General features: G+C 41.9%; 3 protein-coding genes across 19 annotated transcripts in view; 2 read left to right on the plus strand and 1 right to left on the minus strand.

Annotated features, from left to right (window-relative positions):
* Nucleotides 1–5,102, minus strand: part of LOC144951455 (protein unc-13 homolog B-like) — a 250,122-nt gene extending 245,020 nt beyond the window's left edge. For all 7 annotated transcript variants that reach the window (XM_078881764.1, XM_078881780.1, XM_078881772.1 and 4 more), the window contains exons 1-2: nucleotides 4,902–5,102; nucleotides 1,900–1,929 (exon numbers count right to left, since the gene is read on the minus strand). In XM_078881764.1, coding sequence (XP_078737890.1) covers nucleotides 1,900–1,929; nucleotides 4,902–4,923 — 52 coding nt within the window. In that variant the 5' untranslated portion in view covers nucleotides 4,924–5,102. The remainder of the gene's footprint in view (nucleotides 1–1,899; nucleotides 1,930–4,901) is intronic.
* Nucleotides 5,103–17,977: 12,875 nt separating this feature from the next.
* On the plus strand, nucleotides 17,978–31,988 carry LOC144951491 (sulfotransferase 4A1-like). Of its 7 annotated transcripts, XR_013640513.1 has the most exons (10): nucleotides 17,978–18,162; nucleotides 18,328–18,442; nucleotides 21,692–21,894; nucleotides 22,172–22,302; nucleotides 22,471–22,551; nucleotides 24,751–24,877; nucleotides 28,242–28,336; nucleotides 28,448–28,574; nucleotides 29,335–29,599; nucleotides 30,949–31,027. XR_013640513.1 is itself a non-coding variant. In XM_078881811.1 (9 exons), the coding sequence occupies exons 2-9, from the start codon at nucleotides 18,405–18,407 to the stop codon at nucleotides 31,305–31,307; spliced, it is 1,161 nt and encodes a 386-aa protein (XP_078737937.1). In that variant the 5' UTR covers nucleotides 17,978–18,162; nucleotides 18,328–18,404; the 3' UTR covers nucleotides 31,308–31,988. The 7 variants fall into 7 exon arrangements, 6 of the variants coding, with proteins under 6 accessions (XP_078737937.1, XP_078737953.1, XP_078737944.1 ...); XM_078881811.1 differs by lacking the exon at nucleotides 29,335–29,599 and having other exon boundaries at nucleotides 30,949–31,988; XM_078881827.1 differs by lacking the exon at nucleotides 29,335–29,599 and having other exon boundaries at nucleotides 21,712–21,894; nucleotides 30,949–31,988.
* A 1,757-nt stretch (nucleotides 31,989–33,745) lies between these two features.
* On the plus strand, nucleotides 33,746–46,723 carry LOC144951547 (uncharacterized). 5 transcript variants are annotated; one of them, XM_078881838.1, is made up of 5 exons: nucleotides 33,746–33,971; nucleotides 36,345–36,456; nucleotides 39,393–40,427; nucleotides 43,209–43,469; nucleotides 45,496–46,723. In XM_078881838.1, exons 2-5 carry the CDS (start codon nucleotides 36,384–36,386, stop codon nucleotides 46,437–46,439), a joined length of 2,313 nt encoding a protein of 770 aa, XP_078737964.1. In that variant the 5' UTR covers nucleotides 33,746–33,971; nucleotides 36,345–36,383; the 3' UTR covers nucleotides 46,440–46,723. The 5 variants fall into 5 exon arrangements, with proteins under 5 accessions (XP_078737964.1, XP_078737971.1, XP_078737980.1 ...); XM_078881845.1 differs by lacking the exon at nucleotides 33,746–33,971 and adding an exon at nucleotides 35,219–35,310; XM_078881854.1 differs by lacking the exon at nucleotides 33,746–33,971 and having other exon boundaries at nucleotides 36,371–36,456; nucleotides 39,393–39,527; nucleotides 40,370–40,427.
* The last annotated feature ends 25,366 nt before the right edge of the window (nucleotides 46,724–72,089 follow it).

A 72,089-nucleotide genomic window follows, 5' to 3' on the forward strand; every position in this document is an offset into this window, starting at 1 on the left:
TGTGTGGCTACATAGAAGGCAAAACGATTCCTTGGATTGTCACGATTGGCTAATGTCAGATGGTGCTGCATCTATGGCAGGACACAAACCAGAACTGTGCACGAACTGGCAGCTAAATAACTCAGTGCAGAACGAGGTGATTGTGAACTACTTTAAACCCTATCCACTACGTGCACATCTGTTTGCAAAACTATGTAAAGACATGGGGTATGATCATATGTTGTTGTTTCACACCGAGGCTCGCTGGTTGTGTTGTGTTAAAATTAGGTTAATTGAAAAATAGTTTAGGAAGAGCTGTTACACTGTTATACATACAAGCTGATGCTGTTAAGACACTGCGTTTAATTTAATTTACAAAATGTACAATTCCAAATATCCACACCATTCTACGGTTGCAAACAATCCCCTATATTTGCAAACATAAAGAACATATATAAACTACGTGAAAAAACCTCAACGCATTTGTGAATAACAACAGTTTATATGTAGGAAAGTTACATGATTACAGATCCATGCACGAGTAACACTGCTGACTACAAAGTGTAATAATGAATGCAATTTATTAGGTGTATGTTACTGGCATTTTACACATTTGTAACCCATACCCCAGAATAAAACCAATCAAATAAATAAATTTAACATGTAGGCTTTCGCGACCAATATCATCCATAAGAGGTTTTTTGGGGGGTTAGATTGCGTAAATATATAAATGTGTCGTTAAACCCACCACCACCCGACACAACCAACTAGTAAGGGTTGTCACATAAACAGAACATGCCAATTCTAGATTTGAAGCTTTCGTGACTGCAAGGATTCATACTCTTAGTTCTTTCGGTAAAGTCACGTAGGTAAAAATGAAATTAAAATTAATAAAAAAAATAATAATAAAATCACGACGTTTCGGAGGCAACACAAGTCTCCGTCATCAGGTGGGACCGTCACAGCCAGATTTGCTGTAAATCTGGCTGTGACGGTCCCTCGAAACGTCGTGATTTTATTATTTTATTTTTATTAATTTTAATTTCATTTTTTACCTACGTGACTTTACCTAAAGAACTAAGAGAACATGCAAATTCGTCACTAGTGTAGTGACGTAAATGGAGTCATTATAGCGTGGAACTGTGCGTCTTGGGCCTCTCTCTGGCACCAGAATGAGTATGGCATGGAAGCAGGCCCTAGAGGGCATGGCTCTGGTGACGGTCAGAGAGAGGGCAAGTAGGAACGTGACAGTCTGGATGAACCCGAGAGGGCACGTGACCGGGACAGGGTAGCGAGGGGGCCCAAAGGGTGGCTTGAGTGACACGTGATGCTCGGTCGAGAACCTTCTGGTAAGATCCAGAAGGGGGCGTGGCCGAAGGCGGGGCGAGGCGACGCTCGGGAGCTTAAAAGGGAGGTCCCGAGAGCAATCGCGGCTGTCTGCTGGAATGGAACCCGTCGGTGCTATGTCTCTTAGATCCTCGATCTTCGGTCATCACGTTCGGCATCATGGGTCAGGCAGTGTGTTGGCTCACTGACCCAGTTCTGTAGTTACCCCGTCGTGGTATAGTTAACCGTTGTTACGTTATATCGTTACCCTGTTGGGGTTATTTAATAAACGTGTTGCCTCCAAGTTCAAGTGTGTGCCCCCGGAGAACCCACTTCACTAGTACAGCAGAACGGTGTGTTGGAGACCCAAGCCACAACATTTACAATCTGAGTACAAATAAAACATGACTCAAGAGTTATTGAGCTTGTTCCCCGACAGACAACGTCCCTTGTCTTAATTATGTTATCCGTAACAATTGCTGCCACCCCACCTCCACCCCACATAGTTGGAGATAGTGGAAGTGCATGCCAAAGCACAAATAGCAATATTGTTGTGACTATCTTGACATTTTATTCAAGGGTTGACTCACTGACCTGCTGGTCCTTGAAGTTTTGCTTTCTTAACTGCAAGAGAAACAAACAAGATAGAATTCATGTAAATATTTGAAGCACATATTCCGAAGATATCACGACAAACAGCATTTAAAAACGCACGTATATGTTACAAGAAATTAATTTACTTATGCTTTATGAAAATAAACTTCAGAAATGTGAACAATATTCTTTGAAGGCCTGTGTTATTGACATAATTAGTGTTCAAAGGGATGGACTTGAAGTGGATTTGGCAAATATCCATCCAAGCTCCCTTAAATACATTTAACGTAACATGGCCATTATGAACATACACCGCTCCCAAATTATTTCTTGAATATATATTCATCTATCTCTCTAATTACACGATTGACTGGCACAAATGGAATGTCAGTGCTGACATGATTTAAATAGGTACTTTTAAACATTTAATATAGCATTGTCATTTTACGTACACTGCACAATCATGCAATCTTCAGCTATATCACATGTGAATTAGCACAAACCATTATGATAACGCTTGCATATGTACATCAGTTCGTAGAGAACGCATATATCCAATACAGGACTATGTATGGATAAACCATTAAATGTTATACGTGTTCATCATTTTTTTAATGTCCACACTTTGGAAGCATGTGAAATTTACATTGAAAGATTAGGTGGTTTATGAAAAAAAATGCAAATATCTTCGTACAATCGTAACGTTGACTAACAACAACGCAAACTGAAACACTGATATGTTATTTATTCTCTTGTTCTTAACAATGTAATTGCCAAATATACATTGTAGGTGACTTTTTATGTCTCCTTTAGAAAAAACAAGATCATGCAATATGGCCAACCTGATAGTTATATGAATATTGAGACGTGCAAAGCAACGTTTGCTCAGAAATTTGTTTCAACCGCTTGACAGTTTGTCTGCATATAAATACTTGCCGACTACTGTAGAACATTCTTTCTAATCAAAGTCATCATTATAATATAAAATATTCTGTTGAAACGTGTATTAAATTGATACACGTTGTCAACAATCTTCCATAAATGTACAAAATCAGTAGCACTACACTAGTTGGTGGCTATTAATATTCTGAAAATGTGAACGTTTATTTACTTTTATTGACATATTTCTGACAATTCATTAGGTAAAACATCTTAGGTAAGTGTTGTAAAAAAATACCATCACCTTTATTCAACACGCCTTCTGAAACAATTTCCCATGCAATCTTCCACGTCTCATTTACAGGATCCAGTAAGTTTACTCATCTAAGTAATGCTCGAAAATATCAGTTATTTAATGAGTGAATTCCACCCTAATAAAGAGTGTTCTTTGCTCTAAATTGTAGAAACTCCCCCTCATGGCGACTTTGGTGGAAAGTGGTAAGACCACAGTACCACAGAGCTATCAGTTAAAATTCCAAGCATTTTTACATGCATGTATATGGAATACTGCATTTTTTAAAACAATGTTCGCTTGAAATTGGCTTTCATACAACATTGTGATATAGTCTAATTTAAGTTAGGCCTAGTAGCATAATTTGAGATTTGATATCATTGTTTCCAGATATGGGGGTTTCATGAGCCTTAAGTTGCTGTCGTGTTCATACAGGAGTAAATGGAGGCATGTTCTGTGTGTGGTCATGGCATCAGAAGCAATGGCTGATTACATGAATCAGAAGCATACCATGCTCGAGGGTATACAGGCAAAGAATATATTTCTTATTTGAAATATTAGTGTTAAAAGTGTTCATTTCATTTGGAATGGGTCACTACCGTACATAAGAGCCTTGTAGATGTGTACTATAATTTATGAGAACTATTTGGCAGAAACGCGGATTTTCGTGCACACAGACACTATATACAAATAACATTCTAAAAGTGATGCATTCCTATGCGGATTTTTTTTCAAAATAACTAGGATGATTGAAATGTACACATTTGGGTGTTGTCAGTTGTAGTTTTTTATGATTTAGTTCATGGGATGTATTGCAGAGCACGTGACAGTGTCAACGCATAAAAGGAAGTCACGCGTTAACTCTAAGTCTTTATTTTTCATGGAGCTCCCTTTATGGTTCTTGGGGTTACATTAATACACTTTGTCTCACAAATTAAAAAATTGTTTCTAATAGCCAGATCAGTACCCCTGCGTTTATTTGATTTTCTATTAACAAAGCAATAAGCGCATATCGCTAAACACAGTTGGCAGAATCCAGCACGGGTCTGACGAGACCAATACTTGGTCCAGCTATACCTCAGAACTTTAAATTATGATTACGACTTTAATTTAAATTACATTATATTTCATATTCCATTTGATAAATGGCATACACTCCAGCACACGCGAACAAAAATGTCCAAAATACACATTTTACACGCACACGAATGATAAGACAGTCTCAATGTAAAAAATGCGAAGTAAAATTTTCACAAAGCAGTCTCACATCAAACAGCACAGTCATGCGGAACACCGGGCGTGAACGCGGCTATTAATACCCAACTACAACAACCATTAAGGACCCCGTGCACTGGTTTCAACATGAACACAGGAGATCATGCCATCGTGGAGTCTTCTTCCGTAGGCACGAATATGTACTTCGTTGTAATTCACTCTAGCTAAAACGCACTGCCAGGCACGTTACCGAGCCTAGGAAAAAGTCATTTGCAAATGTCTTGTGATACACGGAACGCTTGACATATACACAGGCCATAAGTGAATACAAATACAGTCGTGTTCTAGCGAAACGGTCCGCACGCCGCCAGCCGTGCCCATGCCACGATAAGTCAACAGAGGCATCACAGTGGCTCTAGGAGGCGGATAAACAGCAGCAGGAGCTGTGAGCGAACGGAGAGAAGCACCATCATCATAATCTTCTTCATCGTGTCGACGTGGGACCTTAAGCACGAGAGTGAGGCTTGCTACTGGACGCACCACGGCGCTGTCCAAGGTGCTGAAATCGCCGCAGCCGGATCGCGAAGAAGCCGCTCCGGCCGCCCGCGTTGCTCACCTTTCACGCAGAGCAGAGACATTGTCTCCGGGCGCGGCGCTCACGGTCACTGCGTTGCCCGTCGCCGCCGCCGCCGCGCTCACTGCTTGCTCCCAGCCCAGCAGCAACGCGGAGAATCATAGCTCCGCGGCAACTTCGCAGTGAACTCGAGCCAAAGGAAACGCCATTTTGCTGCCAGTGTGAATGGGGGGGGGTCGAGGAAAAAAAAATCTCTGTATGGTATTGACGTCATACAGCGTGCAGCAGGGGTGGAACCCTGAGAGGTTACCATAGTTTCCAGCAGCCCTCCCACCGACACCCAGCCCCCACCACCGCTGCTGCACGACCTCATTGGCGGCGACGGCTTGTGGGTGGGTGTGAAAGCTTGCGTTGTAATGTGGGCGAACGAGAGTGGGCAGGTGAGACATTTGAGTAAAAATAAATATCTCCTTCGTAAAACTCTGGAAGGTGAGCATCTAAAAATAGGAGGAGCGTGCGACATGCCGTTCGACGTTGGTCCGCCTCGATCGTCCACGCCTGCGATCTCCCGGATTTGTATTACAGTTTATTATATATTGTAACTTATATCCGAATTGGTGGTTGTGTGGGGTAAGGCGAGGAGACATGAATGGTTGAATTGTGTCCAATGCCGAGCTTGATCTAAACAACGTTGCAGCTGAAACGGTGGGACTAATTGTGGTTATATTGTTCACTTTTGGAAATGGCGAGTGGTGTAGTTGTCGTTTAAGATATCCAGCTTTGTGTGCACGATGCGTCGAGTTCGGCTCCCCGACATAGTTAACCAGACACGCGTTTTATTTTTAGAATGTGGCAACCATTCTCAAGAGTCTGCCATAGTATGTCCATGTGATGGGGAGTCTTTATTGTGAAATATGTAAAATAACTAAAAACTGTCCTTGCATCCCATAAGTATATTCCGTGCAATTAACATATTAAGAAAATTTACCTTGGGTATGCTATGTCGTTGGAATGGATTGTCGTTGTAGTCAAGACTCACGTCGGAGTGGCAAAGGAACGCTCCTTAGAGAACGACCATCTCAGCTCCGCCGGTGAGATGGTCCAACTGTATTGCATTTTCCGCTTGTTGTGGAGGTTCATGGTTCAGTTCAACGGCCGCCCTGGTTATTACTGCGAATGTATTAACCATAAAAGTACGCCCCATCTGCTTCACAGTGGAGGTTACAGATCCAGTGAAGTCATTCACAGGAGTAGGCAACTGCGTGCCAGCGTCATGGTCCAAATTTACATTTTTAAAATAAATAGTCGCAAAATTACCACATTTCTGCGAAAACATGGCAGGACCCTCTTACTAAAAGTTATTAGAATCAGAGAGGCTTTCCTGTGCAAACAAGCATAATTCAAATAGTGTTGGTTGAGCGATTATATTATGGGCCGTCCATAAACACGTCACGCGATTTTGGACGATTTTTGACCCCCCCCCCCCCCTAGTCACACGGCGTCACAAAAAGTCAGATACCCCCTAAAATATGACGTCACAAATCTCTGCCCCCCCCCCCAAATAAAACATGCTTCAAATCGCTTTAAACTATTGTCATTTAAGTGCGAATTTAATGTGGCCTTGCATTCTGTTGTTGTAGGCAAAAAACATTTATTTAAAACAAATTATTTAATTAAGTAGAACGTGTTGTCTATATTTATTTAAAGTTGCGCATTTTGATGTGACGTCACATTTCTCAACCCCCCCCCCCCCCCCGTTCGTTCTGACCCCCCCTCCCTAGGTGCGTGACGTCATTTATGGACGGTTCCTTAGCTCGTGTGTAGGTGCGAGAGTTGGAATTGGTGTATAGTATCGTCCCAGCGACGAATCGATCTTTTGGCGGCTCCACATCTCTAAGATACTCCCAGAGTCGCTCTTTTAGTTTTTTTTAAAGATTTCTCGTCTGAATTAAGCATACCCTATGTTGGCTCCGACTCAGGCACACCCAGTGGCCACACTATTTCAAACACACACAGTACTTTCCCTTGACACCTAATTACACGATTTTGGCTCTGGTCGTGTTAGCCAGATCATTCTCCCTCTCGGTTGCAAACAGAAATATAACGCGTTTGCACATAGAAACGCAGGCCTGGTCCTAAATCCACCATTATAACACTTATATCACTATCGTGGGCTGTGTTGTTGGGTGTAGCGTTTCCCGAGTCAGAACCAGCTGGAGCCGGTTTTAATTACGCAGGTGTTCGTGGGTTCGATCCCGACCCTGACGCCTGCAGTGTATTTGGAGTTTGTGTGTTCTCTTCGTGGTCGCGATGATTTTTTTTCACGGGTGCTCCGGTTTTTACCTCCACGTTTAGAAACATGCGTTTAGATTATTTGGCTGCTATAAATATCCACGTGATAAGCCACTTCGTTGAGCTATCATTTCTGGCTAGGTCGCTTCTGAAAAATAACTAATAGCTCAGTGGATTTACTGGCTAAAATATTTTTTTGCATTTTTAGTGATGTGCTGACATTTACTATACTTTGCACTACTGTCGTTTTTTTTGTAGTGCTTTTTGTTGGCATTTTCTGACCAACCCCTACTGAACATTTGTGAAAAAGATATTCGAAGTGCATCAGATTTCTCCAGGTTAAATAAAGATTCTGATCATGAATTAAAAACACGTGTAGATTGTTTTCTCAACCAATGATATCACTATCAATTGCAGTGCACGTGCAAGATGCTGTATCGCGCCAAATCTGAGCCAAGCAACATGATTTAGCAAAAAAGTATGCTGGGAGGCTCAGATTGGTGGGCTCCAAGTGGGCCTTCAGTTGGACACTGGCTCTCTCAGAGCAGGTTCTCGAATCCTGGAGGAAATACTCCTGGGACCTGGCACGTCGTGCTTTAACGTCTAATAGCAGCAGCCCATCTGCACACCTTATTGAGTGGTCTATGTTATGTGGGGGTCTACAATGGCTGTGGGAGGTCGTCATTTAGCAGTGGATTGATCGTGACAGATTATAATGAATTATGTCTTATAAAAGATTATTCTTATCCGGTGGTACGGTAATGTATTACTATGGTGTACATTTTTCCAGTAGATTATTCTGAATACAGCACAGGCGTGTCTCGCTTAACGAGCGAGATACGTTTATCAGAAATTTGTCGGCAAACGAGAACTCGTTAAATGATCATCGTTTTCCCATTGACGATCCCCATGTTAAAAGCTGGGCTACGTTTCAGCACCAAAATGTTGCACTCTTAAACAACTTTTTTTAATGTGATAAATACAAATTCTAATTAAAAAATAAAGTAATAAATATCAAATGTAACACCACAGATGAAGACCCACAGTGCTTGCAGCTGCCTGGCATTTGTTGCTTTATTGGTAGATGTTAGTGGGTGGATGGAGCAGCAGGGGCCATGTAGGACAGCTAGCTCAAATACCACTCGCCACTGATGTTAGCCGTGGCTTGGAACGAACCAGGGTTGCTGGGTTCATAGCCACGTTGTGGGCATGCTAGATGGAGCGCGACTTCCGATTCTCAGCGTCTGGAATTAATTAGTGCCACCACCCCTCACCCAACCATCACAATGCGACCACGAGGCCCCCTCCCCCATACACCGAAACATGTGGGCACAGCAAAATTGGTAAACAAACATCTGCTGGCCGCCGTGCGCCCCCTGCTACCACGGGACGCATTCAATCGACCAGTCTCTGCTCGGTAAGCGAACATTTTGCTCGTTTTGCGAACAAATTGGTCTAAATTCAGATTGCTCGTGATAGCGAATTATCATTGTAAGAACGCTCATTAAGCGAGATGCCTATACAGTAATTTGATTGAAGGTTTAGGGCAAGTAGTGGATTATAAGACACACCACAAAATATTGCTTTAAAATACTACTGTATTTTCTACTTATACAGGGTGTTTGAAAAAGATGGACCCAACGCAGTATATTTCACGATAGCAACATGTCACAATTACACAAGACGTTACAAACGGTTTAATGAGTTATCAAGTTTTACTAATAATTTTATAAATGCTCTGTGTCCTTCACCTGCTGTACCGACAACATCGAGACGATAGTTGAATTCGTCCCAAACGCGGTGATTCTGTTTTTGAGGTCATCCAGATTAGTCCCTAATGGTGGCACAAAAACACGGTCTTTGACGTATCCCCACAAGAAAAAGTCGCAGGGTGCGATGTCTGGGGATCTTGGGGGCCAAGACTTTAGCGCCAAGTCTTGGGGTCCTGTGCGACCTATCCGACGTTGAGGCAGCGTGTCTTGCGAATGACTGAGGCTAGGGGCTGTTTGTACGCTGGGAGAGGCATCTCGCGGTCATCATTTGAAACTCTATGCCCCGCCCTCTTTATGCCCCGCCCTCTTTATGCCCCGCCCTCTCTATGCCCCGCCCTTTCAAGTGGTAAGAGTTTCATTCATAGGCGGTTCGTGGTTGCAGAGATATAGCGATTTCAAATGGGGTCCATCTTTTTCAAACACCCTGTATAGCTTCTGAATTAAGTACCGATTTTAGACCTGGGAGAAGTATTGTGTTGACCAAAGATCTCTGACACTGACTGTTGGTTGCTGCTGCTATTGGGATTTGCAGGGAGTTGCCGACTTACGAACTCCAGATTTACGAACATCCGCACTTATGAACGGGCTTCCATAAGATATTTACTTTTTTAACTCTCCGATGTGTGAACTCGCACTTGCAAAGAGGAGCGATCACCCACGAGATGTAATGAGTTCCAGCATTCCCGCTGGGAGTGAGTGATTGTGTGTGTGCGTGCGCGTGTGTGTGTGCGTGTGTGCGTGCGCAGGAGTGCCCCCGTCTGTGTGCAATTGTGTACAATATTTCTTATTTATTAGTTTAACAATGCTTACCGTTTTTGTTGAACGGAACAATATTTATTACACGGACCATATGGGTATTTAAATACATTACATTATTGTGTTTCGACTTACAAACCATTATTCTCACAGTTTGTTCCAATCAAAATATATCTATTTTCATTCAAATTAAATAAGCAGACTATGTCTCCAGAGAGCTGTACTTCCACATAAAAAAAAGTGTTTTAAACAGATGCTATCAGTCACGAGGCCTTCCGGGAGTGCATCATTGTGGCAGCATTCCAGTCCAAGCTAACTAGACTTGTTTCAACATACAACATCTCATCTCTTACCAACTCACCACTCTACACTATTCTCGCCATGGCTGACTTTGCCTCCGTGCCCAGACCTATGTGCATTTCTCCGCATGCCAGGGTGCATCACATCGCTGCAGCCAATGTGCCGGAGAAGGTGGTGCTCGTCCTGAGCTGCACAGGGAACCACAGCATAGAGATGGCAGGGGCCGCGTGGTGCGTGGAGACATTCTCATGCTGTGTTTGATATTTGTATTCTGTGTCTGCGGTCTGCGATAATCTGTGTGGTGCACATGCGTGTGTATGTTTATGTTTTGTGCGGAGTGATGGTTAGCACGCTGCACTCTGAACCTAGTTCAATTCCTGTTAATGGCCCAACATCAGTGCCGAATATTTGAACAGGCCCTGGCCCTCCCCTAAGGTCTCACAGCCTTAAATGGGGAGACAAAGGTGGCTGTGTGTGTAGCTAGCCACACTACCTTTTCATGCGCCATGCCAGCCTTTATAAGAGTATTTGCTCAAAAGATGGATTTGAGATCTTTGTCGAAACACCATACTTGGGTCACCTGAGTCTGCACAGTCTCTGGGCTCTTGTGGAGTCGCAGAGTTGGCGCATGCGGTGCTGAACGTGGGGGCGGAGCTGCTGCCCGTGCTCTGCCTGACCCAGAGCTCCACTGCATCCCGGCAGCGACACTACTCAGCGTGAGCCACCACAGGGCCAACTAGCATCTATCGTAGTGGAAAATTACACCATCGCCAACGTCACCGCGGTTCTCACCAACTCTGACTGCAAGCTCGAGGTGCGAAGCAGAGGGTCAAGCGTTCTGGTTCCACTCTCCATCCATCTGCAGGCCACACGTGCCTGCAACTGACACGTGGTGGAAGCGTTTGGTAGGACGATGCTGTGGTGTAATGTTTAGTACACCGGACTTACAAACCTGGATCATACAAATTTAGCAAGTTAATGATTGCACACAACAACCCCATCACGTTCAATTTGGTATTGCACCAAGTAGTTTCAGTTAAATTACAGCTCTGATAATAAAAATACCCATTTGACTGTAATGCAACAAACATTATTCTCAGCGACAAAGCGGGTGGGAAAGTACAGCCCCCTACAATGTAGACCAGGAATCGCTTGAAGGGATCTCAGAGGTAGATAAGTTATGCCCGCTTCCATTGGTCGTTCGCTAACACAAAGTGTTACGCTACTCTGTGAGAGTTGTAATTCATTCTTCATCCCATGACATGACACTGATAGCCTAATCGGGATAGAATTGGCGGGGATAAAGGAATACTCATGCAATATCGCGGGCTGAAGTGGGACTGGAAGCCTGTAAGCTGCACCACGACAAGGGCTGTGGTGGCGCGCGTATCGCTGCGTGCAGTGCCAGGTGCTGGGGACTCTGGACCAGCTCTCCAAGCACTCAGTTGAACTCGTTGTGCTGGTGGCGCAGGTGTTCCCGGAGACGCTGAGTGGCCTGCATAAGCCCGGCGAGTTTGTGCAGATAGTCAAACGCAGCGCCAAGGACCAGCATGAGCTTCGTGCGCATGTGTGTGCGTGTGAGTGGCAGCCGGGATTGAAATCGGCTCACCAGGTTCTCAGTGCAGTGTGTGAACCACTGCACCCCCCCCCCTATGTATGTGCACGTTTGAGTGTGTGAATATAAATACAGGTTTCCCTCGAGTTATGCGGTAGATGCATTCCAAAAAAGGGCTCATCAAGCAAAACCGGACGAGACAGTTGTCAGCCGAGGAGCGCAAACAGTACACACAATGTTTTCCCACGTCCGACCACATATCTGCATACGAGTGAGTTGCAACCACATACAGCGAATTTAGGCTAGAATTTGGTTAGCTGTATATATGCGAAATCGCACAAACCTAATCTGCACAAAACATGGGAAACCTGTACAGTGAAACTATTTCGATCCGGGAGCTTTGTTTCCTGCGAATTTTAGTATAAATGGCCTCAATCGGTTCACAATAAATTTGTCTAATGCATCGATAAATTGTTCCTGTTTTCTACGGTTTGCACAGATAAGAGAAGTGACTCGAAAGTGGCAGTACATTTCTTTTATTATCCACTCACAAAGATGCACATATTTTAGTGGACATTCTGGATTTAGCTCTTTGAAGACGTAATTCATAATGACAGAGGTTAAGTTTAAAGTGAATTTTGTATAATCAGGTGAGACCAGGATAGTCTCATTTTTTCTTAGGAATATCTCCTAGCTACATCCTGTTCTTTCAATGCCAGCCTAATAAAATGTTCCATGCCTTTGTCTCATCCTGTATCGATTACTGTAAAGCTTGCTTGCTGGGGTTTCCAAGAACACCCTAAAACAATTACAGAACGTTCAGAACTCAGCTGCCAGAGTTATGACTGGGTCTGTACATTGGCTTCCTGTTATGTTCCACATTGATTTTAAAATATTGTTTTACATTTCCAAGGTATTGAAAGACTTGGCTCCTGCCTTCATAATTAACCTTCCTGTTTATACCCCTGGTCACAAGCTGCAGTAGATAGATATCGGTCGTTTGTGTTTCCCTAAGAACAGATTGCAAACCGTGGGTGACGGGGCCTTCTGTTCATATGCCCCTGGATTGTGAAATACCCTTCCCAATTAAATTAGGGACTATGACTCTCTGGGTGTTTTCAAATCTGGACTTTAACTCAATTAGATTTTTTTCTGGATGACGTCAAGGGATTTTAGCATCCTCTGCGAAGCATATGGTGTATTATTCTGGTTATTACGCCCACAGTAATAGTCAGGGTGGCCGCTGGATGAGAACTGTGAACCTCGACACCAAGGGGAAACCCCACTACTGCAGCGTGTTCATAATGCTTCAAGGCCAATATTGTTGACAGAAGCTAATAGAGCCAGACAAACGCTCTGTAAAGATGCTCAGGGTTCAATGTTAATGACGGGTGGTCGGGTGGCGCAGTGGTAATATTGTAACTGGTATTGGCCAAACATCCCAATGCTAAAATATTACTTGTAAATTACTTGGGATTATGCATTGCAAGTTTTGCAACATTACTCTCTACAGGAAAAACATGGCAATGACCCTCCTAAATAAGTCTGCAGACTCAGTGAAGTTTTCCTGGGTACTCTGGTTCTTTCGGTAAAGTCCCGTCGATAGAAAAAAATGATAAAAGAAAACACGACGTTTCAGTCGCAACACAAGCATCCGTCTTCAGGTAAGAAAAATTATCTGCTGTTGTGGCTTTATATAGGGACGGGAGGTGGGGGGGGAAGGAGTTTTGTCGAGTCGTGGCTGTAGGAGTTCACGGGGGAGAGGGGGGGGGGGCGTGCAGGGACGGGTGGGGCTGGAGAAATTAGCAAGTAAATGCACTTGAATTAGTAATCGGACACCAAGACACACGGGTGGGTGAGTGAAAATTATAGCAGTTAAAACTTGACGCGGTTTATCACATCCTTCCAATGATTGCTAAATCTGAATCCATCTTCTCGATTAAAGTTTTGTCTGTGTTTGTATATCTGGATGGCTTCATGAACAAATCTCTGATGGTGACTCGAGGGTTTGCAGAGCACCTTGGTCTCGGAGAAAACAATGTCATGTGTGCCCACAGCGTTGAAACAATGATCCGCTACCGCCGAGGTGTTGGTTCTGCCGTGTTTCAAATCCGCTTTGTGTTCGCGAACCCGATCTGAGACACGTCTATGTAAAGCCACAACAGCAATCATTTTTCTCACCTGAAGACGGACGCTTGTGTTGCGACCGAAACGTCATGTGTTATTTTATTATTTTTTCTATCTACGTGACTTTACTGAAAGAACCAGAGAGTATGGATTCCTGTAGTCACGAAAGCTTCAAATCAAGACTTTTTCTGGGTAAAGAAAAGTAGCAATAGCAATAATACACAGGAGCCAGACTAAAGATCTTATATTATTGGGATTCAGTTTCTATTCCAGGTTAATACACCCAGACCGAGGCTTCTTATGCATTCTTATGGTTAAGTGTTCATTATTAGAAGTTCAAAGAGCCAGAGTAAAGATACTGATGGGGCTTTGCAGGAGGTACGGGGCTTTGCAGGAGGTACGGGGCTTTGATGCCGACCCTGACGGATGTATATTTCGAGTTTGCATGTTCTCTTCGTGGTCACGTGGATTTTTTCTCCAGGTCCTTCAGGGTTTTCCCTTCACATTTAAAAACATGCGTTTAGATTATTTAAATTATTTAGCTGCTATAAATGTCCACGTAAGCCACTTCGTTAAGCTATCGTTTGTGGCCAGATCGCTTCTGAAAAAGCTCACAGCTCAGTGGGCTTTTTTGTGATTTTCTTACTGGTGAAACGTCGTACTCAGATTGTAAATGTTGTGGCTTGGCTCTCCAACACACCAGTGTGCTGTACTAGTGACGAATTGGCATGTTCTGTTTACGTGACAACCCTTACTAGTTGGCTGTGTCGGGTAGTGGCGGGTTTTAACGACATATTTACGTGATCTAACCCAAAAAAACCTCTTATGGACAATGGGGGATATTGTGTTGGAACCAATGTCTGAGCATGTTGTGTAATGACAATTGAGCCTGCATGCGGTGTGAAGGGACTAGTGGCCACGGGAGGTAATGACAGGGGAGTCAGCCTACAGTGCGAATGCACTAGTGGCCACGGGAGGTAATGGTAGGGGGTATCAGTTGTGAGTGCGAAGGGACTGATGGCTACGGGAACGTTCGAGAAGGGAGCGTGGTCAGGAAACGGAAGAGAACGGTAGAGTCTGCCGGTGGAGCGAGCGTCCAGAGTCAGCGAGAATGATCGAGAAGGGGGGGGGGGGCGTGGCTTCGTGTTGAAATACAAGGGAGATGCACGGGAGACTCGGGGCTGTTGCAGTGGGGATCTCTGCCTGATGTCAAGTGAACGTGTCTTCAATAAAGTGCCATCTCGAGAGAAGTGTGTCAAGTCGTCATTACACATGCACACGGAGACCCGCCTGTGCCACTTTTGCCGGATGTCGAGTTTAAACTATGAAACGATTTATTTTGTATTTTACCAGTGTACTGAAGCTCGTTTGAGACGTCCATTTAGAAAGAGGGTGAGTCTTTATTTTCGAAGTTGAATCGTAGATACAACTCCGCGAACCGTTAGCCCCGATGTCCTCCACCTTTGAAGTTCTGGTTCCAGGCAAACGGCCTCGCTCCACCCCGACTGTGACACCTGCCCTTAATTATCCCAACGTTCCTATTTTATGAATTATCTTTCCAGTCCCCCACACCAGGTAAGATCCACTGAGCTCTATAGCTCTTTTTCAGAAGCGACCTGGCCACAAATGATAGCTCAATGCAGTGGTTTATCACGTAGATATTTATAGCAGGAAAAAAAACTCGAAACGCATGTTTCTAAATGTAAAAAGAAAACCCGGAGGACCCGGAGAAAAACCCAAGTGATACAAAGTGGAGTTATAATTCCTGTAAATGCGACTGCATCTTAATACATTTGTCCAGAAACAGTGGAAATATTTATTACGTGGCGAGAAAGCGGCCATCTGTCAAAAACTGCTATGTGAGTCGATAGAAATGTATAGCATTATAACAATATAGGATTAAATAATGTAGGCTTATTATGGATAGGCATACCGTGTATTCTAGTGGTAGTGCTTCATGGCGATTATCCATCTTCCAAGGCTGCTTAGCAGCGTTCTGGAAAATATGGACTTCGATATTCGCCCCTAATTAGAACCCATGGTGGCATTTGCTAGTTTGGATTTAAGACCATTAAACTCGTGTTTTATTGAGGTTTGTGTATAGAAGACCTCATTGTGTTAAGAAAATTTCAACCCAAAATGTAAGAGAAGACATTCTCAAGACTAGGCCGCCAACAGGAAGAAGGATGCTCAATCTATTCTAAAAGCCCGGCGTTCCTTTGTCTATCAACTCAATAATAAGAGCCTTTTAGAAGGCCTGAATCAAAATGTTATAGAAAGTGACCCCCCCTCTCCCACCAGATGTGGGGGTAAAAAGTTGATCCAACAGGTTTCCAAAAATTGTCGACTCCCCACCAAAGAAAGACATTTATTTTGTCGTCATATATGCCTACACAACCTACATGCAATAGTCAATATCTGCACACATTGGGGTGGGGGGGGTGTTGGCGGGGGAAGAAGAGAACGTCAGTGGGGGCCACGGACGAGGCGTGAAGTGCAAGAAGCCCTCTGCAGAAGCCAGAATAAGGCAGCCGTAGGCCGCCAAAATTCTAGTTATTCAAATTTGGAAAATTACCGAGGGTTTATCGTATAGTTAACCTTGAACATGAGGTACATTTTGAAAAAACTTTTGTTTGTGACCTCAAGACCTGTATTGAAATGTTGTGTGGTTCATGGTGCTTCTTGTCCATCTGGCCAACCCAACTGCTTTTAATTTCATACGATTATAAAATAAAGGAAATAAAGGATGGAAATATACAACATATACTTACTATTCCTCTGCAACAAATGCATCCCAGATGTTCAATGGCTTCACACATATCCAATGTCTTTAGACAAATCACTTTGATTTCCTCTTATCTACACAATATAAAACAAATGTGTTGTGGTAGATAAACAGGGGTGGGCAGTGGTGCATATACGCACATAATAACCAAACACTTTCATAAATAACACGTTCCTTCGGAGTGGGCAGGTAGGAACTTGGTTGGACAGCGCATTCGTGCGATACGCGTCAAGTGGTGCTGGGCCCGCCCGAAGCGCTCTATGAAAAAATCGAGGGCGTGGCTATGCAGGACAGACAGACAAATACCCCCTGGTGGGCAGTGTGGAACAGTTGTTCCTACCTGTAACACTGCGTTTAAAGGAAATACAGTAATACCCCGATTTCCGTCTCCCCCTTTTACGTCGTTACTTATACCACTACCCGATGTGTCGTCTCAACCCACACATCACTGACAGCTTCTGTCACTGCTCGTATCCGTCACCTCAGCCCTTGCCTCCACCTACCCTGTACACGAACTACTTTGGGGTTCGCATAAAGAAATGCGTAATATCATGGCTGTTTACGAATCTGAAGATGCAACTATTGCGTAAAACGGGGTTAACAACTGACACGATTGCAACATTGCTGGAGAAAAAGAACAGCAGAAATTGTGCTTACAATAATTTACGCAAACAAACGCGTTAATAATTGCCTTTAACACGCGAATAATCGATACGAAATTAAGGGCATTGTTTGACAGACAATAACATCAATAATCGTTTATTATTTCCCTTCTACGTGACTTTACCGATATAACCAAGAAGATGAATCCCTGCAGTCACGAAAGCTTTAAATCGAAATTTAAATCGTGCTGCCATTAAACGATTCATTTCGCTATAAAGTGACCTAAACCGCAGTGACGTGCGGTGAGGTCAATGGCTGGGGAGGCACTGGCTCGTGTTAGAGCCAGATTCACACACTGAGGGGGCGTGGCATCACCGAGAGGGCGTGTCCTCACTGAGGGGGGCGTGTTAGACACGTCCCCCTCAGTGAGGCAGATGTGATAGCTGCCTCCCCTGGTGCTTTTTCATTGCAGTTTCATGACGAGACCAGCGAGCCTAAATATCTTTATACACATACGTGAAATAAGTTACCTGGAGTATGGAAGGCGAGGACAAGAAATGAAGGGGTCTACAAACATTACATTGGTGACATACTGAGATAGTAACGGGCACGGGCTTATTGCCCGCGCTCCATCCAGTTACTGAGGGGTTGCGCAATCAGAGGGGAGGCTGAGCTCGTCGGTGCCTCACCTCTCGTCTCTTCCTGTATTTGCAGCGGAGCTCCGCATATTTGGAGATTTTTACTATAAAAATGATTGGAATCGTACAAATATGACATTAATAACACAGATCAGTGGAAAAATCGAAATATTTATTTTATTTTACTATTCTTTTTTTTTGTAACAGCTATTTTCATTGGAGCATGACAGGTGAGGCTCTGCCTCCCCTGCCTCCCCTGCCCGCACGTCGCTGCCACAACCGCCGTTGGATGACGTCGCGTGGTTGGCTGAGCCTGCTCCGGGCAGGCGGGCGCGCAGTGCGTGCAGCAAGGGCAGCGACGCTGCTGCATGAGCCCCGTGCAGCAGCCAATGGGGCGGAGAGCGACGCCGCCGCGCGCCGCGAGGAACGTCGAAGTGGGGAGCGTCGGTTCACAATGAGGGCGCCGTGACAGGAGGTGGGTGGGTGGGTGGGGGATGTGGTGTGTGTGAGGAGCTCGGCGCTTCGCTCAGAGGTCACCCCCCCCCCCTATCTCCGCCGAGCGCACTCCGGCGTGGGACAAAACGAATGCGTGGCCATCCCTGCTCGTTGGACATTGTTTCGGCGAGACTGACCACGGCAGGTTGGCAAAAGCGGCCCCGGAGAGAGAGAGAATTTCGGAAAACACGCGACCGATCCACGCGCGGCTCAACGCGCAGCATGGAGCCCAGAGCCCGGCCCGAGGACGGCGCCTCGAGGTACATCATCGGCCTCCACGCACGCGACGCAGCACCGCGCATGGCGTGACGGCACCGCACATGGCGTGACGGCACTTCACATGGCGTGACGGCACCGCGCATGGCGTGACGGCCACTCCGCTTGCGTGACAGAGCAGTACCTGCTGTGGCGTGCACAGTATTTCGTGTGCCGCGCGTCTCGAAGAAATGCCACTCATTGTGCCAGACACACACACGCGTGTGCCTCCTTTAACGCTCCGAATTCCACCGATCGTGCAGTGCTAGCTACGGGGTTGTAAATACAGTACTCCAGTATCCATTAACGACGCAGCGTCCACGCTACCAATGCTGTCTTTAAACAAAAGCATTAATGCTGTGCCACATCCGGAGCAACCCGACCTCTGTCGGAAATGGCACATGACGTACGTTGTACAATTACTACGTGACTGCCAAGAAGGAGATACGCGTCGGAGGATATAAAAGCCCCCCCCCCCCCCACGGTTCAGAGAAGCAGTGGTTCTGCGTGTGCATGAAACGACGGGACGAACTGCCCGTGGAATTAATGAACATTCATTCGGGGAATGAAATCGCAGCTCGGGCAGAGTAAGTGGTGAGCGGGGACGTAGTGCGCTTGCAGTAGCTCTGACCTCCTCGACCAACGCGGACCTGCGCTGGGCCGGGTGCTCCATTGGGGTTGTGCATGTGCGAATGTCACGCATGCATCACGTTCCCGCACCTCTTGTGCGTTTTTTTAAAGAGCAATGTAGTGTTTCATTTAAACGGCTTTCACGACCAATATTATGATTGGAAATTGGTGTCGTTTGGATTAGAAAGTGTCGGTATAATGTCAAATTGTAAAAAAAAACATTTAGCTTGTTTTTCAGCATTCAGGGTTTACTGAAACTGTATAAAGCAAATCAATTGGCATAATTTTCTCACCATCAAAACCTGATTTGATTGGCTCTGTTGGGTGGAGGGTCATAATAAAGAAATATATATTAACACAACGTACCCCATAAATTATGAACCGATGTAGTGTTTGTCTTGTTAAGCAGTCCTACATTGATTTTGTAGACTCTATTTAAAATTTAATTCTCCATAAACTACAATTTGGACAATCCACACACTATTCAGAATTAGAATTGCATGGTTGAATGATATTGTTATTTTATTTTCAATTGTCTTTACGTCAACAAGACTGCAAAAACGTGTTTTATCCTATGTCGTTATGTACTTTATGAATGCGGTCTACAGGCAGTTCATTTCAAGGCTGTAGCAATGGAGTCAACATTGGGGGGACCAAATCTTACAGGAGGTCTGGGAATCCCCCCCCAGAAAAAAATAAATCTAAATTTGAAAACGAATTTCCTGCCATTTCCTACCTAAAATATAAAAAAAATTCACTAACACATGGGATGGACTTTTTCATTATTTTTTACAATAATGTGTAATAGTGTATTGTATTACATTGTTCTGTTTTTTCATTTTACCTTTTCTTGTTTCATTGTATGTAATGGCAGAGATTAGGGATTAATACAGTACAACCATAACCACAATCATATCAACATAAATCTATATTATAGCAATATATTGGGGGGGGGGACATTGTGAGCTTATTTGAATATTGGGGGGGATGTGTCCCCCCCAATATATTATAATTACGGCCTTGGTTCATTTGAATATTTTTAGGCCTTTTCCTGTACAATTATTTCCTTAAATTGGCAAAAATAGATTTAACAACACACAGAGATGTGCATTTCAGTAACAAGAACCTTATGCAGACATAGGGCTCAAAATAACCCCATATGTGGCCATTTTATAATTTAGACCACAAACAGGCAGCAGTGAAACACAGATGCAACTATTTGTAGACTGGATTCATCCTTGTTAAGAGCCATAAATACAATACCGTCAACAATGTTTTCTGCTGCCATATACCCCTGAGCTCCATACATGCAGATGGTTTACCTCTACACTATGGGAACCTGGTCTTGTTTTCCAGCCTGCACTATCATTAGTGATGGGTTTTCTCATTTACATATGGGCGAAAATTATTAAATACTGCCATTATAAAATATAGTTATGTAAATATCTCCTGTTTTAGCTAAATTATCCTCCAATACCGGCCAATAACTCCTCACCCGAGTTTAGGTACAGGATGGTTAATAAGATATTTTAAAAATGGAGTTCCTCTTGGATCATGTAAATTAACTGCAAGCCATTGTGAGGGTCTGTCTTGGCTGTCACCTCCAAAAAGGGTCCGTCCATAAATGACGTCACGCGATTTTGGACGATTTTTTACCCCCCCCCCCTTCGTCACACGGCGTCACAAAAAGTCAGACCCCCCTCAAATATGACGTCACAAAGCTCTGCCCCCCCCCCCAAACATGCTTCAAATCGCTTTAAACTATTGTCATTGTAGTGCATATCTAATGTGGCACTGCATTCTGATGTTATAGGAGAAAACATTTATTAAAAAGTCTATTTAATTAAGTAGAACGTGTTGTCTATATTTATTTAAAGTTGCGCATTTTGATGTGACGTCACATTTCTCAACCCCCCCCCCCCCATCGTCACACATCGTCACAAATGTCTGACCCCCCCCCTCCTAGGTGCGTGACGTCATTTATGGACGGCCCCAAACGGAGGATATGAGAAACACCCCCAATGTCCTGACCGAATTACTATGTATAAGGGAGGCCTTTCTGGGAAATGCTACTTAACTCCAAATGACTTAAAGCAAACTCTCATTTCCCATATACATAATGTTAAAATCATTGGCTACATTCCTAGCCAATATTTTTGGGAAAAAATTTGTGACTAACTGTCATTAAGTGCACAAAAATTTAAATGATTTTCAGTGAATATGCATTTTCACTCATAATAAATACAAATAATTGGATAAAACTGAACAGACATGGTTTAAGAGCTTGCTGATTGATGTCTATTTGAGTGAGCGGTGGTGAAATTACGCAGAGGAAGGGGTAGAATCTGCCTCTTCATCTGATCATGAAGTTGGAGTCACAGGAATGGTCATCAGGGGAAGCTGCCTTTCTTTTGAGCTCTTCTCCGGACCTTATAACTTGATGGCAAAACGTTAAATAATATTTTTTTACAACAACAGTTGGACAGCATTTTCAGTGTTGCTGGGTTCATACCGCAATGTGCTAACCAATGTGCCACTGCTTCAACCCTTTGTCCATGCTTCAAAGTATAATTCAAATAGAATGTATACCTGATGAACATATCCGTACATTTACATCTCAGCAGTCTCGTGATCTGTCGGGCAGGTGTTACTTTGACATTTAATTTTCTGGCAAGGGTGAAACAAATGGATCAACCTACCTTCCAGTGGCAGTACTTTCAGCATGGCAGTGTGCGCCTCCCACCATTCTGCCGAGGTCGTCTGGAAGCAATAGCATCCTTCCCTGTGAGGCCAGATGACGTGTGGATCGCATCCTATCCAAAGTCAGGTGAGATCCAGTTTATATTATTAAATATGAAAAGAAAGAGATTTAATACCAATCGACAAATACATAAAAATGCATAATACGCTTCAAAATCACAACATGGAATGGGAAATCTAGCCAAATACACATTCTAATGGCAATAACTCAGATAATCTATGCTAGGTTGTGTCATTTGGTCTACATCTTCAGAATTTACTGCTCTTCACATTAAATCTTGTAAACTACTTTTACTTATGTGTTTGTTACTTGGCTACTCATGGCCTTTTGCTTCCGCATTTAGGTACAAGTGTGCTGCAAGAGATGGTATTCCTAATATCACAAGGTGTAGACCCTGCTGAAGTAGGGATCATGAATATAGCTGAACAGATGCCAGTGTTGGAACATCCGCAGCCGGGGCTCGACATACTTATGGTACTGCATTCGTCTTCAAGAGACCACCACGATAATTGAATAAAAAAATGTGATTCTAATGTTTATGTATATTTAAATAAGATGGTCAGTTAAAATATTGTATTTGAAAAATTAACACCTTTCCTCATTCTCCTGCATTTGTCCCTGTCATATTCCTCTGTACATCAGCAACTGACGACACCTCGCATTATAAAAACACACCTGCCCTATGGTCTCTTGCCTCGCGATCTGTGGGACAGCAAGGCCAAGGTACCTGTACATACCACTGACAGCACATTCGTGACTAAGGTTAGAGTATGCTGGCACAATGCACGTCTGACTTTGTTTAAGTAAATATTTCCAAATCATCCAAACATCTGTATTTAATAGTTAAAAAAATGTTGGACCTTTATCATATAAAAAATAATGCCAACTATGGGATCTTTTTCTGAATTAGTATAACTGTTCCTTTACAGTACTCAAGTGTCAATATTATTTTGTTAAATACAAAGGTGTTGAGATTTGGTGATAGTTAACTATGTGTAACAACTTAGGACCTTACCCTGGAGCTAAATATAACAGCCTTGAAATTTGTTTTACCCATGTTCATTTGTAGTATGAACAATTGGTGCAGGTGTGTAGCTGTTTCAACATGACAAGGTGGGATCACTGCTGTGGATTACATTTCATTCTGTACATGCATATGCACACCATTGTTTTCAATAAATAATTTATTTTTTATGCTAGGCAACAACGATCTTGGAAAATGTGTGCTGCAAGACTCTCTACCACCCAACATAGCCAAACGACTATGAGACCTCCTTTACCAGTGGCAAAATATAGTAGTAGGTTTTTACCCTTTAAATTGGTACAAAACTGACACCTTTATACAAGGCATCATGTTTGCAATAACCACAACACAAGTAGTCAAAATGCAAACAAAAAGAAACAACTCTGATGATGATAATGATATGCACTGTCCTTGAAGTTGGAGACCACCACTAGGCTCTAAGGAAAGCTGTCTCGGGTGTGGACCAATCAACTTCAAGGACAGTGCATATCATTATCATCATCAGAGTTGTTTCTTTTTGTTTGCATTTTGACTACTTGTGTTGTGGTTATTGCAAACATGATGCCTTGTATAAAGGTGTCAGTTTTATACCAGTTTAAAGGGTAAAAACCTACTACTATAGCTAAACGAGTGAAATGATTACGTGTACAAGTGGTTAACGTGCCAATTATTAATGTTGCATGCAGCTCACTGGCAATTTTAACTTTGCCAAGCATGTTCAGGACAGAACCCAAAAATAAAACTAGAACCCAGAAAGTCAGAATAACTATGTTACCTGACCCTGCTTCTTAAATAGGTATCATGACATCGCATGAACGACCAATGAGGTATAAACGTAATAATAACCATTACATACATCTAGCAGTTCACCAGAATTGATTCAGGCAAGCCTGCTGATGAGATACGGTATTTTTAAGTCGGTCCAGAGTTGGCTTGTCTTTGGTCAATATTGCTGCGGTTATACATTCCGATAATTCCATAGGGCATTGGGTTGTGTAAAAAACGCTTTTTATGTGGAGAGACATATCTATGAAAAATACGTATTGTCTGTCTTAATTTTCTTACTTATATTCTCCACAATGAGGCTCATAATAATTTTGTGTAATCTTCAACTGATGTTAAAATCTGCTGTACTTCATTAACAGTGGCAATTCTAGCAAATATATTGGTGATTCCAACAATACAAATGTAGTTTAATTGTTTTAACAGGAACAGATTCTCTGTCATCTATGTTTTTTATTGTGTTGTTATTTTTACTATTACTGGAGGCTATGATACTCAAGGGCTCAGGCTTTGACAAAAATGTTGGCCCGTTGCATATGTCTTCAGGGAGATTTTTTGTTTTAGATGGAAGCGTCACTGCTTATCTTCTTGGTTCTTTCGGTAAAGTCACGTGGATAGAAAATGCAAATCTTATCTTGGTAGGCATCAGTGTTTTATTACAATAATGCCGTTATTTTACCTTGTGAATTATGTCCAAACAGGTCATCTTGTTCTAACCCAAAGATAAATGTAAACTAAAACCTAATGATTTAACCACTGTTTTTTAATCACAGTTGCCATGCAAAGGCATATAAGATCAAGAGGCCTTCAACAAACAGAGCTATTGAAATTGTAATATACAAGAGTTCTTGTTTTTTTACTGATTAAGGTTATAAAAACGTTGGTTAAAGAGACGCTCTAAAATAACTTATCAATGCATATTAAGTGATATGACATAGATCAGAAACACCCATTAAAAAAATTGAAAGTGCACAAACATTGAAAAGTCTTCATAGACTCATGATGAGGTGTACACTTGTAAATACTCGGACGGTGCTGTTGCGACAGTTCCAAGTGGGGGATTGGAGTGGGATCAGTTCTAAGTAGAACTAAAATGGCTGCCATGACCCTGCTAGGTGGTGTACATGGCACGGAATCCCAAGGACCTAGCAGTGTCTTATTATCAATTCTTGCGCTCTCTGCGCACTCCTGGTTTCCGCGGCTCCTTCCCCGAGTTTTGTCGGCGTTTCTTGGAGAACAGACGTGAGTACCACACCTTCACATTCTGGGCAGTCTTCGACTTACGAACGTAATTAATTCCTAAGACATGTTCGTTAGTTGAACTGTTGGTAAGTCGGAACACAATAATGTACTGTATTTAAATAGCCATACGGTCAGTGTTATGAAATGTATTACGGTTCAACAATAAAATTAAGCATTGTTAAACGCATAAAAAAGAAAAAAATATTGTACATCTGCATGTAACACTGTAAACAATATTGTATAGTAAGTAAAACATAAAATAAAGTAACATAATTGGAAAAAAAATCGGTTTTATTTTCACTTACCTTAAGTACTGATGCTGGCTTGCTTGTCAGTAGTCTGCGGCAAGGTAAGGTAAAAGGTAAAAACAACGAGCCTACCTTTACCCTACCTTTTACCTGACCACAATACAATCACTCTACCCTTACCTTTTACCCTTTAGCAAGGTAAGGTTAAAGGTAAAAGTTAAAAAGCAACGAGCCTACCTTTACCCTACCTTTTACCCTTACCCCATTCAAATTACCTGATTACAGGGTAATTACTGGGGTACTACACATGAAAAATGTTTATAACAGGTAAATGTGAGGTAGAGTGCTTTATTCTATAGAATATTCTCGAATCGGGCGTTGAGGCTGTCGACGACACCGTCCTCCATAACCTCTTCGTCTCAGTCGTCTTGGTCGATGACGATCTCATCAACAACCTGATCAAGTTCATCATTGCCGTCGTCCTCGGACGAACGACGGGCAATAATATCCTGCGCCGCTCCTGCCCGGTTAGACGGGACCTTCAGGCAGCCGGCGGCGATCCACGAGCACAAGCACATGGACTGGATGAAGAGCATCGACGACAGCGACTGGCGAACGCATGTGAACTCCTTCATCCCCGTCGCGATCAAGGATTCAACGATCGCTCTAAGAGTGGCTTCACCGCGATCGCAATGATGGATCAAGTGCTCCATCGTCACCGGCACGAGATCCAATGTTGACTTGCGGTCCGCCGACAATGAGGGCATGACCTGGCGCGGCATTCGCAGGAATGTTGTCATGCCCTCGATGTTTGCCCAATGCAGTTCAGAGAAAGTGCCAACGCCGATCACATCCTGGAGGCGCGCCATGATAATGTACAATGGGACGCGCTTATTGATGGCATTGTCGCCCATGTCAAACGTCGAATTCCACCTGGTCGGCGAGTCCTGGTGCGTTGAATACTTGCTGACGAGCTTGGCGATCTCGGTCTCGCGGCAGTACGACTGCCAGACGACCTTGCTGCGCCTGATATTGACGAGCGCCTCGTGCAGTTCGACATTGGTCGACTTGTTCAGTTTGAGAAGTTGAACGCCGCCGATCTGGAGTGAATGATCCAAGCAGCGAATATGGTGGCAAGCCTGCAACTTCTCATATCCAGCGTCCGCGTTGACCTGGGCGAACAACGTCTTGACAGCACTGATCGCATCGGAGCCATTGTCGCTGGTGACAGCGAGCAGCTTGGTCGAGACATTGTGCCCGAGGCTTTGGAGGTGCTCAAACAGAGTGGTGCCAATGTGCTTGCCGACACCCCTTCCGGACTGCACATCGAGGATCGTCACCAGCATGGATTTCTACTCACCAGATTTGGTGTCGATTCAGTGCACTGTGACCATCCAAAATCCCTTCAGGTTTGCGGTTCAACCACCCGTCGATGGCGAGCGAGATGGCGACATCCAGGTTGAAAAAGAATACCCCGACGATGGGCAGCATGATGGCGTGAAGCTCGACAATCCTGCGAATAACGGTGTGGGTTGACGGGCCCTCATATCCCTACGTCAATGTATGGACCAAGGTATTGAACTTGTTGCTGTCGGCGGCTCGCAAAGAGATTGCGTCTTGGATAGCAAAATCAACCACCGCGTTCTCAAACTTTACCAGGAGGCGATCCGGAATTTCTGGCCGGCTCAGCATTTGCTGCATTAGGCGGCTCGCCGACGCCGACTGCCTGGGGCAAGCACGTTGTGCTTCTTGAGGTGGGATTTTCACCCCGACGCGTTCGTGTGGGAGGAAAATCACTTGCAGCAGTTCACGCACTGCCGCTTTCCTTGCTGCACATGGGGATCACCCTCCATCCAATCATGCGTGTGCTCCCACGGGAATGCATTCCGCTGCCTCTTTCGATTGCTGTTCGCAGCGACCCCGGAAATGCCATTGCTGGCATCCTCGACCTCATCTTCTACCTCAAGAACGTGGTCTGTCTCCATCTGGCCCGACATCAATGATTCCAATTTCAAATGGAGGCCACGGACTGCACCACGGAGCTATTAGCAAGCAGTAAACAGGGTATTTACCGGGTAATACTTCGGCGCTACCTTTACCCTACCGGGTAATTCTTCCGCGCTACCTTTACCCTACCCTTTACCTTACCCTTTGGCATGGTCGACGCCTTTACCCTTTACCTTTAAGCTTTTACCTGGTAAAAAGGGTAAATTACCTTACCTTGCCGAGGCCTACTTGTCAGAAGGGGCATAATGAGTAACCACAATTGCGCACACACACACACAATGGGGGCACTCATGCGCATACAACAGCAACAACTGCCATTCGCTACTAAGTGGCGGTGATGTCACCACGCACTTGTGCCATGCTATGTGCTTATTGAGGCCACGTGAAGTGTCGAACACCTGCTGGCTGGAGATCATGGGGCAGAACTCCTATAAAGGGGGACATCCTTGCAAACCTGCAAAACTAGTCCTGTGGTTTCAGCAGCGGTAATGTCATGTCAGGCAGCCTATACACGAGCACCTATGAAGGCCGGAACATTACATGAGGAGGTGTGGCCATCACCACGCCCAACCGCCTTTGTCTCCCTAGTGGTAATGTTTACACACCGCATCAGGTACTAATTTGAGACTGAGCCAACCTAGGGGATGCCCGGGACTGGTTCAAATCATCGTCACTGGTGTTGACGTGAGCAGGAATCAATCTCGGGTAGGTAGGTTTATAGCGCAGCACTCTAACTGCTACAGTACAGCTCCCCACATACTTTCACACACGCACAAACACTCACTCCCCATGCAAGGCCGACTCATTACATCTCGTGGAGGATTGCTCCGCTGAATAAAATAGTTTCCCGGTTCTGTTTGCAAGTGCGAGTTCTTGTTTGAAGTCAATGTAAAAAAAAATTGATGGAAGCTGATTCGTAAGTGCGGGTTTTCATAAGTCGGGTGTTTGTAAGTCGAGGGCTGCCTGTGTCCGTAAAATTCACCATGCCATATTTCACCATAGTCTCAGTGAGCACAAAAAAACATTTAATATGATATTAACATTGGCATGGAGTAAATTCCATACATTGGTTGCATGCAAATATACCAAACCTTTGCCTTTCCTCCCAGTGGCATATGGCTCATGGTTTGACCATGTGCAGGAATTTTGGAATCACCGTAATGATGAACAAATTCTATTTCTCAAGTATGAAGACTTACATCAAGTAAGTACATTCACATGTACCTTCAGTCAGCATATAATCACATTGGCATTTTTGTATGTTTTCAGATGCACACCTATGTGACCCCATATTGTGAACCCTTTTCTTTTGCAGAACCTGCCTAAAGTGTCAGAGCAGTTACAGGCATTCTTAAGCATAAAACAGGAAACGGCTCATGCCCAGGACGTGGTGCAACATTGCTCTCAGCTTGTGGATGCAAGCATGCAGCCACATGCACGTGGTAATCACACACACGATACATATGAAGATAGTGCAATCACGAAAATCTTATGAATTGAAAAAACTTGACGAATGTAACTAAATCAATGACATGGTTTAGAATAATAGCCATGAACACAAAATAGAACATAACTGAAAACTGCACGACGAAACATGGAGAGATACATGTTAGGAATTACAATGAGATAAAGAGGAACATCTGGATTAGGGAACACACAAAGATTAATGATAGCATTCAAACTGTTAAGTATAGGAAGTCCGCGTGGGTAGGACATATTGCTCGAAGGGATGATGTAATTTGATCAATATTAATCACTTAGTGGCAGCCAAGGAATGGAACGCATTTCAGAAGAGGTCCACGAAGTTGATGAAGTGATAAAATGACCTCATCTGCAGGTGCTACGTGGCTTTTTATACTGCAGGATCATGATATATGGTGATGGCTTGGGGAGCTCTTCATCTGGCAGTGGATTGACATTGGCTGATGGTGATTTTATATCAGCAAAAAATGGCAAAAAATATAATTTTGAAATAATACAAACCATGTGGTAAACAATTCCTGCAAAGGTTTCATCTACCTACTATATAATATCATTTGCAATCGGTTATACTGCTTTTTAACAATAAGCATATCCAAATCTTTGATACGAAAACCTGTAAATATATTCTCAATTTTAACATTCAAACTCTTTCCATTGCTCCAAAAGTATAAAACTTTCTCTCAATTCCACTCTGTACTATCCTCTAACTCTCATCTACAGGTCGAGTTGGCATCTGGAAGGATTCACTATCTGTGGAAGAGAGTGAACACTTTGACGTGGCCTATGGTGAAAGGCTCTCCCAGATTGGTCTACAGTTTGAATATCAACTCTTATGAAAAACAACTCGTGTACAGAGATAGAATGGAGGTTTATATGCATCATTAGAAGGCAGTACAAATAAAACATCTGTATAATAGAAGTAATGTCTGCATAATAGGGTTGACACGTGCAATGTTGGAAGTATGGCTACCAGTGGTTCAAATTGGTAATATTTTGACCTGTTATTTTTTGCCCAACTGTATAATCGTGGCATCACACACAAAGTATGTTCTGTTTCATAATTGTCCTCGGTTAAGACTTTAAAATCATTATTCCAATTGAAGACATGGTTCATAATAATCAACGAAGCATAACATTTGACAACACAGTCAACCGTTAACATTTGTGGGGGATACGTTCCTGGAGAGCAGCTCAAATATTATATCTGCGAATATTAATAATGATATAATCCAAAGTATAATGCACATTCAATCCTAGGATCCCAATGCACAATGCATGAAAAGCAGGAAACAAAAAACTGAACCAGGGCAGCAGGCCAAACTAAAGAGGTGGCCTTCCCTCTTTAGAGATGGGTTTTCAAATATTTCTACCGACTCTGATTTCCTGATTTCAAGTGGCAAGGCGTCCCATAGCTTGGGTTCCACGCTAGAAAAAGCCCGATCACCAAAAGAGCACAACCTAGACCTGGGAGTGCTGAGCAGTTGGAGATCAGAAGATGTTAATTACTTGATGGAATATATAAATGTATTAGTTCCTGCAAGTAATGTGGGGTGAGCCCTTTTAAAGCTTTATCGGTTAATAGCAGTATCTTAAAATCCACTCGGAATTTGACCGGTAGCCAATAGAGAGATAGAACTGGCGTATCTTTATACGTGACTTTACCGAAAGAACCAAATAATAATTCCTGCAGTCACGAAAGCTCCAAAATTAAGATTGGCGTAATGTGCTCACAGAATGGTGTACGTGTAATAATGAAAGTTTTTGGAGCAAATAGCGTGTGTCTATGTTGTGTCTCTCTGCATGTCTCTGTGTTGTCTCTCTCTGCTTGTGTGTCTGTCTGTGTGTCTCCATGTCTGTGTTTTGTCTCTCTCTCAAATTTAGTTCTACCTGATGACGACTGCTTCTGTTGCAATCGAAACGTCGTATTCTATTATTTAATCAAATTTCGTTCTACGTGACTTTACCATATAAGTTATTTTAAAACATTAACTGTATGTACTGTATTGATTAATACATATATTTAATTGTTTTGTTATATAACTTTTTATAATGATAAACATGAACATTTAAAAGTGCAAATATCAGTGAATACATATTATACAGTGCTTTCGCGCTCTCACAATCTACGCTGCTCCCATGCTTCACGACTTCTTGTTGGGTATTCACTTGCTACGGCCATGAATATTTCAAATACAACCCCGCGAATATCAAATAGCATTACTATAAATTTATTGCAAAACCGAAATTATAAACCCACGGATATTAAAGATGTACTGTATATTAAGTATTTGATGAATGTGTATCATGAGGCTCTACCTTGTTCTTGGTTTCCAGATAAAATAAAAATGCGATCGTCTCAGTACCATCGAAGACACAAAGCAAATGTCATCCTTTGGAAAACCTGGTACTCATGGAAATGTAGATTTTCTTCCATTGACTCAAGGCAATCAATGGAGAAGCGTGCCAAACACAATGGTCATTTAAAGATAGAGAACGTGTTTACGTGTATTTTGTTACACGTTCAAAGTAATTGTTCAAAGTTAATCTTATGCTGGTGGAAACACGTCAATATAGAAAAAAGTCATTGTCTACGTACCCATAAATGTAGTCAGCCATTTTTATTTGAAGTACTTTCAATGGGAAATTACATAGTTTTAGATGTATTTACAACACTGCAATTAACCAGCAATTAAACTACAGGGGTCCTGCGAATTTTCAGTTACGCGATTAATCTTCTAGGGACATAATTCACACTTACGCTATGCGTTTCACAGTTCTGCGGTCAAAAATATATGTTGAATAATAAAAAGTCTACGATTAAACATATTTCTGATGGCGTCACTGCTGCTGGGCATACCCATCTTAGATCTCTGCCTTTGTTTAACAGGGAAGTTATGTTTATAAATTAAAAGTTATTTATCTGTATAAACTCATTACAGGATCATATTTTAGGTTTAAAATGTTATTTGTGGCAAAAAAATGTCGGGAAACGTATCCTCACAATTGTAATTGATTCCTATAGGAAAAAGTATAACGTCGTTTCGTTTAAGACCACATTCACAACGTTAAACGATGACTTACTGTACTTCGAATTCAAATTAATGTATGTTCAACTTATTTCAACATAGATTATTTTACTAGCCAGACGGTCTAATTACCATGGCCCTGATATCGTATGTAGATCACTCGGATTTCTCCAGTATAGATAGATATTCTGATTCTGTACGAGTTGTGAGCGTAACAATGCAACGGTGACATGTTTGATAAGTCCGGGCTGATATGTGTTCAAGGTTGGTGAATGAGCTGATTTGTGTATACTCTATTATGTAAGCTGCTGCTCGATGTCAGAGATTAAAGCTTACATTTGTAATCAATTGTATAAGTAACCTTATGTATTCTAAAAATTAAGCATTAAAAGTACGTGGTTATTTAAGTGGATAACTGAATACAAAAAGATCTCACATCGAAATGCATGAAATTTTGTCTAGAGGCTGTGATATCACATTTGCAGTTTGTGTAGATTTTGCATAGACATTTTTTTTAAACACCTCATCTTATTTCAACATACAGTTTCAAAATAAACAATTAGGTTAAGCGGATAGTAAGCAAGGTGGGGGAGGTTTGGGGTGATGGGGGATTCTTTTTTTGTATTATTGCCTTACAACTCTGAGCACTAATGTTTTAATTGATTTTGAATTCAGTTTTTAAAATGTCCGTTTGTTGGGTTTTATGAAGGTTAACATCCTTATTGTTGCATTATCTTCAACAGTCTTGAATTTCGTCGTCATTTTGCCATCATATTCCGCGACTTGTCCATAGCATTTTAGATTCTCGATGAAGCTGTAATGTTGCAAAGGCTTAAAATACCAATTTTTTTCGGATTGTGCAATCAACTTGATTTTCAACTCTTCATCTGATCGATTTCAAATGATCTCCGTGAATAGTACATCCTCTGACAGGACCCGCATTCCTAAGGGGCTCTGCTTTGACCAGATTCTGTTGTCCTCTCTGTACGTCAACAGTCGAGGTATCTCTCATCTGCACTCTTGACATGAACCTTTTTACTGATGACACAGCCCTGAGGAAATTCAAGGAAATTCCTTGGAGTTACCATCAGCATCTACAACAGGGCTTCCATAATGTTAAGTGTAATGCCATACAACTTAAGTATTCAAGCGTTGCTGCTTCACGTTTCTGGATTACCCTTATCCGCTCATCTCCCCCTCTTATTTCCCACATATCTTTTTTCTGGCACATTTTTCTCCAGCGTGTATGCACTATCTTTTTAGATTCGCGTATATTTATGCCACTCTTAGACGAAAATATAGAGCTGACTTGCATCTGTACCGAACTTTTTCTGGCGCATTTTGCTTTCATTACATTAGTAGGAGTTTTTTTGTTATTCACTTGTTTTGTTGACGATTGTTAAATACCCTGTTTGTTAGCTTTGTGTTCATGTGCTCACACACCACTGGTGAACTTAACAAGATGGCCACCTAGTCTGCACATTTGATTCCGTTTTGACGTCATATACACTGGTGAACTTAACAAGATGGCAACCTGGTCTAAACATTGCATTCCGTTTTCATGTCATGTGCACTGATGAACTTAACAACATGGCCGCCTGGTCTGCAGATTACATCAAATTCTCACGTCATGTACACAGGTGAACTTAACAAGATGGCAACCTGGTCTAAACTTTGCTTTCAATTTCACGTCATGTGCATTGGTGAACTTAACAACATGGCCGCCTAGTCTGCAGATTACATCAAATTCTCACGTCATGTACACAGGTGAACTTAACAAGATGGCAACCTGGTCTAAACTTTGCTTTCAATTTCACATCATGTGCACTGGTGAACTTAACAACATGGCCGCCTGGTCTGCAGATTACATCAAATTCTCACGTCATGTACACAGGTGAACTTAACAAGATGGCAACCTGGTCTAAACTTTGCTTTCAATTTCACATGTGCACTGGTGAACTTAACAACATGGCCGCCTGGTCTGCAGATTACATCAAATTCTCACGTCATGTACACTGGTGAACTTAACAAGATGGCAACCTGGTATAAACATTGCGTTCAGTTTCACGTCATGTGCCCACGGGGTCGAGGCCGCCGCCAGCAAGAGACGTCATGTCCGCTGAGTGCTTGGGCACGGATCCCGCTGTAGTCACGCGTGAGCCGCGTTCTCGGGCACCGCGTTGAGCCGCGTAGTTTATCTCGCGCGGGCTTAGACGTGGAACGAGTCGTGGTAACGCCGTTTCGTGCTTGCCGGCGCTTACGAGGACGAGACGCATCGTGACAGCGGCGCCGCGCGGCCTGTCACGGGGCCCGCAGCACAGAAGGCCTCTGGTACGATTCGCACTCACACGCGCAGTGGATGTGCCCCATGTGCAAGCCCTTTTGTCGTTCCGCAGCTGGATGGAGGCCTCTTGATATGACCGCGACAAAACGCACCACGAGAGATACAAACTCGCTGTCGAATGTACTGGTTGAGAAAAAGCGAACGGGCTTTGTTGTTGTTTATCTTGATCGGACCTTGGCTGCGGTGATCGTGTCGATCGCTCGTGTAAAACGTGACATTCACGGAATGCCTTTCAAATGCGTGACGCAGCGTCACGTCTCTTCCACGGCGGCGGTATCCCAGAGATCTGTTGCTCATCATCAGCGCTGGAGCCCCTCCGATGTTTGTGCTTCGTGCCGGAGGGGACGGTCCGCCCGGCCTCGCCGACGTCCCCGTCTGTCCGCGAATTACATTCAGCCGTGAATTCAGAGAGTCCCCGACTTACGATATTTCGATCTTACGATCGCGATACGTTCAATGCATGTTAAAAGTTTTTTTTTAATCGCAGATAGGATTGTTTCCTGAAAGCAATTTCTATTAAATTGCAGTTCATATAGGTAGGCTAAGAATTGACCTTTTTTTTTACTTTACATTTTACTGTGCAATACAGTATTGTAATTAATAAATACACACAGTATATAGTTTATACTACGGTACTGTAAATTTGCTGTTTTGCTAAATTATCACCATTCTTTAAGACTCCTGGGTAGGCTAGGCCATCTTCGACTTACGATATTTTTGACTTACGATGATGGGGTCGTCGTAACACATCTCCATCGTAAGTAGAGGACTACCTGTATTTACACTGCTGGAGTGTGAAGATCTCCGCGGCTGTCGCCAACTTCTCGAGGTCACGCCGTGCACGGCACGATCTGGTGTCCTGATCGCCGCCTTTACGCTGTGGACGAAGCCCCACACGGGCGCGCGTCTTCCCCTTTCACTGCTCTCACAATGCAAACGCCGACATTCAATAGGTTTAGAATATAATCAAGGAACAGACAAACATCGTGCATGTGTTCATGGCTCCTGTAAAGCTTTCCAGCTTGAGAGACGGAGGAACACGTGGATTAGAGAACATACGCAAGTTCGGCATTTTGATCTTACAGCATGGAGACATGCATACCTGGAATTACTCTGAAAGGTAAAAAGGAAATATTTTCAGGCAACAAACACAAATCATACATTGTATTGGTCTTAATCCATGCAATGGTTAGGTCACTGATGGAAATCATAATGATGATGGATAGTTATTTGGGTCCACATCTCTCGGACCCCCACCCCACTCCATTGTCCACTTTCCCCTATCCCGGTGAGGTACAAGGACCCCAAGCCTGGCAGGGACACCAGGTGAGGCAGCTGTGGAGGCAAGTTTGTGCCGCACGTAATGCGATGGGACATGCGATAACGTCATCCTGTTTTTGAATCATTTACTATAGCAGACATGCATCTGTTACATCTCTATGTGTCTCTTGTGTATCTACGGGAACAAAAACGAGCTACAGAAACACTGATTAGAGGCACGTAGACACACTATTTGGTGTAAGTGGGCTTGTGCAGGATATGTTATGACTTAAAGGTTTGATGGTCAATGGTCAAGAATTAGAATTGAATTTCAGCCAAGGAATGGAACGCATTTAAGATGATGTCAACCAAGGAGATGGAGCAATGAAATCAACTCATGTGCAGGTGCTGAATGGATTATATCCAAGATTGTGAGAGGTGGTGGCAACTTAGGAAGGCCATCATCCAGATGTGCATTGGTCATTCCATGATGATTATGATATCTTTACGAGAGTTATTGTGACCTCAGAAAGCCAATGCATTGCGACTTTTATACTTCGTTGAAAAGTGTTACATTGTATTATACATTTGAATCATATAATATTGTACATGTCGGTGGTGGACGATGGTGTTTATATATTTTAAAAAAAGTTTATCAAAGCTGATGTGCCAAAATGTTATTTCATGAGCTAGCAATTTACTGGTGGTTGAAGAGCTCCCACGCAGTCACCATCTCTCAGAATCTTTTGACGCCACAATTTATATAGTACCTGTGCATGAGCTGACTTACCTTTGATGGCTGTCATCATGAACTTGACTCCGTACCCAGTACGCCAGAACTAAGAAAACATGCTCTGGGTTACCTGGCACTTCTGGGGGCCCGCATCACAGTAGTGTTTCATTTAATACTGTTGAGAAAGTTAAACTGCTTCTGATTAACACATCTGGAAAGACAATAGACAGATAGGCTTTTATTATAGTGTACTTTTAGCTCAACATTCTCCATTGATTGTAACACCACTCGCTCCTTTTTTAAGCCACTGGCTCTTGATTGACCTTTTGCATATCTTGTGTCATGTTTGCTTGTCAATTTGTTGCAGTTGGGTAGCTGCTGGGAGTCATTGCAAGCTGTTGGAAGCATGTCGCATTCACAGGCGATTCGCATCATTTACATCACCGTGGCCCAAGTGACAGGAAAAAACACAAACCAAGGTTTGGTCTTGAATCAATCTTCATTATTATTACAAATGTGACATTTAATGTTGTTTGTGGATAAATACAAGTCCTATTTAATGTTTTTAAGTACTGTATGTATTTGTAACTTGCATACATAGGGGAGATGATGTGGTGGTGAAATGCATTATGTAAAATTGTACATTTTACGTAAATCGTAATGTGCATAATACACCATGGGTGGTGGATTATACAGTTAAATTAAATAATCCAGCAGGAATATCAATATATTGTGATTCAATCGCGATCGTAATTGGCAAAAGTGCATTACTCATCATTCGGAATGAGCTGGTTTAATCAGTCCTTTTTTGTTATCAAATTGGATTATTGCCAATACATTTGGAAAATAATCTTACACGTTCTATGCAGATACATATTACATAGGATCCATATCTCAATAACAATATATTGTCACAGTATAATGTAAAATAAAAAAGAATGTTCCAATGAAATGTTTACTTTTTTACGAATGATTAACATCATCTTAACATTTACTGACAATTTGATTATATTAATTACCATTATGTGATCATATTCATTAAATCAAACCTTATTATTAATCTGTTTTTGCAATTATCAATAATATTGTATTTAATCTTAATCTATCACAGCAGCATGACAAATGTGACTTTTTTGATATCGTGCCCTTTTACGCAAGGGCATGTCAAGAGTCATTTACATCATACCTCAATCTTGATTTGAAGTTTTCGTGACTGCAGGAATCCATACTCATTGGTTCTTTCGGTAAAGTCACGTAGGTACCACAGGTATATATACCTACGTGACTTTACCGAAAGAACCAAAGAGTATCATACCTCAACTTGAACATTTGAAGGGGCACCCTCGGTGACAGCTGCCCCTCTACGCACAAAGTGACTCGGTGCCTCGCCTGCAACTGGGCATTAGACTGCCAGTAGGGGGCGATGATTGCTATGTATACAGGAATCCTTCACTATACGTAAGGGATGTGTTCCCGGAAAATGCTACTTAAGTCGAAATTACCTTAAGCGAACTCTAATTTCCCACAGGCATAATGTAAACAATCAGGGGTTTTGTTCCTAGCCGACATATCTGGGGGGAAAAAATGCGTGAATAAATATTATGATGTGTACAAACATGCTTATGATTATAGGTTAAGAAATACAAATGATTAGGTAAATCTTACCAAAGATGGTTGAAGCGATATGCTGATTTTGATCTTCAGTCCACGCACTTAAAATGTATTTCCAAATTTTCTAGAATTCCACAACTTAATTATTTTAGTGGTAATTAAAGATGCCACATTTTGAGCACGTAAAAAACATATTTCCCGCATTAACTCGAATAGTTCTCACCGAAGTTGTGGGTAGGCTAAGAATTTTGGCAATATCGACTGCCTTTTCACGTGTTTCAAAACGCTTACTATGTGTTTTACACTCTATTTAAGCCCTTTGTACTTTTCTAAAACTATCACCGAATGCTATATGTCTATCACCACAAGAAACGGCCGGGCTGGCCGAAGGAGGCTCAGCATGTATTTATGTACAGTATGGTATTACATCGCAAAATAGTTCATTTTCATTTTTTTGAAAGGAACGATATGCAAAACATTACACTTATTAGGAAATATGTTCCTTAATCAGGAATGTTTATGCAAAACAACGCATAATGCGGAAACTTATATTGGGGTATTCCTGTTATCCCAATTGAGTAATTTATGAGTAATCTTTTTATTGGTCAAATTTGGGCCATGATACCAGCATCTTTCAAGAAAGATTAGATATTCTTGACTATCTTCAACAGTCTTGAATCTTGTCATTGTGTCATCCTATTCCTTGACTTGTCTAAAGCAATTTACACTGTGGACCACTCTGGAATGCTGCAAAGGCTAAATGCCTACATTTTTGCATTGTGCAATCAACTGGATTTGCAACTGCTTATCTACTAGTTTCAAATTATTTCTGTCAATAATACATCATCTGACGGGACCCCCATTACTAAAGTAATTTCTCAGGGCTCAATGTTTGCTCCTATCCTGTTTTCTGTGCTCTTGAATGTGACTTATGTGGAAAGTTATGGCAGACAAATAATCTTAAAGCACGTTTCTAAATATGTTGGGAAAAACCAGAGGACCTGGATAAAAATCGACGTGATCACGGGGAGAACATTCAAACTCCAAATATACAAGCTTAAGGGTTGAGATCGAACCCACAACCTGCATACCAGGCAAGGTAGTTAACAGCTCGCCACCATGTCAACCCAAAGACAATTTTTGTTGTCACAGCGAAAATGTCTTTCATTGTCTGGTCGCTCGGCTAGTACTTTTATCCTGAAGCTGTTACTAATGTTGTTGTTGAGCAGAGCACATGGAGTTTTGTTACAGAGCTGATGCAGTTTTTTGGTGGCTAATCGAAGGCATTTGCTGGTCCACCGAGATGCATGCATTTGACGTTGTAGTCATCATACTCATCATCGTGCTCCATAATTGTTTCCACATAGCACTTCCGCTCGTATGCTGTGAAGTCTTGTGAATTAAAATTAAGACTTGAACCTTGACTTGTAACAAAATGTGTTTCAATGTTTCCCAAATGTAATAACATCTAATTAGAAAAAACTGTTCTGAATATTTTACTTTGGTATTTGGATTCTGAATCTGGTCAGTGTAGGACAATTTAATGTATTTTTTTGTATAAAGATTGATTTTAAATGATAATGTGGCAGAGAATAAATTGAGCTCGGGCATAATTTATATCTTTCATAATCCTAAATGAGTAACTGGTTTTATAAGAAATATGAAAAACAAGTAATGTTAAGACAATGGGGGAAAGGAAATGTATGTTTTGAGAGATCAATTATTAATTCAAATGTTACTTTTACAGCTGCGAAAATGGGCCCTCTTAAACCTATTAACTTTTCTTCCCATTTAACCTTTGCAGTGGAGGTGGCAGGGAAGATTCAGAATCATGTGGATTATGGAAATGATCCTTTAAATGAATCTATTTTGAAAAATAAATCGGCTACAAATGCAGAGAAGATGTACATGTGTGAGCAGTGTGGAAAGACATTTTCAAGTAAGCGTACGTTAGCTGTCCACCAGAGAATACATGCAGGAGTGAAGCCATACATGTGCAAACATTGTGAAAAGCGATTTTCTCAAGGTCAACACCTGAAGGCTCATTTGAGGACCCACACTGGAGAGAAGCCCTTTATATGTCAAGACTGTGGAAAACGTTTTTCACTTAAATCCACATTGAAGACACATTCGTTGACACATTCTTTAGAGAAGCCGTTTGTTTGCAATGTCTGTGGAAAAGGGTTTTCAAAGGCTTCTTACATGAAGGTTCATCAGTTGACCCACACCGGAGAAAGACCATATGCATGCCAAGATTGTGGCCAGAGGTTTTCTCAACCTTCTTCCCTCAAAACTCATCGGTTCACGCACACTGGAGAAAGGCCATTTATATGCGCAGATTGTGGAAAAAGGTTTTTACAGGCATCCACCCTGAAGGAACATCAGAAAATTCATACTGGAGAGAGACCATATGTTTGCAAAGAGTGTGGGAAGAGTTTTTCATATTCAAGTGCCATGACTGTCCATCAAAAAACACATACTGGAGAAAAACCTTTCATATGCAAAGATTGTGGAAGGGGTTTTGCGCAAAAGCCTCACTTGAAAACCCACCAGCGGATACACACCGGAGAGAAGCCATATGAATGTAATGTTTGTGGAAAAAGCTTTTCGCTAAATTACAATCTTAAAGCTCATCAGAAGACTCATCTTAAAGGAGATGTATGCGAACAAAACAAATTACAAAGTGAAAATGTTGATGCTATCCAGGTGCAGTCCATCCAAAAAGAGAACTTTCAGTATGATGGAGGTAATGTTGGATGTAAAGAAATTTTATATTCACAGGAAATCCAAGTAGCTTGTCAGATGTGGGAAGATGAAAAAACGAAGAACACCAGACAAGGCAAGTGAAGCATTTTTTATTTTAAATATAAATATATAAGCATGCTGTATAGAAGTGCTTGTATATATTAAATGTTTTTTTAAGACTGTATGATATCACCTGGAAATATCAATATTAACCATGACTTGCAAATGCTCAATTTGTTGGTTTTTACAACTTCACGCTTTGCAAAGCAAAAATCGGTTAAGTTTTAGGATAGCAACTAATGTATTGATGTAGAGAGCCTAAATCGTTAAGCTGCACTTGAATAGAAGTAATTAAGCATTGGCAGAACCATTACAAATGCCATTCTAATTTTAAATGTTATACCATATATGATGGCTCAATGTCCAATGCAGCATTTGTGTTTTTGAAATACAGATTGAAGGTTGAATTGGGCTTTAATAGAAATCATTTATCTTGAGAACAGAGAGCTTGCAGACGGGAGTAAAGTGACATTAGAGGAAGTGCATGTAGGCAGGCGTGAGTGCATGAATTATGAATACTGAAGTGCCATCTTGAAGTTTATCCAGTATCGGATAGGGAGACAGTGTGGAGGCATTATAGTTTATGTGGTATGTGGTATGTGGAAGCTGATGTGTGTGCAGGCAACAGTATGGCAGTAGCATATTTGATCATCAGGAGCAGTGGTTCTTACCTTTACTGCAGCCTGCACCACTTTGGTTCTCCATCGTTAATGTTTTTATAATGTTCATAAATACATAGGTTTGATGAAACAAAGTAGTTGTACTTACGTGCCTGTGCTGTAATCGTGTTTTCGATTATTTCTTTTAGAAAAAAATCTGGCATGCCTTGCACCCCCAGAAAGGGCATCTTGCACCCCCAGGGTGTGCATGCACCCCAGGTTAAGAACCACTGGTCTCGAGTGTGAGAGATGTGTAGGGGCCATAGATGAGAGATTTGCCAGAGTTAAGTCAGGCTGTGATAAAGAAATTCATTTTATCAGCAGTATTTGATGTAAGAAAATGGTGGATGTGTGAGATGTTGCACAGAATGGAGGTTTTAGGTCCTGTAGAGTTGAGATGTGGGAAGAGAATGACAGCTCAGGATCGATGACAATTTTAACGTCTTGTACACTGCAAGTGGTTTCAGAGTTTAGGAGGTACATGCTTAAATTGGAGTCTTTACTGAGATTGGACTGTTTTGCTCATGAGTGCATTCAGTTTTGGCAACATTTATTTGGAGAGACAGAATCGGAGGTGAGATCGCATCAAGGCAAGATGCGAGTGTACAGTGAACATGGGTTAATGGATTCAATGGCGATGTGGAGCTGAATGTCATCAGAATGGAAATGATGGTCAACATTTAACCTCAAGATGATTTTTGAGGGAGGAGATATATTTGGACTAACAGGCAGCTGAGGATGGAGCCTTGGAAGATGGCATATCTCTGTTTTGAGAAAAATACAGTATTCATATAGAAATTTATAAAGAGCTGTTTGAGAGGTGAGAGTGGAACTAGAAAACAAATGTGCTGGTGATGCCTGCATAATTATTCAGAGTATTAAATGCAAGAGTGTATAATGGGGGCCGACAAAGCAGTAACACAATGATGAGATAGGGCTAACTCTGCTATATCCATGGATGTATATTTTGTTATGAAGACAGTGATTCTACTGTGGGATATTTGTACATTTATTTTGCAGATGAATAACAGATAAAATAGGTGATAAATAAGAGTATTGGCTGTGTGTTATGCAATGATTGTACACATAGCACTTCCTAAACCGATTCGATGCATTCCAAAACTTTGCAGTTTTTTATTAATTAATGTATCTATGATATCAATACCCAAACTATAAGGCTCGTTCTAGCAGGATCCCATCATCTGGTTATAGGTCTTTCCCCAGCTGTTTGCTGACATGGATACCTTTCTAATACCTGTCTGTAACCTGTCCTCGTCATCATTAATGGAGATATGCCCTACCTACTGTGACTGTTCTTGCGTTTCAATTTGTTTATCTGATTCTGCCACAATTTCTTAAAAATAATTATTCAAATGCCTGACGACATTTTTCGAGTTGCTTTCTTAAAGCCTCGTTATCAGAGCCATACATCAACGTAAACATTGATACATAAAATGACCATCTTTTAACCCTAAAGTTGATCACTCTGCTCTTACAAAAATTGGCTTATGTCATCTATAAAAAATTGCTTTGGTAACAAGACATATTTTGACCTCCATCCCATTATTTTACCTGGTTACAGACATCATTTAGATGAAGCTATATCGAAGTGAGATTAAAGCTTGGAGGTTGGCAAGATGTGTGTATGGAGAATCAGATTTCCAAACTGACGGCAGTTTTACATGAGTATTGGGGCAGTTTTGAGCTCTGTCAGACTAAAAAATAATATTAATTTTAACCAAAGACACGAGGATTGATGCGGCAGCAAAAGTGATAGATTTTACAGTCTAAATAAGAAAACGTGGGAGTGTTCAAACTAAGCCATAAGTGATGTAAAATATCAGAGACCTTAATGCGTCAAATGACTACTAATAACAGGAGAGGATAAAGATAAACGTTGAAATTCTCAAAATTTGAATGATTGGCAGAAGTCAGGGGTGTTGGAACACGCTCGCAAAAAGAATATCACTTAATCACTGTTTAGCATAATCATAAATATAGCTTGGGTTAATCGATATGTTTTAAATCTCGAAGACAGCCTTTTCCAACGAAGTGTAACAACATATATGTTAATTTATTAAGTCTTAGTGTTTTATAATCTTATATACCAAAACTTAATTGTGTGATGTATTTTTTTGTCACTGTTGTTTCTGAAGCAGAGGAATCGCATGACGTTGAATGTGGAAAGTTGGCTGAACATTCTAACAAAAAGACCCAAGGGTCTCAAAGTGCAGACACTGTATGTGAGCAAGATGTCTCAACAGAGTGTGCTGTCATAGAGATATCACTCGTATCAGGCCTGGAGTGTAAAACTACTGATGTGGACGTTGTAAATTGTGAGGAGATGGTGGAAACACATGGTGGATGTGCTACTCAGCAACTGTGGACAGAGGTGAAAATAGAAAACAGCAGCAACGGTGAGAGCAAATTTCACAAACAACGCATTATGGTAACAATCTTAATACATTGTGAAGACATTTTGTACAAAGGCAAGTGTGTTTTTACAAAATAGTTGATGGGCTACAGGCAGTAATGGGGAACAATTGAAACAAATATTCAGTTTTATTCGAATTTCTAAATAAAAATGCTGTCCTGTTCCAGTCATTCTTCTTTTTTCTGTTCTAGTCCAGGGTAAAAAAGGTATCCGAAACTTTACGTTGAAATATTTCCAAATCAAATTGTATGGAACAAAAAAGAATGCTCCTTGGAATTCCTTCAGTAAATACAGTTCGAGTAAATGTATGATTGAAAATGTATACCTTAAAAACCTTTTGAAGCCAAACACATTTGGGGACATTTTGGGTTATGGAGGGTGTCTGGCATACTGAAAATAATTAGGAGATGGAGCGATGACATTTATTTGTGTGTAGGTGCTAGGTGGAAGATGGGGTAATATATGTTTTGCACTTCTGGCAACAGCATGAAAAAAACTGGTTTGGCACACGTAGAAATGTCTTACAATAAACATAAATATTTTAACTGAATAGTTAGCACACTGGACTTCCAGCCTGTTCAACTCCTGGCCTGCCAGTTGAAACAATCAGGCATATTTCTATCCCTTTGCCTTTCTCTACTTCAACTTTATTACTTGGAGTCAGCCATTTTAACATGGCTGTTGGTTATCTATGTTTAAAAGTTAATATTTAAGTATTAAACAAATTAATTATTTCAAAAGTTGGGCTGTTTTACATACTAAAAATCGCCATTGGCAATAATATTACATTTTCCTGCTAGAAGTGTCCCACGAACGTTTCCCTGAATCTACCTAAACATGTAAAATATCCCATTTTCGATCGTTTTTCAAACCAAGATGTGCACTACGACATGAAAAGTGCTGCATATCAATTACGGTATATTGCGATGCATAGCAATGCTCTCCTTATCTGAATGCATCTTCATACTATGCCCCCTTTGTATGTGCTGGCGCATTACTTGATACATATCCAGTGCAGTATCTCCGCCTCTGTATTTCCCACCATTCCACTTCACTCCACATGGAGTGATGTGCACTAATAATGCATTGGCACTGACTACACAGATCAATGCACTGTGACTATCTATTGAGTGCTGGGCTGCGTGGCGAGAAAAGGAGATAAGCACAGTATGGGTGTTTGTGGAGTGTGAGATGTATGCATTGAGAGGCTGGAAATGGGCACAGTGTAGATGTGTGGAATGGGGAATGCAGACATTTCGATTTAAAGCTTTCATGACTGCAGGGATTCATCTTCTTGGTTCTTTCGGTAAAGTCACGTAGAAGGGAAGTAATAAAATAATAAAAATAAAACATAATTAAATAATTCTCACGACGTTTCGGCCACAACGCAAGCAGCCGTCCTCAGGTGAAACCAGGTCTGTCGACAGCGTTCAGACGCTGTCGCCTCGACAGACCTGGTTTCACCTGAGGACGGCTGCTTGCGTTGTGGCCGAAACGTCGTGAGAATTATTTTATTTTTATTATTTTATTACTTCCCTTCTACGTGACTTTACCGAAAGAGCCAAGAAGATGAATGCAGACATGTGAAGATGTATGGAGTCAGATGCAATGGTAGAACAAAGCACAACGCTTTATTAAGAGATGCGAGTGTGGTACAAAGTGACAGATATCTTTCACTCGCTGCCTCAGGATCAGTGAGGCAGTGAGTTGGAGAAAGAGAAGCAGTAAAGAAGAACAATGCATAACACATTTTTATGATAGGAAATTAAGTTTCTGCCAATGTTCTCCCAGATCTAACTTTAAATTGTAACAAGTCCCCAGAATAACATTAAGTTAGACCTCTTTGGTTCTTTCGGTAAAGTCACGTATCTTTATACATGACTTTACCGAAAGAACCAAAGAGTAATTCCTGCAGTCACGAAAGCTCCAAATTAAGATTAAGTTAGACCTTTTGGTAGAATGAAAATATTGGTTAATAGTTTTATTCCTCCTGTTTTTTCTCTCCATAGAGGCTGCCAAGAGGAAACTCGTTGAGGAAGAGTATGAGAAGGAGCTATTAGATGGTTCTATTCTGAATACAAATGGTGACAATGTTACAAAAAGGCCTTACATGTGTGAGCATTGTGGTAAGAGGTTTTCTGATAAACGTACTTTAGTTGTTCATATGAGAACGCATACTGGAGTGAAACCATATATCTGCACACACTGTGGAAAAAAATTCTCTCAAGGTCAACACCTGAAGGCTCATAAAAGAATACACACTGGAGAGAGGCCTTTTATATGCAAGATATGTGGGAAAGGATTTGCATTGAAATCCACATTAAAGGCACATGAATTTACACATAGTGTAGAGAAACCGTTTATTTGCAAACATTGTGGAAAAGGATTTTCACTCAAGTCTATCTTAAAAAATCATGAAATTGTACATTCTGGAGAGAAACCATTTATCTGCAAGGAATGCGGAAAAGGATTTTCACAGGGATCATCTCTAAAAATCCATAATTTGACTCACAATGGTGAACAGCCATTTATTTGTCAGGAATGTGGAAGGAGGTTCTCACAAACATCTTCTCTGAAGACTCATCAGTTGCTGCACACTGGAGAAAGGACATTTGTTTGCCCGGATTGTGGAAAGAGATTTTCATTTCCTTCTTCTCTGAAACAACATCAACAGATGCACAGTAGTGAACGACCATTTATCTGTAAGGAGTGTGGGAAGAGTTTTTCATACTATAGTAACTTAAAGGTCCATCAGAAAACACATACTGGAGATAAACCTTTTACATGCACACTATGTGGCAGGGGTTTTTCACAAAAACCTCATCTCAAGTCCCATCAGAGGACACACACTGGAGAAAAACCGTATGAATGCCAAGATTGTGGAAAGTGTTTTTCATTAAATTGCAACCTGAAGGTCCATAAGAAGACTCACAGACGACATATAAGTCTGTAATAAACTTTAAGAACGCACTGTCCTTAATCACTGGCATATCCTTCCTGGCTCTCAGGCTCTGTCCATCACCCCAAACTTACACAGGAAAACCTTACCGATCGTGATTTAATTAAACGCTTGTTTCAGATATTAATGGTTTAATAAGGTCTGTTTTCCGAACCACAGGGTGATGTTTCGGCTATGCGTGGTTTGACATTGCCAAGATTATTGTTAGGCTTGCGAGACGTGAGTGCTGTATCCGTTGAAAGTCACTTAAGGTGTGAATGAATCAATTGTGAAAACTTCACCGTGTTTTTGAGTACGTTTTTGTATTTTTTTTGCGTGTGATAATGTAACGCAACACTCACGCGCAACGCAAATGTTCACACATTGGTGCATGCATATAGCCGTCTACCCGTTGAGTACGTCAACCATACGGATACCGAGATGGCAAAGCATTCACGTTCAAGTAACAGTGTTGGGGGGGGAGGGGTGGGCGTCGGGCCGGCAAATTAATGCAGGGTGCGAGCGTTGGGCATATGAGTGCTGCGGTGCCGGAAGAGTAATGGAGACGGGGGATTTATGTTGAGGTGAAATTGAACGAGTACACACGCACAAGTAATCGAGAGCGACCCGGCATCCTTTATTACAATCACAAGGACAGGCATCGTGTAGAATTAGTTAAGCAAAGAGGGAGGGGGTTATCATTTTGAAATCCGGAACACACCCCTATTTATCTCAAAAGCTCTTGTCGAATATAACTCCTGCGCCTGGCGAGGTTTTCCTGTTTATTCTTTCAAATGTCAACAAGCTTGGGTGCAACTAATTATGTATGCAGTAAAACTTCTCGTGGCTGAACATGGTGAAATCAGAATTCGGGCCATGCTGATTGTTTTCCAGCCATTGCTGTGCGTGGAAGGATGTGGCATTCTGTGCAAGGTGCCTGAGACCATGGGTTCACCGAATGTTTCAGTCTACCACTGTCTGTTAGGAGTGACCTTACGCTCTCATTTTTGGATATTACTTTTCCTAAAACATTCAAACGTTCAATTGGGTTTGTTTAATTGTCAAGAGTTAAGTTATTAATATTTCAATGTTACGTATATTTAATTCATATTTGGTTAATTTACTGATAATTATTTACAGTATACTGGAAAAATACCATTACCACTGAATATTTCGTCTGTTTTTGAGAGATTCCCACTGATGTTAGCTCTAATAGATGAGAAGCATGATGAAAGTACAGCGCATTCTTGATGTTTAAAAACAAAATACAACATCATTGCATTTCCAACCTTTTTCGCTGTAATGTTAGAAGCATATTCATCTGAAGCCATATAGACTTATTTTTATGTATATATATTCTGTAGTGTAATACATGCTACATTTACTATTTTAAATAGTTTTAACATGCTCATCCAGCTTTAAAAATGTTCCATGAACAATATTTTTTAGGTAAATACATTAATTATTACGTCCAAAATAAAGTCGAAATAATAGTGAAATGCTGTCAAATACATTGTTCCTTCTTACGCCTTCCTAAGCTGACGCTTGAGTCACTTGACAGGGCATCAATTAGTCAGTCTTGCGGGTTATTTTGGTTAAGGGCCATTGAGCTAACAGGGTCTGTTTCAATGATGACCTGAACAAAGCAGCTGAAACTGCAGCCAAGCACGTTGTATGAGAAGGGAGGGTTTACAGAGATTGCATAACAAAAACAGCGTTTATAAACATCGCCAATAAACAACCAGAACTATGTGTAATGGCAATTTAGCAAGCCATCCAAACTAACATGCATGGCAATATTGAGAGCAACAATTGGAATTCAAAATGCTTTAAAAAACAGCGTGAGTTCAGTTATATTTACTATTTTAAATTATCATTTCCAAAAACTGAATTCTGAAGTATCAGTCACATGGCTTTACGAATGGCATTCACAAGTGTGACAGCAGTCGTGGAACAATGCACTCAATGTGTGTTTTTATTCTACATTTGCCAAAATTATTTTTATTCTTTTGGATATATTTTGCAATGTGCACGTGGAGGTCGGGAGACACTTTGATTTTTTGACTTTTGTCGTTAAGTCTTGGAAAAAACCGGAGACCCTTTAATATCGTGGGGTTAACGTTCACGGGTTCGCCCTATCGCGGGCAACCTTTTTGAGACACCATTTTACCTATTGCGGGGGTTTAGTTTTGGCCTTTCGCGGGTACACTGTACCCAGAAGTATTGTATCGTTGCTGATACCGTGGGGCGCGGCAGGCGAGGGACGCGAGGTCGTCGGTGGCACCTCAACCTGTGCCGTGCAAGCATCTCGCGGACAAAGACTCCCCCGTTGTAGCCTTCACAGAGACTCTTGGGCTACACCCATTTCAAACCTTTTTAAAACAGTCTGGCTCAGCAGCAGATCATGCTTTCGCACCTGATGTTTCGGGCGCAACACAAGCGTCTGTCGTGATTTATTTTATTTCTACCTACGAAAGAACCAAAGAGTATGGATTCCTGCAGTCACGAAAGCTTCAAATCAAGATTTAAGACTGTTGGATAAAATTTGGACTTAACTTTCGTGACTGCAGGAATTCATATTATTGGCTCTTTCGGTAAAGTCACGTAGATTAAAAAAGTAATAAAATAAAAAATAATTTAAAAAAACATTTCCGTGACTTTACCGAAAGAGCCAAGAATAAGAGACTGTTGGGGCAAGTGCTGTCAGACGAGCAGCACCTATGAAGGCCGGAACGGCACACGAGGGGGTCGGTGGCCAGCACCACCGGCCGCCTTTGTCTCTCCAGGAACAATGTTTTCACATTGCACCAGGTACTCATTTGAGGCTGAGCCGACCTAGGGGAGACCCAGAACCGATTAAGATAATCGTCATTAGTGTTGGACGTGAGCGGGGATCAAACTCAGGTAGCCGGGTTTGCAGTAGGGTGTGCTAATTGTAGCGCTACTGCTCATTATTGTCTAGGAATGTTTTTTGTATTTGGTTTTTATATGTTTATTTAATTTTTGTGTTTTAGTTTATTTGGCATGCAGTACAGTACTTCCAATTGTGATGTGTCCATATTTGGTTGCCGTGAACTTAACCCCATTGTTTAGGTAAGGCTTAGGTATTGAATATCACGGGTTTGACTTTCGCGGCACTTTTCAAGAACCCAACTCCCGTGATATCCAAGGGTCGACTGCACTTAATTAATTTATAAAAAAATTAACCCGTAAAAACAAAGTTTTTCACTATAAATCCTTTATATGCGTGGCATCGGTTTTATTTTATTATTCATTTGTTTTTCTTGAGTAAGAGTTTCATTTTTATCACATTGGTATTTTAAATTAAATATGAAATATTTTTTGTTCCTATAAAGTGGAAAATTTTGGGAAAAAAATTTCACGAAAATAAATTGTCACGCACAACGAGTCTGTGTGCAAAATGTCAGCTCGATTGGATCACGGGAAGTGGGTTAAAAAACGACCGAAAGATTTGCACAGTCGTAAGTGCGCAAGCAAGCAAGTGAACTTAATATAAAGGATTTTAAAAAGAAAGTACACTATGTGAGAAGAATTCATTTTCTCAGTATAGCAGTATGTAAGATGCACTTTTTTCAGAATGGCTTCGTGGTCAGAACGTTTTTAAACAGGTAGTTTGCATTTTAAGGTTTGGTTTAGATATCTATGAAATATAAATTCCAATGTTGGATATAAAGGAAATGCAATTTTTACATTAGATTGTTCACATAATTCCATTGATGTGAACATAATTGATTCCCAACCTACAATGTTTCCTCTTCAAGTACTGTATTCCATGATCTGGCTTTAGTTCCATCCCCCCCCCCTCCGTGTATGTATGTTGATAATGATTAAATCCTTTATATTAAGTTCACTTGCTTGCGCGCTTACAACCGTGCAAATCTTTCGGTCGTTTTTTAACCCACTTCCCGTGATCCAATCGAGCTGACATTTTGCACAGACTCGTTGTGCGTGACAATTTATTTTCGTGAAAATTTTTTCCCAAAATTTCCCACTTTTTAGGAAAAAAACATTTTCATATTTTATTTAAAATACCAATGTGATAAAAATGAAACTCTTACTAAAAAAAACAGAAATGAATAATAAAATAAAACCGATGCCACACATATAAAGGATTTATAGTGAAAAACTTTGTTTTTAGAGGTTAATTTTTTTTCACCTTATGTAGCCAACTGCTACTCGTGTGTGTGCGCTCACTCCATTTCCTTTCCCAGTACCTGCACATGTCCCCCAACATTCAGAATGTATTTTTGGTTACATCTGCATTGGTTTCCTACCATTCAATATACATGTTCATGTGTATCAATTACGTTATTGTACGTGGTTCTCTTGATTTATAAGTGCTTAAATGAATGCATCGGTTTCCACTGAATAGATTGCCTTGTCATGTCAACAAGATGGGCATAATATATATAAAAAATAAATATTTCTGGGATCTGATTAATAGTATTTATGTGGTCAATTGTATTGCACCTTTTACAAATGTGTTTTGCTCATGTGGTTGATTGGCCTCTTAAGTTGTCCATTATTCGGTTCCTTACGATCTTCGTGAAAGTGGTATACATTTATTTGAAGGCTAATGGATATGTTCTGTCACCGTTTTGAATAGAAGAATGGTTGAATCATTACACGCTTGAGGAATTTAATTTCCATGTCAACGTTAAAAGGTCCAACAGCTGGTTCCGCTTATGTGACGTTCACAGTTATTCCATCTGGTCTGCGAGCCTTCTCTCTTTCCATACTGTTAGTGATCTCTTATCATCTGGTGTTTAGAAAAAGCAACAGGCTCCAATTGTATTGTTTTTGTAAGCCATTCCACAGTATCCGGAGTAGCTGAGTGGAGTCCATTTATTCCACCAGAATACACGTGCATTGGGCAATCACCAGCAATGTGCTTTATGGTGTGCGACTCGCCACATTTGCAGTTTGGCGTGTCTTTGATCTTCCATTCATAGAGGAAATATCCACACGATTAATGTGCTGATCACACGATTGAGGGCGCTCCACTGAAATAAAACTTTTACAACAAAAAATTCTTCAAGAGCCAAGGGTACAAAATTGCAAAGAAAGGGCGAAACATAACAACGAACGGTTGACATAACGAGTTACTACACCATCGTGATTAGAGAACGGACGAGAGCACGTCGGCACACCGCCCTATCATGGCAGGGGAAACAATACGGGACGGGGTATTTGGAAGGGGAGGGGAGGAGATCAGGGAACAGGGCAGGGAAGGAGAGGGGGAGACAATGTAACCAAACAAAGCCCAAAAATAAAATAACATAAATTCGACGTCAGAGTTATGTTTTTTTACCAGGAGCAACGATCACTTGTGTAAACAGGAGGGTGGCACAGTGTCCGGAGTCCGTCATGACTCCCCTATCCCTTCTCCCCGGCCGACAGTGCCATCGCTATTTCATGGTGGGTTAACCAAAAAGACCATGTGACCTCATTCCCACTCCTTCACTTTCAACGTATGGCCAGAGATGTCCCATACCTACCAGGAAGAGGAGAGTTCTATGCCACAGCCCCCGGGGGGGGGGGGGGGCAGTGCCGGATTAAGCTAGTGCGGGGCCTGTAGCATATGTTATAAAGGGGGCTCTAAAAACATAACTATTAAAACACAACTTTTTTTACTCGCATAGTAAAGTAATTGTATTTTTTCAGTAGCTATACAGCCAGATAATACGACAAATTGCTAACCTTAAACACCCAGTCGTTCATAAAAGTTGAGGGCGTTATAATACTATAGTAATAGAGCAAGTGCAGAATCACTGAACCGGAATTTATAGCTTGAAATAATTTAGCGTGGGACCCTTGAAAGTGCGGGGCCCGTAGCATATTTAGCTACTTTTGCTACTAGGATAATCTGGTACTGGGTGGGGGAGATTGTGTTCTTTCCAGTGGGCCAAAATAGTTTTCCTACCCATTGTATCGAAGGTTTGTAGCAGAGCGTGCTGGTATACTGTTAATCCTTGTGGTCTTGGACAACTAAAAGGGTCACCCCCTTGCCACAAATACGGTTAAAGTCTGTAATATCCTGATGGAATCCTAAGATATCAGGGCATGTCCAACGGCGTCTGAGTCATCCTTTGCTCACTTCTTGTCTTGTTCAGGCAATGGCACAGATTGCTTCTAAACCTCGACAAGTGGTCGAGATTGGACAAAAAGGCCACATGGCCATTTCATAGGTACCTGTGAATATAAAGTGTTTGGTAAAGAAATAACTTTTTACGGAACATTGTTACGATTTTGATGATAGAAATTTTCATATGACATAGCAAATTATTTGCTTCCAGCAGCTTCCTGTATTAGTGTTTTACCTCCATCAGTGCACTTCATCTGAATAGGTTTCCATCAACATTAAACTAGTTGAGAAATACGCTTTCAAAAAAGCGTTACACAATTTCCGGCTAACATATCTGTGCAGCAGATGGCAGCACAGGTTCTAGAATTGCATCCTCATCATGGTCCTGCTACTTGCAAGAGATGATCGCTGACATAAAATATGGTTCTCAAGTGGGTGTCAAGTCTTGTTAGATCTGAATGAGTTGTGCTTGAGGACATGATGCTATGGTAATGAAAACGGGTAGAAGAAGAGGGCTGAAGATGTGACTACAGCACGCTTCCCATTCTGTCAAAAATATTTGTATAAAACTAATAAATAACGTTTCCGCTTGGTATTCACTTTCTCAATTGGAATATGGCAGAATATAAATCCATATAAGATACGATTATTACATATCCAACTGCTTTACTGTGTACTTGAGAATAATCTCAATGGTATGGCCTGTATATGAAACTAGAATATTGCCGCTTTCCGTTACAACAATTTGTTTAAAATAAACGTGACGCATTTGCATTTTTAGATGTCAGAAGGAAAATGTTAATTATGAAAACCGCTTGGAAAATGTTCATGAGGCAAAATGTTTGAAGGAAGAAAGGGACACATTTTTGAGTGAGTGTCAGGGCTGAATTAGGCAAGGATATTGGCAGGTTGTAAAATCACTTGGTGTGACTGCGCAGCAAGGCAAAAGCACTTGGTCACACTGGCAGGCAGCTCCCATGGGTGCAGTGACATTGAGCAAGATGGAGCAAGTCTATTCCTTGCTTGACATTCTGCCCAGGCAACTGTTAACATGTCGGTCACGTAACCCACAAGTACGCAAATAGGTATTGGAATGGCAAAGATAGGGCCATAAGATACTGTCTATTAGTATTGCTGTAACATGCAGATCAAGCATGCAGAGTGTATTGCCCATACACGTACATATGACTAAGACAAATATTCCCCACGTTGCCTGTTAGGGACCACGGGTAATTGCTGTTCGTGAGCGTCCATGAATGGTGGCATGACACATGAGGGGTGGTGTGGCTAGCACCACACTTGGCCGTCTTTGACTCCCAAGTGATGTTTACACACAACACCAGGTACTAATTTCATGCTGGATTGACCTCGGACCCTTTCACGTAATCGCCACTGATGGTTATGAGTGGGAATTGAATTCGGGTCGCTGGGTTTGTTGTGCAGTGCGTTAAACACTACAATATCGCTCCACGCACACATTACACATGCTCACAATATACACACAATTACCCTCACATGGATAGTACACTCGCACAACTACAAAAAACGCAACACATTCATCAATATCTGTGGCCTTAAAAGGGAAACAAAAATGCATTTTTTTGGGTATCGGCCCTTTTTAATAGCCCATAATACGCAATAGAGATGCACATTGCGCACTTGCAGTACAGTATGCACACATTACATTCTCACAAGCACACGATGCTCATGCCCATTTAAGACATTTACACACTTTCACTCCGTACATTAGAGAACAAAACACGTACACATTGCACTCACGCAATAATGCATTCCACATTACACACGCTTTGAATATATGCCACCCTTAGCATGTGTGTTGAAACGTGGTAAAATTTGCACAAGTGCTTAATTCATTTTATATTTTATACCTACGTGACTTTATCGAAAGAACCAAAGAGTATGCTTAATTCAGGTTGTGCTGTTGGAATTGGAAGTTTGGAGTAGACGAGATATAGGATACTCAACGAAGATCTGTGCTATGCTTGCTTTGTAATGTTTGGCTCAATTTTGCTAAAATCCACTGATAATACGTCACCTATCACCTGTGCTGTATTATATCATTGTGTTTACATAGAGGTAAACATTGGAAGAAACCAACCATGTAAGTGCGACAGGTCTTGTTTACCTTTCACCATATACAGTCGATCAGACTGGAAAAGGATCATGAATTTCAAATCGCATTGTGTCTAGCCTGAGTCGAAAAGGCAGTCGATCAAGTCGAAACTGATGCAGTAATTTGAGTTCTCACAAATCGAGACCGACATATACTATATTTAAAAAATAATAACCGTTTACCAAAATGGAACACCTACACTGAGTGTGTTAGAGTGCGTTTTGGAAAGATGCACTTCATAATAAAAATCAACATACCATTATGCCTAAATAATAACTTTTTAACCATCTACCTTCAAGCAACAGCTGAAGTATGACCTGTTCAGGATGGAGTCAGCTGTTGATGCTCCTGTGAGTTGTGAGAAGATCACGCCAGGAGCAGTGAATGCTCTATCGACTGTGAGAAGGCCACACTAAGGGCCAGGGGAGCCTCATTCACTCTTGTGGGAACCTCAGCACTTGGACATAAAGGTTTGTGAGTTGCAATGCACCTCGGTGCCGAGTGTGTACCGAGGGTTGTGTGCTGTGCGGTGTGCGAGTGGATTTCTTAAGTTGGTCACAACGGTGTAATAATTATAATTTTACGGTGATATATATACTCATTTCTTTTTGTTAAGAGCTGTAAAAGTACCGGCACCTGAGTCATTGAGACGGTGATAGTGTGGTACACAGACCATGAAGGTATTTGGGAACCCGGGGTGTAGTGAGCCGTGGTTTACCAATAGAACCCAGTAAACTCGTTATGCCGCACCTGAATCAATTACTTGATACAGCAATCGTGCTGTGACGGTTCCACCTGAAGACAGAAGCTTGTGTTACCTCCGAAACGTCGTGATTTTTATTTAATTTTTATTTTACTTTTTATTAATTTTAATTTTTTACATACGTGACTTTACTGAAAAAACCTAAGAATCTGAATCAATATTTCATAACGGGTTTAGAAGGTATACGTCACGTTTTGGTTGGTGATTCCTTTTTCACGGAGATTACACTTCCCAACCTGCACTCAAATACACAGAATAAAAGAGGAATACATAGGTTAAATAACTTAAGCAGATTACAGATGCATTTTAGATTTTTGTAAGAAAAGTGGATTCGGGCAGGACATGCCACCACAAAGGATAATGGCCGGTGGGCGATAATAGCTACTGATGAGCAGTCAAAAAGGAGATAAATGCTCCTGAGATAATTATCACTGTGGACATGGAGTAAAGGGATAGGTGTGCACATGCTGGCTAGATTATTGCGTTGTGGGCCTCCCCAAGATGTCGCCATTTCCCATATTTTAATTCAACAATCCATCGAGTGCCTCTGTGGTGAACATTTTCTCGAGCATGTCCCATCCTTTGACTGCCCCTCCATCTCCTTAGTCTCAACTGATGGCCACCATCCCTTCAATTAGTATGTCCTGCTCAAGACCACTTACCTTAACAGTCAATTTTATATATTTTACTGGCTTGTCCCATTTTAAATCTGTTTTCAGTTCCAAAAGGTTTGGTTTGCAATAAAATAAAAAGGCTGTGTTTTTGTACATAGCAGTGGTCAGAATGCATCCATTAATAGCACAGCCTGCTTCTTTACTTTCCCAAATAATGTCAGGACAAAAAACTCGCATGGCGCCGACTTATTTTATGTTAATGTCCCAAACACCTGGATTCGACAGCTTAGCAACTAATTCACAATTAGTTGCTAAACTGTCGAATCTTTACGATAATTTCACTTGAAATTCCATTTGACATTTTCTGTTTAAATATTAGCAGAATAGTCACCCTATATCTGTTTAATGTTTCTGTAAAATAGGAAATTGTCATACTGTTGTAGTGAGCAACTTCCGCGACACGTTGTGTAGAGGATACTTCTTTTATTTCTCACACTGGGCACAACACAGGCCAACCTTATTCTCTCTCACTCTGAGTACAACACTTATATATTAACGTCTCTACTGGCTACACACAGCCGATCACTCGGCGTGGTCCCACCGCCCTCACTCGGCTACGCCGCTGGCTGGCGGCATGACGAGGATGGCGATGGAAACCCCGCAGGAGATGTTCCACGTGGCCGGACGACGGAGAGAGACGTCGATGAGCAGTGACGCATCCAGGACCCAAGAATCCGCACACGAACCCCGAGCCCTGGGTCCGCTCCCCCTTTTATCCCCCGAGGCGTAGCTAGGCCCCGCCTCCGGCCACGCCCTCTCGTGGAACCTTCAAGCAGGTTCCCGGAGTATCTCGGCCAAGCCCACCTGTTACCTTTACCCCAGATATCTTTCTGATTGGATGTTATCTTTACCGTGCCTGTACCCGTGCTTCCCTTTTCCAGCCAGGAGGTGTCATCATGTCATTACATCATGATCAGTCTAAACATAATTTACCCAAGCTGACTTAATCTACAGGAAATCTCATACTTAACATTTAGTAATGTTTGGAAAATATATTTTATCTCATATCACACAGTTGTTTTTGCACTGCTTTCTATTTGCATCATTACTGCACTTTATTTTACTTGTGTAATGATAAGGTTTTTTTAAGTTTGAGTTATTGTTGTCACGTGTAGTGTACGCACACAATTTATTAGGAAGCCACTTTTAAATGTAGATTGAAAAATATATTTGTTTAGAACTGCTTTTTGTGTTTAGTTTGTTGTCCTTGCCCGCACCTCCGACTAGCACAGTTGGCTACGTACAGTGCAAAATACGTTTAACATACGTTCATTCGAGAATTTGTAACATACACTTTATTAGGGACATGTGCATGCATTGATTATTTGAGCTCGGTAAGGGGGGGGGGGTGATGCAGGTTTGGGAAATTAATAATTTTCCCTGTCGTTCTGGGAGATGAGTTAGTTTGGAGTAATGATTTTCTCCAGAGTGGCCTTGTTATACAGCATTGTGTGTATTGGGTAGTAGCAAAAATAAAACAGCGTGAATGTAGTGTTACATATTTTTGTGTGCAATATGTTACGTGCAAATTATGAAAATTAGAGAATGAAATATTAATCGTCATGTTAATTGAAATGTGAATTACAATGGTGTAATTGAAGTAAAAAAGTTTGTCAAGGGTTTATATCCTCGACGTGAAAGGTATTACTTATTATATGAATACATAATTTTAATTATTTCTTTCATTTATGAAGAAGTCGTTTATTTATTTTATTATTGGTTATTTATTATTAATATTGTATCAATGCTTAATAATTAGACAAAAAAATATGTTAATTAATTACAATTATTGCGTTATTGCTGTTTAATAGTTATGCAACTTATTCACTGTATTATGATGCAATCATTGAGTATAATCAGTGGTCAATTATTAAGCATATAATCAAATGATCAGGAGCGATTATTGTTGATTACCATAAATAGCTATTCTAACTTCATGAATTCAAGATCATTCTGTTAATTCAATTGAAAAAGATTCATAAGTTATGATTGCCTTTTACATTGTCTAGTGGTATGTATTATCAATCGTGATGAAATTAATGATTCTCGCTTTCAATATTTACTGATTCTTGCTTTATCAACAAATTTTTATTCATTTTTTGTTCCTGGGTAGTAAGTGTTATTTCATAATTGCTTATGCCTCAAAAGTGCAGCAAAATGGCTATTATTTCCCACAAACTTTGCTTTTGTGACCAGGACAGTGATATTTTTGAAATTAACATATTTTACAGAACATTCTAGATATTTTTCAGTGCTGAGTAAATTTGGAGTAACTTCTAGAACATTCTAGAACTTTCCAGTAATATAAATAGTAGTATCAATATATGGGCCTTAAGCCCACCAGTTCAGTTTAGTTCCAGCTGCCTAAGTGGATGCATGTCTGCATTTTTCTGAGATGGCATCAAGAGGCTGCAAGCATCCGGCAGATGCATTTTGCTATGTCTGTGGCTAATTTATCAAGTACTCTGTAGAAGCATCTGCTAAGATGTGTGATGCCTACAAGGCATATTTTGCATGCCTGTCGGGGATCAAGACAAACCCTGGGCACCTCATTTCACCTGCGAACAATGCAAAAAAACTATGGAAGGTAAGATGGACAATTGTTGCTCGGAATTTTATGTTAGAAATTTTTTTTTTTTAATGTATTGTAAAAGTTTAACATTTTCAAATGTTTTACAATTTTCAATGTTATTGAAAAAATATATCAAATATGAAAAAATGTTGCGAGAATCTTTTACACATTAGTCATGGGTGAAATAAAAATATTTGTCTAGGATGGTACAGAGGGGAAAAGAGAGCCATGAAGTTCACGATCCCAATAATTTGGCGGGAACCCACTGACCACTCAATAAACTGCTACTTCTGCATGGTGGACCCTTCCAAACGTCGGACTGGCAAATATGCACCTGCTATTACGTATCCGGACCATTCTTTCATCTATTGCCCCGGTGCCACACAGCCATGAGCTCCCCATACCCTCTCCTCCAGAAAGAGAGCAGCAAGTCAGAGAGCGAGGAAGACGTTATAGATGCAGATGACAATTTCAGAGGTGGAGCTGAGGAGAGAAACCCATACTACTCCAACCAAAAAGACCTCAACGACTTGATCAGAGATCTTGGTTTCACCAAATCCAATGCCGAGCTTTTGACGTCTAGGCTCAAGCAGAGTAACTTGTTGGATGAAAGTGTGCAAGTCGCAGATCAGAGGAAACATCACCAACCTTTTTGCAGCTTCTTAACCCATCAGGATGGGCTCTGCTTCTGCCACAATGTGACCAGTCTGTTCGAAGCAATCGGAATCGCCTGTAACCAGAATGAGTGGTGCCTCTTCATTGACAGCTCATCCAGGAGCCTCAAATGTGGGCTGCTCCATAATGGTAACAAGTACCCATCTCTTCCCCTGGCTCACTCTGCGCACCTCAAAGAGGATTACAACAGCATCAATACCTTGCTGGACGCCTTGAAGTATGATGCGTATGGCTGGGAGGTCATCGGAGACTTCAAAATGGTGGCATTCCTGATGGGTCTCCAAGGCGGTTTTACCACGTTTCCCTGCTATCTTTGCATTTGGGACAGCAGGGACACCAAGGCGCACTACCACAGGCGGGACTTGCCACAGCGGGCCGAGTTCTCTATGGGGCGGAACAACGTCAAGTGGGAACCACTGGTGGACCCCCGGAAGGTGCTGATGCCACCACTGCACATCAAATTGGGCCTGATGAAACAATTTGTCAGAGCTGTAGATAAGGAGTCGGCAGCCTTAAAGTACCTTCAAGACTTCTTCCCTAAGCTGTCTGAGGCAAAGGTCAAAGTCGGTGTCTTTGTCGGACCACAGATAAAGAGGATCCTGGAGTGCAATTAATTCCCCAAGAAGCTCACTAGTAAGGAGAAAGCAGCTTGGGACAGCTTTGTCGCAGTGGTTCGTGGCTTTCTGTGAAATCACAAGGTCGAAAACGACGTGGAGCTGGTTGAGAGTCTGGTGAAGAACTACAGCACAATGGGCTGTAGGATGTCCCTTAAAGTCTATTTCCTTGATGCTCATCTTGATCAATTCAAGGAGAACATGGGAGTGTACTCGGAGGAGCAAGGTGAGCGCTTCCACCAGGATATATTGGATTTTGAACGCCGCTACCAAGGACAGTATAACGAGAACATGGGAGACTCCATTTGGGGGCTAATTGGTGAAAGTGATTTACAGTGTAATCGTAAATCTCGAAAAACTACTCACTTCTAAATCTTTTGTAGTAATTATTTTTTTATTACTTTAGTATAATTAATGTCAATTTTGATTCATGTGTTGTTTATTCTGACTTTATGTGAACGAAAAGACACAAATTTGCCCGTTTTCTCATTGAAAATAGGTAAGTTTCAAAATATCACTGTCCTGGTCACAAAAGCAAAGTTTGTCGGGAATAATAGCCACTTTCCATACTTTTAGGGCATAAGAAATTAAGCAATAACAATTACTACCCTGGAACAAAAAATGTGCATAGTGTTATCGGAAATTATTTCAGGTCTCAGAATTCAGATCAAACTGCAGGATACAGTTTTCGAAATTGAGAAATGTGCTGCGTGAGTTTGGAAAGAAGCACTCGGGCCCCGTTTTATCGAAGCAACTAAAATATCTACTTAATGTACTTCCAAAAATACGTATCAGAGTGGAACTATAGTACACATGCAAATAAATGTACTCATTAATTCTTACAAAATAATTAGGAAAGCATCAATGATCAAATAACAAGATTACGTGATGGAAAAAAACTAACCAAGCTAACGCCTCAAAATGGCAGTATTCATGCAAATATACGTGCTCCTAAATCTATACAAAATAGAAGAGCATCAATGAACAAATCTCTAAATCACGTGATAAAAAGTTAACATCTCAGAATGCAGTATTCATACAGATACACGTTATGCGTGTGTGTTAATGTCGCAGTTGTACACACAATTCACCAATTATGATATGCAGTGTGGGCAGTGCCGGATTATCCTAGTAGCAAAAGTAGCTACATATGCTACGGGCCCCGTACTTTCAAGGGTCCCGCGCTAAATTATTTTAAGCGGTACATTCCGGATCAGTGATTCTGCACTTGCTCTATTAATATAATACTAGACTGCCTTCAACTTTTATGAACGACTGGGTGTTTAAGGTGAGCGATTTGTCTTATCATCTGGCTGTATAGCAAATGAAAACATACTATTACTTAACTGTACAAGTACAAAATTTGTGTTTTAATATTTACGTGTTTTTTTTTATTTAGGGCCCCTTTATAACATAATGCTACAGGCCCTGCACTAGCTTCATCTGGCACTGAGTGTGGGCATAAATTTATGGGTTCCAAAAGTCCATACCCCCCCCATCCACGTCGTGGGACCTGGACAATGGGTATACGTGTAGGGGACAGCCTAATATGGTGAAGTATGGCCAAGTCTCGACTCTGGGCCGCTAGGGTAGCCGTGAAGGCTTGTTCGGAACCCTGATGGCACCTAGCTGACGAGGCTCTCGCACAGGTCCAGCAACTGCAGAACAGGCGGAAGTGGATACCTGTATCCTCAGTAGCTGTGGACATCGGACAACAGTAAGATCTCTTAACATCTTATGTGGAAGAACCTGATCTTTGGATCTGTGGAAAAGATGTTATCTTTTACTGCACTCTACACCTCCCCTACCCAATGGGGGCAAGGTTTTCTGGGCAAACCAAATGTGTAAAATGAAAAGATAACCTTACAGCAGCAGGGTTTCAGCCCCTTATTTAAACAGTAACTATACTCTTTGGTTCTTTCGGTAAAGTCACGTAGGTAGAAAAATATAATAAAACAAAAAATAATTTTATTTGATTTTTCTATCTACGTGACTTTACCAAAAGAACAAAAGAGTATGGATTCCTGCAGTCACGAAAGCTTCAAATCAAGATAAAACAGTGTCTGTTGCAGACAACAAACCGGTCAATGCTTGGATGACTGGCATAGCTGAAAGCCCCACTGGGGAAGGTTATGTCACGATGGAGTTACCAGCAAGGACACCAAAGAAGGTCAAGCCAGACCTGTGAGCAACATTCCTGATTGGTGTCCGGAATTTGCTCACCAGGAACAGAACAGAATACCAAGAAACCAACTGACCAAATATAATATATCATAAATTGCCAGTATCACTGAAGCCAGACTCAGAAAGTGATCAAGCCACCGTTTACGGTGCAACCATCCTGCATTCCAGATTTCAACATCTTGCTGGCGAGGATACAGCATCGACATAGACATGTGTCGGTCATTTTTGGATATGCACCAACTGAACAGTCAATCCCTAATAAAAAAGATCACTTCTATGATCAATTAAGTGGCTCGCTACTTTTTATCCCAAGGCATAACACAATCATGATCCTTGCAGATTTAAATGCCGTTACATGTGTAGTGGGTTCCACGGAGACTGGAGACGTTGTCTTTAGGGGCAACACGGTTTATTTATAACTATAACAGAACTCCCCTTAACTCCCACTATCTAGGGAGGTACAGCCTCCGGGCATGGGTGCCCTCACACTTAGTAAACCTGGCTCTCAGCCCTCCGGCTATCTGTGCCCTAGGGGAGGCTAACTGACCCGACCCAGCCAAGATACGGGTCCTGACCACTGGTCCGCGCTCGGCCCTGGCCCTTACAAGGACGTCGGGTTCCGGGGTCCCAGGGTCCTAGCTAGGCTGGTCTTCTCTCTTCGTCTTCAGAACACTTCCCCGAGCTGTCCCAGAGGTGCCCCTTTTATACACCTCTCAGGGGCTCTCCGCCCCCGGTACCGCCCCCTCTCTGGAACCTTCCAGGGGGCTCTGGAAGAACCCCTCAACCCCTCACCTGGCGTCTGGGGGGGAGAACCCGGCCCCTCAACGGTCTGGCTCTCTCTGACCTTCCCCAGCTCAGGGTGGCACCCCCTATGGGCCTGTGCCCGCAACTGCAGGTAAGTATATATACCGACGGGATAAGATGTGCATTTCAGACGACACATGCACCAACCGCAACGGCTTCTAATATGTGATAGGACCCTATGATTCCGGGATTCCCAATGATAACGCTGCCAGACTTCTGTCCTTCTACTCATCTGAGGGCATAACTGTTGCTGGCTCATGTTATCATTAGCTAAACATCTACTGACAAACTTAGATCTCACACAATATTAACACAACTAAAGACATAGGCCATATCCTGACCGAGGACAGAACCATCTTTAAGTCATACCGGGTTTTCCGTGGAACAGAGACACCTGCCAACACCAACCACTGCCTGGTTGTCGCACAAGTTGCCCTCCACTTCCAAATACCCAGGACATCACATCGCCTGTTAGGCAGTTCGGTGTCCAGAGACTCGGAGACAGTTAGCGGTCTATGTTGTAAGTGGATTTCGACCCTCAAAGGAATGACGCCACCCCGGTGGTCACACCCCGTGATATGTGAATAAAAAAATCACTCGAAACACTATGTCGGCGAGAGCAGTTTATGCGAATGCTATCACAAAAAGTCATACGCTTGGTGCAACGATCCTTAGCTGACGGTGTGATGAATTCATGATGTGAGTTCATTGACGTGTGCTTCTTGTAAGAGGTTGGCATCACCAATTCTAAGCAGTGCGGTTACATGGTGAGTCAGTGTAAGAGTTAGTGTTCATCTTCTGTCTCTAACCGAAAATACCTGCAATCCCACAGGGGAGTGTCGAATGGTCGGCTTGGTCCACTGCTGCAGTGTGCTGCGACCATGTCGCCTGCTGCTCGTGCATATGGTTGTCTGCCTGGCAGACTGGTCCACAGCTGGAGTGCGCTGCAAGTAAGTCGTCAGCTGCTCCGCTGCACGTTCACGGGTTCTCTGTGCACAAGGCTTGATCTGCAGCTTAAGCATACTGCAGCCACGCTGGCCAGCACGCTTGTTGCTTATCAGCAGTTTTGGTTGCACATCCCGATACTTGACCAGGCACGCTGCGAGTACTCGTTGTTGTACACGCTCGGAGGTCAGCGGTGTGCAGGCAGTGACATGTTCTGGCGGAGACTGCACGTGACAATTGTGACACACTCCGAGCCTCTTCGCACTTCATGCAGTGTCAATCAAGTTGACTTGACAACAAACAGAATTATCCCGGCCTACAACTTGGATACAATTTCCGTGGTGCAACTGAAATCTCCACGAAGGGAAGTTGCTTTATGCCACAATAAAGTTTTACCAACAATTCCCTGGCACCTCTTAGTTTAGTACAGTGCTATATGTAGAAAATGTCTTCGCATAACAAAAGCATGCTACTCAGAATTTCTGTATGAGCAAGAGCTGTATACGGTCACCAGGGGCACTTATCAACAATTTTCCTCAAACACAATATAAAAGAAAATCTTGGCTACTTTCGGAACACTTGGAATCTGCCTTAACAAGAACTCAAAATATTTACCTGGTTATGAGGGCCACTCAGAGTCGTTGCCTCTGCAAGACTGAATTGTAAGATTAGTATGTTTATATTTGAATTTCTACCTTGTTGCATTAATTCCCTAAGTGACATTCGAGCCCGAAGTTCCTCCCATTTTCATACCTGGGGTGCATTAATTGCTGTCAGCTTTAATTCATCCCTGGTTCTGGCACTCTTGACATCCTGGCGCCTAATGTCATAAACGGCAGAAACGGTTAAAGAACACACGTTTATCAAGAAAAAAACGCACCTCGTACAGACATTAACAGATCATTGAATCAAACCAAATAGCACGAATCTGTAAATTGATCTAGTAATTAAAATTATTAACATGCTGTAACATTGCAGAATAAATTGACAAACTAGCGAGATTTTTGAAAAACGAAAAATCAAGTGAGACTTGGCACAATACATAAATACGAAACCTAATATCTGGTACTAAAGATAAATTACCGAAGCTATTAACAGAATATGTGTACTGGATTAATTGCTTCTTTGGCCAATGCGATATTGGTCAGGCGGGAAGAATGATCTGCATAAGACGAAAAGAACACCAAAAAATATTAAATACTCTCAAACATAACTGTCACCATTTGCAGAACATGTGTCCCAACAAGAACATTCAATTTATTTGGATAATGTTGATGTTTTGTGTAAAACTAATTAGTGCTGGCCAAGATTAATGATAATCTATTGAAATTGAGGGGAACTGCAATATTTTTAACCATTCTAATAGCTACAGCAACTGTTTGTAAGCATATTATCAAGTAATACACTGTTGAACCATATGTTGATTAGCTGTGACTAATCCAACCGGCAATATGTACTGCATATTCTCAGTAGAACATTATCCATTGCAATTTATATAACGACATTAACCCCCCTCTGGTCTTGGCACCTGATAGCTCCAGTGATGACATCGCCATTGCTCGATTTACGACCGAACAGGAGGACTTCTTCAAAATTCAAGCTAATCACCTGATTGAGCTTGGGGTTTAATCACCAGCAAAAGTCGTACTCAGATTGTAAATGTTTTGAGTTTACTCTCCAACAAACCAGTGTGCTGAAGTAGTAACCAATTTTCACGTTTTTTTACGTGACAAACCTTACTAATTGGCTGTGTCAGGTTGTGACGGGTTTAACTATATTTTTATATTTACACGATGTAACCCAAAAAAAAGTGTATGATTCTCCCTTCCTCTCTGCTTTAGAAACATGCGTTTAGAGTATTGGGCTGCTGTAAATTTCTACATGATAAGCCACGTCATTGAGATATCATTTGTGCCCAGGTCACTTCTGAAAAAGAGAGCTATTTAGCTAAGTGGGTCATACTTGGTAAAATGAAAATATATATATAGATTTAAATGTTTACGTCTTGTTTATCCTCTCTCCTATTCAGCTTACCTTGCTGAGTTCTATTCCCACTCACAAATAAGTGTAAATTATACGTCAAGGTTTATGTTTGTGAACCATGTGATAGCTTCCTGAGTAGCACGATATATACTGTGCAGTCCACCAAAGAGTGGGCATAAAATGCAGATTCATAATAAAAGTTTTTGGGTTAGATCGCGTAAGTATAAATGTGTCGTAACCCCTCCACCACCCGACACGGTAAGTAAGGTTTGTCACATAAACAACGCGCCAATTAGTTACTAATTCAATGCTCTGTTAATTTTTGCATTAGTATAGCCATTTAATTGTAGCACTTTAAAATGTTTAATCCCTCTCCTCAGACTTTAACCATCTGACACTGTTTTAGCCCAATCTATGAGCGTATTGATGAGGGAAAATTTCTGTTCAGGGTGATGGTGCGAATCTGCATTCAGATAGGCAAGCGATCAGGTTATTAAAACGAATAAAATACCATATATTGCGGGAGTAACTGACAAATTAGCTAGAGTTTTAGAAAAAAAATTCAGAGAAAATTTGGCATGGTACACAAAATTTCAAAAACTGGCATCTTGTACTAAAGATTAATTTCCTAAGTCATCAATAGAAGGTGGGTATCGGATTAATTGCTTATGTGGCAGATGCTATATTGGACAGACAGGCCATAACATTAGCATAAGACTAAAAGAACACCAAAGAAACATTCAATACTCTTACACACAACTGTCAGCAGTTGCAGAACATGCTTGCCAACAAGGACACTCAATTGATGTTGATAACGTTGAAATTTGGTCAGTGCCGGATTATCCTAGTAGCAAAAGTAGCGACATATGCTACGGGCCCCGCACTTTTAAGGGCCCCGCGCTAAATGCTTTCAAGCTATCAATTCCGGTTCAGTGATTTTGCCTTCAACTTTTATGAACGACCGGGTATTTAAGGTTAGCGATTTGTCGTATTATCTGGCTGTATTGCAAATGAAAAAATACAATTACTTTACGATGTAAGTCAAAAATTTGTGTTTTATTTTTGTTTTACTTAGGGCCCCTTTATAACATACGCTACATGCCACGCACTAGCTTAATCCAGCACTGAGTGTTGTGTAAAACAAATTATTACCGACTAATTCTAGAATCCATTGAAATTGAGAGAAATACTAATAATTTTAAACACTCTGACAGTTACAGGCTTAGTGCGGCCTGGAAGCATATTATTAAGTAACTATGTTGATGAACAACCAGAGCCTGTGGCGGCCCCGAACAACCAAAGCCTGCGGAACCCCCCAACAACCACAGCGTGCGGCAGCCCCCAAAAGACTAGTCAAGTAAATCCTTACGATCCACTCGCACAGCGTGCGGTGGGCCTTAATCCAGCAGTGGATTTAAGCACCAAAAAACCTCGAGTGCTAATGTAATGGACAGAGCACGGCTCTCCCTCAGGGCAGCAGTGGAGAGAGCACGGCTCTCTCTGAGGGCAGCAGCGGAGAGAGCACGGCTCTGCCTCAGGGTAGCAGTGGAGAGAGCGCGTCTGACTCCCTCAGGGCAGCAGTGGAGAGAACGCGGCTCTCCCTCAGGCCAGCAGTGGAGAGCACGGGGGTCCCTCAGGGCAGCAGTAGACGGAGCACGGCTCTGCCTCACTCTCACTCAACCCGTCTCCTCTGAGCTGCATGCGATTGTGTGTGAGTGAGTGAGCCATGTGTGTGGTGAGCTGTGTGTGACTGGATAGACCGCGAGCTTGCCGCGGCTGTGTCTCCGGCGCTGTGGCAGTGATGTTGCTGCTTCTCGGGCCTCCGAGGTGTGGGGCGCACCACAACGGGAAGTGGTCAGTCAGCTCGCAGTCACGTGACGCACTTCAACCAATTCGGGAGCGTACATGTTTGGGAGGGGCGCACCTCTGGTTGGCTGCTGGCTCGCAGTCACGTGACGCACTTCAACCAATCCGGGGGCGTTAATCACGGTCACAGAAGGACAGATCTGGGCTATTATATATGTGTATACATCTTACAACTGCATTCCTTATAGAGGAAGCACATGCTAATTAACTGATTACTAATCTATTATATGATTACAATACCCCCTCCTCTATGATCTCTGCACCTGAAAGGTTCAGTGATGACGTCATCTTGCTCTATTTAGGACCGGAAGCAGGTGGATTGCTTCACTATTGTGCCAAATCGCCCGATGATGCTGGATGTAATTACCAGCAAAAGGTCGCGGTATTCAAATTGTAAATGTTGTTGCTTTAGCGCTAGTCTTTGTGCGGGCGCGGATTAGGATGTAACCTTTCTGCAGGCGCGGGCGTATTCACGCCGCCGCTGTCGTGTTGACTGTGGGGCGTGCGCATGGTGGAGGATAATCACCAGCGGGAACGCGCGCGTGCGCGTGTGGAGTAACCCCGTCCGGCGGTGAGCCAGCCATTCGGCTCTGGGGCCGGCCATAAATGACGTCACACACCTGGGGGGGGGGAGTTCAGATATTTGTGACGATATGTGACGAGGGGGGGGGGTTGAGAAATGTGACGTCACATCAAAATGCGCAACTTTCAATAAATATAGACAACACGTTCTACTTAATTGAATAGACGTTTTAATAAATATTTTTTTCTACAACATCAGAGTGCAGCGCCACATTAAATATGCACTACAATGACAATAGTTTAAAGCGATTTGAAGCATTTCTTTGGGGGGGGGGACAGAGCTTCGTGACGTCATATTTGAGGGGGGGGGTCTGACTTTTTGTGACGCCGTGTGACGAAGGATGGGGGGGGTCAAAAATCGTCCAAAATCGCGTGACGTCATTTATGGACGGCCCCTATGTCCCTCAGAGGGGGCACTAACGCGGGGGGGGGGGGGGGGCGATCACCCGCTCGGCGTTGGCCCGGAGGGGTCCGATCGACGCGGTGGAGGAGGGAGTGGAGGGGGCAGACGTCGTGCCGCACCTGCCCGGCGAAGGCGGTGAGGTGGATGCCCCCCTCACATCGTCAACGTCTCCAGACGGTAAGAAGAGGTCTATCATCGTGCTGCCGTGTTTTTCTACTTTCACTGGAATCCAACATCAATGTCGTTGTTGAGTGAATAAACCTGCTCACAGCAGCTTCTGGCAGGTCGAAAGCTGGCATGTTCAATGGGCAGATGTGGCTCAACTGTGGGTGTGATGCGTGCGAGCGGCGTGTGCTCCATCAATTTGTATGCCGTCGAAAGCACCTGTAACTTTTGAGGGCTGCTCTTCTGGATTTTCTTGTTTCAGCAGGGTAATGACTTTTGCTCCCTTCCAGGATCTGGTGATTGTGCCGCTTAAATGGACAGTGGTAAACAAGGCCGCTCGCCAGTCTTGGCTGACAGGTACAAAGTTCTTGAAGTGTTTTAGGATATGTTGTTGCCTGCGGCTTTTGCGACCCGAAGTATATTAACAATCTCTTTCCTCGAATATGGATGGGAGAAAGTGGAGCATGTTGGTAGACTCCTTATAGTTGTAGTGAGATTTTTTCACACGTCTTGTTTGTGCTAATTTATTGCGGCTTTTGTTTAGGCGAGGAGATAATAGATTATATTGTTGGTGGTGACTTGCAAGGCTTTTTATACGTGGTATGCTGGTGCCAAAATGGTGAAGAAGATTCCATGCTTCATGACTAGAGTGTGCAAAGTTAAACTATTCAATTGTATCTCGCCATTGCTGTTGTCAAGCCTGGCCGTCAGTTCTTTTGACATTCTTCAGGAATTCATTGCTATCCAGGTTCCAGTACATTGTGTATCGCTTTCGATGGCCTCTGGGAATGTTGTTGGTGGCCACTTTTTATAGCGACAGTGAAAATGTCATAATTATGCGGCACTGGATCGATGGTTTGCAGCACGATTTCTGTTTCCGCATCGAAGACCGACCATTTCGCCTTCCGGAAGTTCCAGCGGGCATTTGGCTTCAACCCTGACTTGAAGCTTTCGTGACTGCAGGAATCAATTCTCTTTGGTTCTTTCGGTAAAGTCACGTAGGTAGAAATAAAATGAAATAAATTACGACATTTCGAACGCAACACAAGCGCCCGTCTTCAGGTGAAAATCGCGACAGCTGCGTTGTCTGCTGTGAGCAGCACGATGTCTGCTGTGTTGCGTTCGAAACGTCGTGATTTATTTTATTTTGGTTCTAGGATTGTCACTATTGTGGAGAGTGGAAGGCCATGGTGATCTTTGGACACAAAGCAGATGGTCTGGGTTGTACCATACTCCCATTTCCATCAAGCCGAGTAGAAATTGCCTCCGTTTAGGGTCGAACCGCAGATGTAGATCATTTATGATTAATCAGTCCATGAATTGATGTGCTGCATTGTTGTTTGTGATGCCTGTTAAAGCGACCAACATATACCATTGGATTGACTGCAATAAGGATCAGTGTAGTTTGCGAAGAACTATTCGGCCATTTGTACACATTGTACACTGATAACAGACTTATTCTGATTATGATGACCTCTCTTTCTTTGGTGATGACTTCTGTCACCTCATAGTCTGTAGACCTTGTAAGTAGCAAGGTCATATTTCATATAGTTGATGACGTAAATGATGTAATATCCATTTACAGTATTATTATAGTTTGCGAGTGTCTTCACCTTGAGTATACTGGAGCACAACATTGTCTGTTTACTTGATGTAAACACTTTGTGAGCACATCACACTGCACTTCAAAGGCCTTCCATGTGAAGGGACTCGGCTCACTTGGTGTTCAGCAAAGGTCTCTTTCTTGATGACCCACAGGTAACACAACAGGTCACACAGCAGTTAACACAGGCTTCCTCACTCCACACTCAGAACTACCCTCCTCTCTCTCTTTAATCCCCTTTCTTCACCCCTCCTTCTGTTCCATCCCTCTATCTCCACTCACCAATCCTCCTTATCTGTTCTTCCAACCGTCTTACATTTTTCCTTAAAGTTTCCCGCTCCTTTTTTCTGCCCTGGCTTTACTTTGTCTGGCTCTCCTTGCGCGTGAATCATTGTATCGGTCTATTGCCTGCCGCCTCCCTCTGACATCTGATTAGGGTGGGCTCGGCAAGGTGTCTCTATGTCCCCTACAAATTTTTAGTTGTGGCACTCGGAATGCAGACCTCACTCTTGTTTGGATTGTCTTTTGGCACTTTAATGGACCGTTTTCGGACGGGGTTTACACATTTGATATCGATAACTATATATAAATATATAAACAATTTATACGCTATTTACAGAAAGGTTTATGTGATGGTATTAGTCTTGCAGTGAGACATTTAACAGGTGGGCCACGTGAAGGCTGCCATCTCCTACCCAATTCTATACATGTTCATAAGTCATCCCCAGTCTCTGGGTGCATGATGTACTGTTCACCATATTACACAGACACACACACAAATACACAGAGGCGAAGATACTCATATACGGCCTTTTAGACTATTGGACCAAGTGCTTTTAAGTGGAATGTGATGGTGCAGTGTGTTTAGTACCCTGTACTGCAAACCCATCATTGTAACCATCGTTGTTATTTGTGCATACATCTATACATGACTTAATGCCCATGGACAATCTCCTGCAGTTTTTAAAGATGGGAACATATATTTGTAAATTAGCTTTCCCATCTTTAAAACATATTTATTATCATTTTTACGGTGTTTTCAGATGTTTATTAACTTACAAAAAATTTATTTTTATTTTTATGAGAATTAATCATTGATGTTCACTTTCATTTACAGTTATTTTGTGCACTATTATTAGGTATATATATTTTTGGTCATTATATATTATGTGTAGCACTTCGAGTACATTTTATTTTAAAAGACACGATATAAAATAAAGATTGATTGACACATTGATCTCAGGTTAACCCTGTTTACATGAACAATACATGGAATAAATTGACCTGAGGTTTATCTGATTAAAGGCTACTTCATAACAGCAAATGACATGTCAGCAATGACATCAACATAACTGGGTTTTTTATATTTCCCAGCATTCACCAACAGAGTTCAAATTTTAGTTTTAGGGTTAGAAACACAAGTCAGGTTGCATTTTTTTGTAAAATCAACAGTGCAAATTTCAACTTCTTTTATTATTCCAACAAGATGAGTGTCAAAAGTTCCTTGTTTAGCCATCTGAGAACCCATTCAGTAAAGACATGTGTTTGTATTATACAATTTAGTGTGAGGGTATTTTTTAAATTTTGTTTTT

The sequence above is a fragment of the Lampetra fluviatilis genome, chromosome 3 (genome assembly GCF_964198595.1).
Source record: "Lampetra fluviatilis chromosome 3, kcLamFluv1.1, whole genome shotgun sequence".
NCBI classification, from domain to species: Eukaryota; Metazoa; Chordata; class Hyperoartia; order Petromyzontiformes; family Petromyzontidae; genus Lampetra; species Lampetra fluviatilis.

Coding starts and splice junctions, on each gene's coding strand:
- LOC144951491 (XM_078881811.1), top strand. CDS start 18,405: ATGGAGCCCAGAGCCCGGCCCGAGGACGGCGCCTCGAG. Junction 22,552..24,750: donor TGTGGGACAGCAAGGCCAAG/GTACCTGTACAT, acceptor TGACCCTGCTAG/GTGGTGTACATGGCACGGAA. Junction 28,337..28,447: donor AGTATGAAGACTTACATCAA/GTAAGTACATTC, acceptor TTTCTTTTGCAG/AACCTGCCTAAAGTGTCAGA.
- LOC144951547 (XM_078881835.1), top strand. CDS start 39,224: ATGAGTAACTGGTTTTATAAGAAATATGAAAAACAAGTAATGTTAAGA. Junction 40,428..43,208: donor AACGAAGAACACCAGACAAG/GCAAGTGAAGCA, acceptor TTGTTTCTGAAG/CAGAGGAATCGCATGACGTT. Junction 43,470..45,495: donor AATAGAAAACAGCAGCAACG/GTGAGAGCAAAT, acceptor TTCTCTCCATAG/AGGCTGCCAAGAGGAAACTC.